The sequence below is a fragment of the Denticeps clupeoides genome, chromosome 19, assembly GCF_900700375.1.
Source record: "Denticeps clupeoides chromosome 19, fDenClu1.1, whole genome shotgun sequence".
NCBI lineage: Eukaryota > Metazoa > Chordata > Actinopteri > Clupeiformes > Denticipitidae > Denticeps > Denticeps clupeoides.
In genome coordinates this window covers 1111855-1172188 of record NC_041725.1, presented here as the reverse complement: position 1 = coordinate 1172188, position 60334 = coordinate 1111855, and the positions used below count along the sequence as shown (strand labels likewise).

The 60334-nt window shown below is 39.1% G+C and overlaps 5 protein-coding genes and 1 non-coding gene across 8 annotated transcripts; 2 read left to right on the top strand and 4 right to left on the bottom strand.

The window, feature by feature from the left end:
• Window positions 1-479: 479 nt before the first annotated feature.
• LOC114769278 (solute carrier family 12 member 9) lies at window positions 480-26908 on the bottom strand. Of its 2 annotated transcripts, XM_028962150.1 has the most exons (14): window positions 26695-26821; window positions 25115-25129; window positions 23089-23223; window positions 22331-22468; window positions 21892-22197; window positions 20231-20338; window positions 19970-20081; window positions 15926-16083; window positions 14005-14087; window positions 6509-6633; window positions 3432-3624; window positions 2466-2640; window positions 1834-1980; window positions 870-1756 (listed from the first exon to the last, which is right to left on the bottom strand). In XM_028962150.1, the coding sequence occupies exons 3-14, from the start codon at window positions 23180-23182 to the stop codon at window positions 870-872; spliced, it is 2526 nt and encodes an 841-aa protein (XP_028817983.1). In that variant the 5' UTR covers window positions 23183-23223; window positions 25115-25129; window positions 26695-26821. The 2 variants fall into 2 exon arrangements, with proteins under 2 accessions (XP_028817982.1, XP_028817983.1); XM_028962149.1 differs by lacking the exon at window positions 25115-25129 and having other exon boundaries at window positions 480-1756; window positions 26695-26908.
• On the bottom strand, window positions 10751-10821 carry trnag-gcc (transfer RNA glycine (anticodon GCC)). Its single transcript has one exon. It is a non-coding gene; the product is annotated as a tRNA-Gly (tRNA).
• Window positions 26909-28566: 1658 nt separating the features above from the next.
• tomt (transmembrane O-methyltransferase) lies at window positions 28567-31571 on the bottom strand. Of its 2 annotated transcripts, XM_028962638.1 has the most exons (5): window positions 30087-30115; window positions 29733-29798; window positions 29301-29563; window positions 29006-29202; window positions 28567-28916 (listed from the first exon to the last, which is right to left on the bottom strand). In XM_028962638.1, the coding sequence occupies exons 3-5, from the start codon at window positions 29560-29562 to the stop codon at window positions 28596-28598; spliced, it is 780 nt and encodes a 259-aa protein (XP_028818471.1). In that variant the 5' UTR covers window position 29563; window positions 29733-29798; window positions 30087-30115; the 3' UTR covers window positions 28567-28595. The 2 variants fall into 2 exon arrangements, with proteins under 2 accessions (XP_028818471.1, XP_028818470.1); XM_028962637.1 differs by lacking the exons at window positions 29733-29798; window positions 30087-30115 and adding an exon at window positions 31311-31571.
• Window positions 31572-32550: 979 nt separating this feature from the next.
• On the top strand, window positions 32551-36989 carry lamtor1 (late endosomal/lysosomal adaptor, MAPK and MTOR activator 1). Its single transcript, XM_028961908.1, has 5 exons — window positions 32551-32706; window positions 33636-33781; window positions 33885-33962; window positions 34963-35086; window positions 35166-36989. Exons 1-5 carry the CDS (start codon window positions 32665-32667, stop codon window positions 35256-35258), a joined length of 483 nt encoding a protein of 160 aa, XP_028817741.1. The 5' UTR covers window positions 32551-32664; the 3' UTR covers window positions 35259-36989.
• On the bottom strand, window positions 36825-39577 carry lrrc51 (leucine rich repeat containing 51). Its single transcript, XM_028961907.1, has 4 exons — window positions 39370-39577; window positions 38796-39001; window positions 38420-38568; window positions 36825-37017 (listed from the first exon to the last, which is right to left on the bottom strand). The coding sequence occupies exons 1-4, from the start codon at window positions 39419-39421 to the stop codon at window positions 36885-36887; spliced, it is 540 nt and encodes a 179-aa protein (XP_028817740.1). The 5' UTR covers window positions 39422-39577; the 3' UTR covers window positions 36825-36884.
• A 307-nt stretch (window positions 39578-39884) lies between these two features.
• Window positions 39885-59791, top strand: numa1 (nuclear mitotic apparatus protein 1). Its single transcript, XM_028962779.1, has 23 exons — window positions 39885-39972; window positions 41024-41101; window positions 41280-41365; window positions 41449-41525; window positions 41887-41975; window positions 42207-42281; window positions 42371-42461; window positions 42548-42674; window positions 42831-42967; window positions 43369-43480; window positions 47915-48032; window positions 48496-48636; window positions 48764-48883; window positions 49752-53093; window positions 53210-53419; window positions 53590-53741; window positions 53864-54119; window positions 54933-55134; window positions 55264-55400; window positions 55476-55820; window positions 55935-56030; window positions 57956-58186; window positions 59403-59791. Exons 2-23 carry the CDS (start codon window positions 41060-41062, stop codon window positions 59424-59426), a joined length of 6210 nt encoding a protein of 2069 aa, XP_028818612.1. The 5' UTR covers window positions 39885-39972; window positions 41024-41059; the 3' UTR covers window positions 59427-59791.
• The last annotated feature ends 543 nt before the right edge of the window (window positions 59792-60334 follow it).

Sequence of the window (60334 nt, the reverse complement as noted above, 5' to 3'; positions counted from 1 at the left end):
CTCCGAGTTTAACATCCCTGCTCCCCATTCACACCTAACATCTTATTATACACTAACCAGTCACATGACACCAGGGAGGGAAAATGGATAATTGATAATTGTGTAAACTGTGTATATTTTGAGGGGATATTAATTTTTAAAGTTATTTTAGCTGTACACGGACTACTTTACATTTATCAGTGTCATATTTTATCATTGTCCCAAGGAAAGATATTTATAAAAATGTAAAAATGAGTGTGTTTACATTTGTGAGATATTGTATCATATGCAATCCTTCAACCCTGAAAAAGGAACAGTTCAAAGAAATTAACAAATGCCCAAAATTACCATGACATTCATGTCGTTGATGAGTGAGGGTTTACAACGTAAGCTGCAGATGGTACAGTTTCCAAAACCTATGTAGACAAACCATGCTTAAATACCTCTGTCCTCTATTTGTACAGCTAATAGAAAACACATAATGTGAACTTAGAAAAAGATACTGATACACAAAGACAATTTATTTTATTCATTAACCATTAATACATACATATTTAAACATTTCTGGAAGTGCTTTTTTTTTTTCTATGATCGCCTTAAAATTCGGAAATTCATACTGGTACACACAAACATTTGCACTTTGGTGGGTCAGTCTTCTGTACATTCATGAAGCAATGATGAGTGTATGACTGAGACAGCAACATGACATGCTGTAATCTAGTGGAACCGAATAGTTGTGTTTAGGCACTGTTAGCATAGTATAATAAAGTAATAATAAAAAATATATATTTAGAACATGGTTCTTAGTTCATAGTTTTAGATTCAGTCCAGAGCACCTTTTAGCTGAAAAAAGGGGAAAATGTAAGAGCAAAAAGTGAAAGGAAAAGAGGTCAAAGGTCAGTGGTAATTACTGGTGTCACCCCATGAATAAGCAGGGTTGGCCCGAGATCACGAGTTAAAAGCTCCAGCTGCTCCAGGTAACTACGGTAACGCCCTGTATCTGCTGGAGGACGAGGCAGGTAAAGAAAGCGCACGGCCGGAGGTGTGTGGGGCTGGTCTAGGATGAGCCTGTTCACGGCTTGCAGGTAATCATTTGAGAGCCGTGTTGTATTGCTATGGTAACTGTTGGCATAGTCACAATCATCTTCTCCTCCCACCTGGTCCTCCTTTGCTGGACGATGACTCTGCCGCTGCCAATGCAGCTCCACCTGCTTGTCCCAAGTGATGGTGTGAATATCTGCTTTCATACGCAGCTCTCGCAGCAGTAGCCCCAGCTTCTGTTTGGCTCCCTTCAGGCTGCGGCCCTCCTCTACACACAAAAAGAGGCGGAGCTTGGCTTTGCCCCATGCACGGGTCATAGTGAGAATACAGGCCATCTGTAGCAGAAAGAGTGAGCAGGTGTCCACATAGCTACTGCTGTCGGGGCGGAGCAGGTTCACTGGCCACACATCCACAAACACACCACCTCGTCCCACCTTCACACATCCATCACGCTCAAACGCTCCAAATCCCCGTGCCAGAGCAACATTCTTCAACATCTTCACTGCATCTGCCACCACACTCACATACTCCTGCGCATCTAGTGACTTTGCTCCACCAGTGTTGATGTTACGTAGTGCAGGGAAGTGCAATGGTAGCGCTTGAAAATCCTCAGGGTCCTGTGATGGGCCAAGGCCATCTGAAGAGCTGCCAGACATGAACAAGATGTCATGCAGAGAGTCCTGAGGAGGATGGTCATCGTAAAAACCAAGGACCAGTGTGTTGGGCCTCATGCCTCCTGGTGAGGGAGAATTATGCAAAAATTACACAAAATGTCTGTGAGTAATATTTAATATGCTGAGTGCTTGCTCATACCCAGTCCTGAAATGAAGAGGAGGTGCTGTACTCCATGTCGGACTGAGCTGGCCAGAGTTAGGTTGACAAATGCTTTTATGTTTAAATGATCGACCAGGGACAACCATGAGTCATACTGGGACTGCAGGGGGTCCGAAGGTAACACATCTGTGGTGAATAGAAAATACGTCTAACCAACTGTAACCAACTGTTTGGCAGCAGTCACTCAGTATATAAACTATACAACGTATCAAATGGAATTAGTCTGAAACTACACCATTCCCCCAATTTACATCCTCCAACCCATCCTCCACCCATTCCCATCCTCCAACCTGTGTTTTATCTATTAATACCTTCCCTTCATATGGACACTCCTTTAGATCCATTCCACTAACAAGAAATGGAGTAAACTATATACTATAGAATGTGTGGCCTGTGAAATAAATATCAAGTTTACCAAGCTGAGTCTACAAACGCAATGTAGCTAAGTGTAGAAAAGTTCTTCATTTCCTTTAATTTTGCAATCACTGTTCTGTTATAAATAAATCCGAACTGGATTAATATGACAATATTATCATGATGCTAATCAATACAAAACACCAAAAAAACACAAGTAACTTAAGTCAATAATATTTGAAGCTACACACACTCACCCAAATCTCCAATCTGCACATGGCCCAACACATAGAGACCACTCTTCTTGATATCGTTAATGAAGGTTATCAGTCCCACACTTGAACGGGGATTAGAAATCATCAGCAGAACCTGTGGCCTCCAAAACTTCACATGGTCCTTACGCACATCCAGCATCAATAGGTACTTACGAACCTAACACCAACACACAGGGTCCTTATGCACATGTGCAGTTGCCATGCACTTACACACCTAACAAAATATTCACCTTTATTCATTTAGCGGAGTTTATTCCACTCCATATATTAGAGGGTAGAGATTCATCTTGGTTTAATTTGGGTAATGTGGCTAGAGCTGGGCGATAGACAAATTCTATTGATTAATTTGAACATTTAGACCAGTGTATCTTGTTAGTTTGAGCTTTATTATGTTAACGTTCTCTGGTAAATTGCTCTACCAAATCACTCTGCCCATTTTAAAGCCAGAAGGCAGTCTCAAAGGCTGCTCATGACTCCTCAGTCATTTGGAAGTGGCTTTGATATGCCAAGTCTGGGTAATCCATCTGACTGGCTGGTGTCTGAGGAGCATAGTAGCAACCACTTGTTTCACAAATTCAGAAAATTTGGTGGGAAACTGAACATGAAGAGGAAATTCTGCTTTCAACACAATCATGACCCTAAGCACACATCCAAATCTCCATCTTCAGTGACCTCGAATCTAATGTTTTTTGGCAGGGGAGAGTGGTTCAATATTGTCAAGGTAAGATATGGCATGCTGATAGACTCCTACCTAAGAAGACCAGATGAGGTAATTAAATCAAAATGCATTTCAATTGAATATAATGATCTAATTTATTACTATATATTTATTATTTTTTATATACATTATTTAATTTTCCCTAATAGATATTTGCTTTTTATTAAACCAAAAAACTGCCATTTTAATAGGGGTTTCGAGATTTTTTACATCCACTTTACGCATGATACCTGGTGGAAGATGAGAGCTTGGCTGATATAGCCCCAGCTACTGGTAGGGCTTAGGTAGTGGATGACCAGTAACAGAAGAAGCATGAATGCGATGCTGGCCGAGGCATAAATGGCGTTGATGAGAAACATCATCACAGCACAGCCCACAATACCAAACACACACGTATGCCAGGTGAAGTAACGAAATGTTGGCCTATAAAAAACAAAGAAAAAAAAAAGTTAGACATTTACATTAACACTTATCTACCTAACTTGCAATGTTGATAGCTAGTGTTGGTTCTAAAACACACTTGGATGAAAATAGGTAAAGGGGGGTTCAGTTGCAATATAAAAAAAAAAAAAAAAAAAAAAAAAAAACACTTCTATTCACTGCTTTCAAGAAAGTTGCATGTACATCAGAGGCTGTGTTTACCTCTGTAGAGGTCAGTGCATTTCTTTGTGTGTGTATATGAGTGTGTGTGTGTGTGTGTTAATAGACTCATTATAATGGTAATTACACAGGCTGTATTTAATGGCTCTTTATTTCTACTGAGGTCAGCCTGAGATAGATGAACCCAAACCTACAGCAGTGACTCAACTCACACACACACACACACACACACACACACGTTGGCAGTGTTATTCAAACCTTAATCTCCCCTCTGCCTCCCTCATTCCTCCTTCTCCTCACTTTGTCCAACATTTTGCTTGTTTCATTCATCCACACACTCTCTCTCTGCTGGAGAGTGTGCGTAATTATTTTAAAAGCTCACCCGCTTGCCCTCCCCAGCATCCCTTCAGCGGCCAAGCTCTTGAATGATCTCACCCTGCTGACATCAGCACAACTCAAACTTCCAGGAGAACTTCCAATTAGAACACTGACAGCGTTATAGCCTAACATCTAGAGAGCACAGACCACATTTAGATCAGTGCCATGTAAATTGTTAGTTGTTGATAAACCAGCCAGATGTCAGTCACAACCTAGAAAAGAACCATTTAGTAACATACTGTCATCAACATTTGTGCTACTGTTTTAATGTTCTTGCAGTTATTTCTATGATTTTTTTATATCATTTTTGATTAGACTATTTCTAATTGGCAATGATGATGAAGTGGACATGAAAACAAATGGTGAGCAGCTACAAAATGAAACCTGAGTACAAGTTACTTTTGAAATTTTGTTGGACAAAAGTACAAAAAGTTTATTGTATATATGTTTTGGGGTTGTATATTGTCAAAAATGGCTGGTTTTGTGGGATTTGACTCAATCACAATACTTGACACCTGGGATGTATATAGTAATATATAATAAATACAACAATACTGAATCACATACACTGGTAGGGACAGTGGAAGACTCTAGGGTTGGCAAGGACCTCTGGATACGATACATATCACATATCACAATGGGACACGATATCAAGATATTGGGTAGCTCTACATATTGCGATATTCTACAGTAAAAAAAAAAAAAAAAAGATAATAAACGATAATAAAGATAAGATTAATCATTTCGTTACCTACTCGTACATCCTGGGCATTGCTACCTTCATAATGTGTTTGCGAGTTGAGATCACATAGCACAGCTCCAAATCCTGACAAATAAAATGCACTAGCAATTCCTTTTTTAGCACAATGTGAGGTGGGTGGGAGTTAGTTTGCAGTATCAGCTTACTTTGTTGTTTTGTGTTGATAGGCTTCGATTGTTGCTGCATCTGGATGGTTGTGTTCAGGTTGTGTTGCCTGAATATTCCACAGAAGCATGACATCTTGCAAATTGCGTTTCCTTTATCCAGTTCATATTGCCTGGATTATTCTTTATGTTCAAGGGGCTGCTAGAAATGCCAATTCAAGTACCATACAGCACCATCTACAGGAGAGGAGATTGTACTAGCATGCCGACTCTCACCTCAGATGACCTCACTAAATAAAACAGCACCACCAGCACCAGTTGTATACAAAATTTAAATGTATCGATACAATATCACACTCTAAAATATTGCAATTTTATGCTGTATCGATTTTTCTTCCACAACTAGAAGACATTTCCAGTTGATCCCAAAAAAAAGACTGTCATGCTTCCTGAAACACATAACTGGTTGTCATTTATAGTGATGTACAATACCACTGATTTTGTTTCCAAAATAATCCACACTGGCCAGGTCACTGAAATGTTTCCTCCGATTCCTCCCCGCATGCACGTCACCACTGTGAAAAATAATCCACCCGGATCAATGTAGCATGGCATGTGACAGGTTCAGTTTTGCGCAAGGCAGGGTTTTGCTGTGCACGCCAATGGGAGGGGTCGCTCACATCACTACATCTTTAGGAGTTTAGTTCAACCATCACAAGATGTTCAACCACCCTCCATCGTGGAGCGAGTCATTTGCGCAGCAAAAAAAAAAAACATTCTGTTGAACTGCCAAGGATCCACGGGGAGGATTCACCTCAAATAAGACGTTCATCAGTTTCCCTCACACACAAACCTACAGCTAATTAGCACAAAGATTTAACACTTGGGCCAACAAATACTGCTGTGCATTACATGTGCACTGCCGCATGCACATCCCACAACACATGCAGATGCTGGCATGTCTGCTTGTGTGTGTTCACTCAACCAAGCCTTCACACACACACACACACACACACACACACACCATCTGCTTCCTCAAAGCCAAAACCACCCCACTGGACCACACGGAAGCTTTAATGATAAAGCTACAACTAAACACCCACTTTCCAACACACACAGACACACAATAATCCCCTCAATTCTGGTGGATGGCAGAAGAAGAATGTTTCTGCTAAATTAGCCATGCTAATTACAGGCCCTCTCGCAGGGGACTCGGGCGCTAAAGAGCTTTTAATTCCTCTCGCCTCAAAAGACACAACAACAACAACAACAAGGCCAGCAACAAATAGCTAATGGAATTAAGGGTGGGGCAGTCCCAAGCTACCATAGCAAACCAATTGAACATCAGAGAAGTGCATGCCCTCAACAGCATCACAGGAGCACACACACAAACACACAAGGACAAACACTAATCAAAATAACAGCAGACACACAAACATATTTCATTGAAAGATTGAATAAGCACCTGAAGTTGGGGGCAGATGCCCATTCCAGAGCCAGACAGGCCAGGTCCACTGCAGCATACACCAGCAGAAAGAAGATTGTAACAATACTGGCAATGGTGTTCAGCTTTCCAGAGAACAAAACCAGCTAAAGAAAGAGAAAACATATGCATACATACATCTTCAATGTAGTCTAACATTGGTCTTTATGTGCCTACTCACTTGGAATTCTGAAAATAATAAATAATCTGTATTCATTTGGAAAATAAGACCAAAGATTTGCTATTGCCTGCTACTAAATTATTGGTATATTATCCAAATCTTGTATTCTCAAGGTATGCCTGAAGTTAGTGATGTCAGATGCATATGAGGCACGTGAGATGGCATGTCACAGGGAGGAATTATAGAGCATATTGTGAGCAGGAAGAAAAAAATATCTGACTGAAATTTTACAAAAAATATGACTGAAATGGAATGTGCAACAAATTAGAATAATATTAAATGATAATAATAATGTATTGTTATTATTAATAATAACAACCCATGAATAAATAGTTTAAATCAACTTGTTAAAAATAGATCAAATAATATATATCAACAAACTGTCTTATTTCTTAATGTATATCTGATGGTCTAATGCTTGGTCACCTTAATAAAGAAGTAAAACTCAGTCCATAAGTATCTAAATTGAGGCAATGCAAGTGCAGTGTGTCTAGTCCTGTTTTTAATCTTCCTACATGTTTCTGAAATGTTTCTGGCTCAGCATGCTCAGCAGTTTGTTTTCATTGACAAATCACTACAGATTCTGTTTGCTAAATATATTTATTCTATTAGTAAAGTAAAACTAAAACTGTTGAGGTCACCCTGATGAATCAAATCACAACATTTCAAAGAACCATAGTTTAAGTCACCCTGTCATGAAATTCAGGGTTCAGAGGTCCAACTCTAACCAAGTAACTGAAATTGGAGAGCTGCTTTCTGGATGTAAACAGTTTATACAAGGATGTTCTCAATTCTCCCCAAATCTCCAGATATACAATGTGCTGTTGTTATAACATTGCATTTCAAACATAAATATGTATTTTTCATCTGAATGATATTGGGCACGCCACATGCATAAATACAACTGCACTGATTACCGGGTACTCATTGTCTGGTTAGAAGTAGTTAGAAGTAGTATAGGCTTATACAAACATTATATTATTTTATTAAATGTCAATATGACACTTTATTAATTACAGATAGTGACTATATATTACAAATGTATTATATTTTACGTGTGTGTATATGTGTGTGTCTTTCACTTTTTCTAAATTTTATGATGTTGCAGCCTTATTCTATAATAGATAAAGTTGTTCCTCAGATCTAAACACAGTTTCCCATAATGACAAGGCCAAAACATCTTTTTAGAATTATTGGCAAAATCTTCTTGGATTTTGTGCCTTTTAGTGAGTAGTGGCTTCCTCTACCATAAAAGCCTGAGTGCATTAGCTATGGTTGACCTTCTGGATGGGTCTCCAGTCTCCACAAGGGAACACTGAAGTGCCACCTTAGTGAACATTATATATTATGTTTATTTTATTTATTTATATAGCACATTTACAACATGAATCACAAGAACCACACAACGTAAACACAAGGAAAATACATTACAGCAAATTAGTAATTGAATTTAATTGCACAAGCAAATTTGCCCTAAAGCACTTTTTTTTTTTTTATTTAAAGGGGTTTTAGTGAGGGACAGAATTAAATAAAAGACATGGACATAAATCTAGTCAAGCTCTTAATTTCTGGGGAAATGCATTAAAACTGCATTCCAAACAGAGAAACAAAAATATTACTCCTAGCTCAAAGTGGGTAGAGTTGAAAATAAAGTGCCATTTTAAGTACATTTTCAGGATTGTATTGTTCAGAATTGTTCAACAAAGTAGTTTTTCTTCAAAACAAAAAACATAAAAGGTAATTTGACCAGCACTTTGAAGTACAAAAAAAGAATTTGCATTGATCTGGGCATGTACCAGATTCCCTCCGTCCCTCCGACTACGTCCCTCGAAACGAAAAGCTTTGATTAGTTTGTAAAACACGCTGTAGGAATTTCTGTGTGGTAAACTTTAAGAATTTCTAAGCGTGAGAAATGCTAAGTATGAACTTGTTGAAATGCGTGTGCCACACACTCAATGTGTGCGACTTGAGAACCCAGATCAAAGTAATCTGTCTACTAGGAAATAGGGCACTGACATAATGGAGTGTAAGTGCAATTAAATGCGTTATTTTTTACGTGTTGTTTTGTTTCTGATTAATTAAATCACAATGTGCTAAATTCCCACCCTAAATATATGTTGAGAGAAAACAAATAAAAAACATTGAGAGCTTACGATAGGTATGAAAATAAAACAATTTCAAACAGTCTAACATTTAAAGGCAGACTATTTCAAAGTCTGGGGCCTGCCACAGGAAATGTGGTCCCCTTAGGCTTTTAGCTTAGTTCGGGGAATGGTTAGAATTAGCTGAGTTCTTGACCTCAGGGTTCTAGCTAGACAAAAATTCAGAAAGATAAGACAGACCTAGATCACACTGACTGGTCCAGGCCAATATATAGAGAGTAGCAGTAGTCCATTCGACAGGTAACAAAAAGTCGAATAACTTGTTCTAAAAGACGCTAGCTGGGAAGTATGGCTTTACCTTAGAATAGCAGTCTAAGTTGCACGAACTTGATTATAAAATATAAAAGAATTGTCAAAAAAACTCAGATTTTTGACTTGATTGATGATTGATTTGCAATACAAGGATAATGGGCCCAGAAAACCATCTAATCCATTTAAATCCACAAGATCAACAAAACATTATTTCAGTTTTTTTTCCATTTAACTTAAAGTTAATGGACATCCAATGATTAATGTCATTAAGGCAGGCCTTTAAGGTACTAGATAATTTTGTGCCTGCTAATGGTAAATCAATTTGTCGGTCATCAGCAAAGCAATACAATGTCTTATTGTACTTGGAGAAAATTGATCCCAAGGGCAATATTTAATAGATTCAGATTATGCGGGGCCTTAGGTAGAACCTTGGGACACACCACAGTTAAGATGAACCTCAATTGAATTGTAGGGGCCACATTTTGACACATTTTTGAGCTTGGTCTATAATTTGATAAAACAGTCCGGTCTAGATTATGTTATATAATAAGTGGATCTACTGCGGCCCATTTAAAACAGGATGGAACAACACCTGTAGTAATAGAAGCATTCATTAATTTCAAACTATAAGGCCCAAGAGTAAGTTGAGGTAAGATTGCTTGGGAGTCTGAATTTGGACTGGATTTTAGATGAGTGTGGATGCTGCTAGTGGGATGCTGCTCTTAACATAATGCATAACTCTTTAAGGTACAATTTAAGGTACTATTTAGTCCAATTAGGGTCCAAATCACAAATAGCACAGATTTATCCCAACATTTCAGATTGCTGTGACAAATGCCATAGCTCTGCTTTTTTCATCTCCTGTCCATTAATTTCCAATGTAAGGAAAAATTACTTCCATCTAAGTATATAAATTTCTCCTCATATTGCCATATTTGGGGATCCCAGAAAATTACTTTCTGCATACTTCAAAGCAGCTAGATGTTCTGGTTGGCTGAGACGCCACCATGTCCATTCTACAGCTAGAAAAAGTTATATATATATATATATATATATATATATATATATATATATGTGTGTGTGTGTGTGTGTGTGTGTGTGTGTGTGTGTGTGTGTGTGTGTGTGTGTGTGTGTGTGTGTGTATATGTATATATATATGTATATATATGTCCATTCTATATATATATGTCCATCCATGTCCATTCTACAGCTAGAAAAAGTTATATATAATATATATATATATATTTTCGTTGAGCGGAAATTCCTCCTCCTAAAATCCTTCATAACCTTCTATAGCTCTCTTTCATCTGTGTCAACAGATTGAGATGTATTATCAATTATTACAATTAATACAATAATTTATTATTATTTAAATTTAAAGTGAAGTAATTGTCACATGTGATACACAGCACATGGTGCACACAGTGAAATTTGTCCTGCATTTAACCAATCACCCTGAGTGAACAGTGGGCAGCTATGACAGGTACCCGGGGAGCAGTGTGTGGGGACGGTGCTTTGCTCAGTGGCACCTCAGTGGCACCTTGGCGGATCGGGATTTGAACCGGCAACCTTCTGATTACGGGGCTGCTTCCTTAACCGCTAGGCCACCACTGCCCCAAATAGCAGAGCTGCATTGGCCGGGAATCGAACCTAGGCCTCCCGCGTGGCAGGCGAGAATTCTACCACTGAACCACCAATCCACTGAACCACCAATGCATTATTAATTATTAGTTCTTTTATTTTACCTTATTATTATTTTGTTATTTTTGTTTTTCCTCTATTTTGTGTAAAATAGATTTTTTAAGATTCATGTTTGGTTAGAGTTTAGATTTATTGTTTTCAAGTATTGGTTTATTTTGTATATAGTGTTTCCTCACTGTGCTGATGCCATAATTTTAATGCGAGTGGTCAATAAACATATTAATACAAAAAAATTATTTAGCAAGCCTGGTAGAAGACTGTCTCGTGGGCCTTAGGTGTAGGATTATTTTAGATAATACCTTTAGTGAAAAAGGCTCAAATTACTCCAATACAGTTGGGCGCATGGGACAGCAGGGTTTCTACAGGTGGAAGAAAGCCAAATTTAAGACTTTTTAAGATCTTTTTAAGAACACTAAGACGTTACATTGGGGTCATCAACTACAAAAGGGCAGAGTTTTTTCTCAGTAGACACTCTGAGGTCCAGGTGCTGTTTAAAATACAAAATAATTTAATAAATAATTCACATATATTAATATATTATTATTTTATATATTAATTTCTTGGTTTGTTATTTAAGTGTCATTGCTGTTTTTGATATGGGTGACGTGGGTAGAGGGGGCATCATGGGCAATTTATTAAATAAATTATAGAATGTAAAATACAAAAATTTATAAATAGCTTACTTTAGCTTCTCAGACAAACTCTGGCAAGATGCTGTATATTACAAGATAGCTCACTTGCTGCCTCAAGAAATACAGATGTATGATGGTAGGATAAATTAAGCCACACGATCAGTCATTGAGGGTGGAAAATCTGCTGTGGCTATTACCCGAGGCAAACATGAGCTAGAACTTTTTTTTTTTTTTTTTTGAAATAGGTAATTTAACTTTTACTTAAGTAAATTTTACCAAAGTATTTTACTTTCCTGGAAAACCCCCCACATTATTGAGTTAAAATGCAAGCATTTGCCCAGGCATATTTCACAGACTGCAGAGAGTAGCACCACACTATGAAATCTGCTGGATCCTAGAGCTGGTCCATTACCAGCCAATCAGAAAATAGCAGTATTGAATCTGGGCAAAATGCAACACAACAAAAAATGAAAGGGAATTATTCCCGTTATTCTGCTACTATTCTGTAACCAAATCATTAGTAACAAAAAGCTGAGAAATCACATTGAGATAAGTATTTACAGCCTTTGCTCAATACTTTGTCGATGCACATTTAGCAGCAATTATAACCTCAAATTTTTTTTAATATGATGCCACAAGCTTGCCAAACCTATCCTTGGCCAGTACACCTATCAAGCACCATAAGGTGTATTGGAAGTGTCGGTGCACAGCCATTTTAAGATCTCTCCAGACATTTTCAAACAGATTCAAGTGTGGGCTCTGGCTGGGCCACTTAAGGACATTGACAGAGTTGTCCTTTGATATCTTGGCTGTATGCTTACTGTCGTTATCCTGCTGAAAGATAAACCCTTGCCCTAGTCTTTTCATCCAGAATGTCTCTGTACATTGCTGAAGTAATATATTCCTCTATCCTGACTAGTCTCCCAGTTCCTTCAGCTGAAGTCATCTATTCCTCTATCCCCACAGCATAATGCTGCCACCACCATGCTTGACTGTAGGGATGGTATTGGCCTGGTAATAAGCAATGCCTGGTATTCATACCAAAGACCAGAGATTTCCTTCAGGTGCCTTTTGGCAAACTCCAGGTGAGCTGCCATGCGGCTTTTACTAAGGAGTGGCTTCCATCTGGACACTCTACAACATAGGCCTGATTGGGGGATTGCTGCAGAGATGATCACTCAGTTTAGCTCTAGAAAGAGTCCTGGTGGTTTCTTCCACTTACAGATGATTGTGGTCATTGTATTCACCTTCAAAGCAGCCTAGTTCTTTTTGTAAAACCATCTCCTGATTTGTGCCTAGAGACAATTCTGTCTCAAAGGTCTACAGACAATTCCTTTGACTTCATGCTTGGTTAGTGCCAATTTGTGGCAGTGGTGGCCTAGAGGGTAAGGAAGAAGACCTGTAATTGGAAGGTTGCCAGTTTGAATCCAGAACCGCCAAGTACAGCAAAGTACTGTCCTCACACAGTGTCCTCACCTATCATGGCTGCCCACTGCTCACTAAAGTAATGGGTAAAAGAGGACACATTTTGTTGTGTGAACTGTGTGCTGTGCTTCACAATGACAATCACTTCACTTCACAAGGATGATCAGGGGAAACAGGATGCACCTGAGCTTAAGTTTGAGTTTAAGGCTGTGAATACTTACGTACTTTCTCAATTTTTTATATCTTTAATAAATTTGCCAAAACCTCAAGTAAATGTCATTATGGGGTGTTGTGTGTAGAATTCTGAGGAGAAAAATAAATTTAATCAATTTTGGAATAATGCTGTAACATGAAAAGTGATGCATATTTAAATATATATTTCTAGATATTTCTATTATATATTTAGTCGTGTTATTATTAGTTAACAATGTTACATGGTATATTTCATTGTCAGATCATCAGATGATTTACAAATATATTTAGTCATATATTTTAGTTGATTAAAACAACACTACATGCAGCCGGTCCTTTTTCCATCTCCTCTCAGTACATCTGCGTTTTCATCTGACAGCACGTGTGTGCTCGTTCAACCCAGGCTCAGCCACTAGTTTAGAGAGCAATGGCTTGAGAGGAGCAATGGAATCCATTATATTAATACAGGAGGAATTAAAAAGTTCAGCCAAGACCTCAGCGCTTTCACAGATCTACAGGACATCTACAAACAATTCCTTGGACTTCATTGTTTGGTTTCTACTCTGATATGCACGGTCAACTGTGAGACCTCATATAAAGTGCCACTCCAAATCATGTTCAACCAACTGATTTTACCACATGGACTCCAAGTTATAGAGGCATCTCAAGGAAATATGAAGTAGCTGAGCTCAGTTTTCAGTTACAAAGGGTGTGAATACTTCTATTGTTTATAAAGGTAAAATGTCTGAAAACTTATTCTCACTTTGCCAAAATCTTTTTTGAATAAGGCTGTAACATAACAAAATGAATACACAGCATACACAGCAAAATGCATTAATTATGAGTGTAGCATATGTGATGTGGAAGAGTCAAGGCTGCTGGATGACACACAGATCCACACAACCTGTTCTCTTAGGCTCCATGTTCTTTTACCTGCACAAGGAACCATGAGATGAGAACAGAAACCCATGGATTTCCACTGCCAGATGTGCGCTTTGCTGGGGACAATACCTTTCCTACAGAAGACACAGAGATGCAGAGTCTGATTCAGTCAGATTTTATCTGGTTCATACCTCAATTGTGTGCTGATAAAATACAACTTTCATTTTATATAGGTTGTTGTGGCCATAACTGGTATGAACTGTTAAAAGTTCTGAATGTATATGAATCCTATTTGCACAATTGGACCATTGTTACTGACTCATTTCTCCACTTCAGACTGTGAATTATAATGATATCTGAAATTCTTAATTTCAGTTTTTATGTGACATACAGTACAGGCCAGACACACCTTCTCTTCTGTGTTTTTTATTTTAATGACCATTTACATTGGTAGATTCTCAATGAAGGCATCAAAACTATGAACACATGTGGAGTTATGTACTTAACAAAAAGTGGAGACCTGTCCACAGTCACCGGACCTGAACCCAATCGAGATGGTTTGGGGTGAGCTGGACCGCAGAGTGAAGGCAAAAGGGCCAACAAATGCTAAACACCTCTAGGAACTCATTCAAGACTGTTGGAAAACCATTTCATGTGACTACCTCTTGAAGCTCATCGAGAGAATGCCAAGAGTGTGCAAAGCAGTAATAAGAGCAAAGGGTGGCAATTTTGAAGAAACTAGAATATAAAACATGTTTTCAGTTATTTCACCGTTTTTTGTACATGTGTTCATTCATAGTTTTGATGCTTTCAGTGCGAATCTAAGGTGTGTCCAAATTTTGGCCTGCACTCTGCGTGTGTGTGTGTGTGTGTGTGTAATATATATATTACACACACACAAACAGCTGTGACATTATGCTTCGTGATGTGCACTAAAAGTTTGAACCTATACTGGTCTCATGATTCAATTAGTTTATGATCAGCAATTCTACCAAAATGAATGCAATTTTTTAGCATTTAGCAGACACCCTTATCCAGATTGAGTTAAAATCAGTAGTTAGCGGGAGAGTCTCCCTAGAGACACTCAGTATTAAGAGTCTTGCCCAGGGACAAAAGAGTAGTAAGTGGGGTTTGATTGGTTCATAGGTGAGGGTTTTACCCACTAGGCTACTACCACCCAATTTGTCTACATTACTTCACATTATGTTTTCAGTAGGATTAGAGTTACTCCTACCCAGAGCAGCAGCCAGTCACTCACAGCACTACCTAAGTAGATTATGTTTATGCCACTGCTAAAAATTCACACTTAATTAATCTTTACACCATAGGGATTAACGGTCAAAGTTTTACACAAAATGTTATCCAAACGTGGATAGAGTAGCCCAAAATATTATGACTGAGTAAAAATTAGTATGGGTAGCGTTACTCCAAAATAGTAATACTACTAAATACTAAGTAGTAAAAAAAAAAAAAAAAAAATGTAATTGCGCTAATACTGGTATTTCATAATAATAATCACTTAAAAACTTATTACAAAGCATCATTTGTAGTAATTAATGGACTAAGTGAGCATACAAACTATCTTCTATATGCTAATTATGCACTGGAGACAGTCACATCTGAGTACTTTTTTTATTCACATATGAACTCGTTGTACATATGAACCTACTCATTGGTTCATTGGTACAACAAGCTCATGTGAATAAAAAAACTACTCAGATGTGACTGTCTCCAGTGCATAATTATCATATAGAATTTTTTTTTTTTTTAAGATTCTCAAGTAAATGTAACTCCTCTACACACCTCTGCTTTAACCTGATGGGTGCATGTATGATTTCATTTGTCTGATCCTTCTCATGATCACTTTAAATGTTCTTCAGTTACATAATTATCATGACATTGTGTTCTGCAGCACAATTAGAACTAAAAGTATACACACACACTGAGAAGAGCAAAAATAAGTAGGTCTCACCAAACAGGTCATCTCTGGCGAGGGCATAGAGGATGCGTGATGCTCCAATCAGATTACTCATAGCAGCCGACAAGGTGGAAGAGTACACACCAATGGTGACAAACGGGCGCCAAACATTAATGTCCCTCAGAAAACTATAGTCCCTCTGCAAGAGCAAACTTAGCAAAAGAGACAGAGAGAAAGAAAGACAAACTGTGAGACTGTATTAAAACAGCCAATTAACATGACATTAAATCTTCTCATTGGATCATTAAACCAGGAGAATCTCACATCCAGTTTTTCCAAAAATAATCTGAAAAAAGGAAACAAGAATCTGACCAGAGCAGAAAAGGGTACATCTGAGATTCTTAACAACAATTAAGCAGATAAGTAAAATTGTTCATGTTTTCTTTGTGTGTCAGTTAAATAAATTTCCACATTAACTTAAAAACGACACATTCATTTACTTCTAGAAATGGTATTGTATATACAGTATAGACACCATGCTTTTCAGTGATTTAAAAAAGGTCATTTACACATCATGAACATTAAAAAAAGCGTCATTCAACACAAGGTCATCCTTTCTTACTGCCACTGAGAAACACGTCTAACATCCAGGCAACAAAATAGAACGTGGCAGGTGTATGTTACACATATCTTATGCATGCACGCACGCACGAACATGTGTGTACATGAAATAAAACATAATCAGCCAACATTTCTCTTGCTGAAGCAAAGAGTACATTATCGATTAGATCAAGTTAAAATGAAAGAGAGAGTGTGTGTGCGTGTGTGTGTGTGTGTGTGTGTGTGTGAGAGAGAGAGAGAGAAAGATTATTGGATTTGAAAGAGAGGTAAGCTACAGAAAAGAAGAAAATCAAAATGAAAATCCAGACTGATGATAGGTGAGCAGAAGACACAGGTCGGTGGGTAGAGAGAGGAGAGTAAAGTGCTCCCTTGTGAGCCTGAACTGGAGTACTGACTGTATTATTAAATGGGATCAATAGCTAAAAGCCATGAATTACCCACCATCCATCTCTACTTCTCATTTTTAACCACCCCCTACCCCCCGACACACACACACACACACACACACACACACACACACAATCACTGCCGCAGCTCAATCTTCCCAACTACCCATCCTGAAATTAACTTCATATGTGTTACTGCAGGCGATCTACTAACTCAAGTCCATCCCAACCCCAGCGCACACACCTCCACCCCAACAGACCACTCTATTTATCTGCCATTTTCAGCTATAATCCTCTCTTCACTTCTCATACTGCCCTTCTTTCTTTCTTAACTCTTCATTCATATAAAGTGTGCACCCCTCCTCTGTTCCAGCTTCCTGCTGCATGTTTGAGATATGAGAACAAAAGAAGTCTTGCCGATTTAAATTAATACAATTAGCACTCTTCATAGAACACACACACTGAGCTCTGATTAAGTCAGATTAATAGGAATTAAGACAAACATACACACACACACACACACACAATATAATACAAATTCAGATTGATGGTGCCATAAATTAGGTCTGCCAGTAAGGGACTGGATTTACATAAATGAATATATCCAGTTATTTATTGAATTATCTGTTTGAACATTGAACCAATCTGTGGCTATGTAGTCCACAAACAAATTTCAATCAGAACCAGCATTCATTTTGTTCAGCAAAACTCCCGACCACAGAAGACAGTGAACATCCCAAAAGAGCTGCAGTTTTGGAAGCCACCACAACACACCAACCAACTGGATTGTGCCACTGTATATCAATATTTTTTACATCACCTCTCAATAGTCATTGTGGTCAGTCTAAAAATACAGCTGAACTCTTGTGAATAGGATGACAAAGCTATACTAACATGAAATGGTGATATGTATAAAGAGTGCTTGGGTCTTCCTGCTTTAACCGTTCAGAGAACGGAAGCTCAAATAGTCAGATCTGGAATTTGTTACCTCCTCTTTCTGTACCCCTCTTTTGTGGCCAACTGTGTTAAAAAATGTTTTATGGGGTGGTCTGAACATAGTGCAATAATACCACCTAAAAGTTGAATAAAATAAAACTAGTGTTGTGTTGGATTCATGACTAGCCTTTTCACATCAAGTAACTGAAAGTAAATAAGTAACTTTTACTTAAAGAAAATTCTAAATCAAGTAGTTTTTTTTACTTTTACTGAAGTAGATCTAAGCAAAGTAAAGATATTTTTACTTAATTACATTTTTAAGTACTTATTCCACCTCTGTTTAGTACTAGTTCAAAAGAGGACGTGTGCTGCTGCCACCCTCTGGCATCTGTGAGTTGTGCAGCCCTAGGCTGAACATGACATTTCCACAATGAAACACTCATACCAGCAAATTGGTGCAAAATAACTTGATCTGCTCAAACCCATTCCCTTTCAAACATCAGATGAAATGTTCAACCCACTAGGCAGTGGGGAAATGCATAATGCAAAGTCAAACGTCATACCTTGAAAATGATTTAGTAAAAGAAAAAAAAAAAAAAAGAAAAGGAAAAAACACACACAATGATATAGATGTGAGAGCCCAGAAACTAGGATAAAATAGTGGTATTCATATTTCTGCATATCTGACTGTAGTGTCTTGTCACATCTCACATCTTCCAATGGGTACAACTGTGAAAAAGATCAAAGGCACAATTTGGCAGAGTGTCCAGGTGTCTGAAGTGCGACAAGGTAGAGTAAAGTGACAGTCTTCAGAGAGTGATTCATATAAATAAATGAAGCCATATCCAAATGGGTGGTTTGGGATCATATATTGAGTAACATCCTTTCAAGGTAAAATTACTGAATGCACCATTTTACAGACAATTAATTCAATGTTGAGTTTTACAGGGATCTGAAATTATTTGTATGGCCTCCATACTCTCTCCAGACTTCTTTGTCTGATGTAGGGCTGCACGATTTGGGGAAAAAGACATATTGCGATTATTGAGATCAATATTGCGATATGCGATTGCGATATGATAAAGGACACTTGCTTGTATATCAATGAAAAGTCGCATACTAATAGTGAAATGTTTAATTTCAAAGTGAAAGATACAAACTACTTATAACAACCTGAAATGCCCAGTGCTGTCAAAATACAATATTCTACAAAATTAAATAATTTACTGTCAAATGACAAAACCTGGTAAGGCTAAACAACTGTTTTGATTATATTTGGCCATTATAAAATCCCATATTATAGTTCCTACATTTAACCAAAACGTTGTTTGGAGGCTGACTTGAACACAGGGATGCATAGCTTTGCTAGCTTAGCTAAGGTTAAGATTTGTAAACTGAGGTGAATTTCTTTAGGAAACCTTCAAAGTTTGAGAAAAGTTAACTAAACAGCTAAGAACAGTCTAAATAGTTAATGCCTACTTTTAGCCAAAACGTTGTTTGGAGGCTGACTTGAACACAGGAATGCATAGCTTCGCTAGCTTAGCCTCGTTTAGCTAAGGTTAAGACTTATAAAACAGGATTTTATAATGGCCAAATATATAAGACTTATAAAACAGGATTTTATAATGGCCAAATATATTCAAAACAATTGTCCAGCCTTACCTATGATATGTAATCCCCGGGATCTGGTTTGGAGCATACAGCTGTTTGTACAGCCCCAAGCAGCACAAGAGTGAGGCATTTTTATGCACTTCTCTCCATAGACATGTATATGCTTCACGCCACAGCAGAGCCTATCGCAATATGGCGGCGACGTTGACGTACGAGGCAGCTTGTCATGCGCCGTCTACCCATATGTCTCCGAATCGAAAGTCATGTGACCAAACACTTCAGTGACACTTCAGTCAGCTCGCAAACTTTGAGAGAATGGATATGTTGCCGATCCAATCCATGTACTAATCATTAAAAATCGCAGCTTTTTGCGTTCATGTAATCACACAGACTGACATCGCGATTACGATTGCGATTAGATTTATCGTGCAGCACTTGTCTGATGGATATACAGACACAAATACACACCCAGGTGTACTGATTCAAGAGGCCTATAAAATGTGATATTAGTGTGATGTGATGTGTGATTGTGAGTCTCTCTCACCGATCACAAGAGCAGGCCACCATTACACTAAGAAGGATGTAGGTGATGAAGGTGAAGATGACCGCAGTGATTGTTCCACGCGGGATGGAGGCACTTGGGCTCTTCAGGTCACCTGAGAAAGAGACAGGGCTGAGCCACACAATCAAGCAAATCTAATATCTCAAAGACATGCACACTGTATCTGAACATGCGCAATGCAGATAGAAACCTCACCTGACATGTTGGAACTAGCCATGATGCAAATTCAGATAGAAACCTCACCTGACATGTTGGAACCAGCCATGATGCCAGTGCAGCCATTAAACATGACCGCAAAGACTGTAGCAAACGACATCATCACCCCAGTAGTGTAGTCCACTGTGTAGTCAGCTTCACATGCACACAAACACACACACTATGTTATAGTGTAGGGTAATAAGTATCATATAACATATACGTAACATAGTTTCTGTTAGAAGCAAATAATAAGTATAACAAAATTATAAATTTCTTTTTTTTTTCTTTTTCACTGTCATTGAAACAATTAAAAGACAGCAGGACAGAAAGTGTGTACTTCCACATCATGTGTGTGTGTGTGATTGGGCATGTGCTTGTGGTCCACAGTCCAGTGTTAATAAAACTGTTTACTAATGCAAAAGCGCAGTACAGGGTGATATGGAATGCCAAACATGGGTGACTCTGTGTGTGTGTGTTTTTAAAGTACACTTTAGTTCTTATTAAAGGCCTGAAGTATCATAATTGCTCAGCTCAGACAAAAACTTGCCACAAGCAGGATAGTGACAATAAACCCAAACACAACTAATTTACATTTACATTTACAGCATTTATCAGACGCCCTTATCCAGAGCGACTTACAATCAGTAGTTACAGGGACAGTCCCCCTGGAGCAACTCAGGGTTAAGTGTCTTGCTCAGGGACACAATGGTAGTAAGTGGGATTCGAACCCGGGTCTTCTGGTTCATAGGCGAGTGTGTTACCCACTAGGCTACTACCAACTCCAATTTTGAACATATCAGCTAGTTTCCACTTTAAGTGATCTGTAATTTTAGCTTGGATTTCCGCTCAGTATTTCTGATTTCTATAAAACTTAAAACTATATAAAACACAACCAAGAAAACAGTGAACAGAATGTGAGTGAATTTACAGACAGAGCTGCAACTGATCAACTGAACCAGAGTTCAGTGCACTCAAAAAACAAGACATCCTATAAATGGAACATACAAAGAGATCTTTATAACATGACAGCTGACATTTAAAGGGACTGTCAGCACCTGACAATATCAATTAGGTCCAGAGAAAAAATATATAATAGTAGTAAAGATTAGTTTTTTTCCTGTTGGGGTGTGTGAGTGTGTGTGTGTGTGTGCGTGTGTGTTTGTGTGTGAAAAGAGAAGTAATCTAAAGACATTTAGACATTTCTCTTAGCTCTCATTTTACAAAAATACAATTCCAGATTTTGCCACAATCTGTACATTATTTTAGCTTGCCCTGATAAAAGCCTTAAAGGTCATCTATTATGAAAATCTCCCTTTGTGAGACTATTTAACATTATTACTAGTTTCCCCTAGCTTGTCTATGGTCCTGCATTGGCCAAAAAAGGAGTTAGGTGTAAACATCCTGGGGGAAATCTCTTTGTGGGACTGGCTAAAAGTGGCTGTAATCCTGCACCAAGACTTTCATTTAAATTCATCATAAACACAGTTACTACACTGGAGCATTCTATTATATTTATGACTTGTCCTGATTCTTTTTATGACATTTCATTTAGTCAAAATGTTGACAACATTGCGGTACTCTCGATTATCAGTTGATGTGATTGGCTACCGTTTGCAACACATTTGTGAATCAGGCACAGTGAGAAATGTTTCAAAAATCCACAAATAAATATATATACACACACACACACACACACACTCACACACCTTGCAGGTTTCCCATTAGTGTGTCAAGTTTGAATCCAGTGAAGTTGGCACTGGTTGGTGAGGTGGAATTTCCAGCAGCAGAAGGGGGCAGGGCCACAACACGCGGACCCACAGCAAAGAAGCTGACAAAAATGGTTCCCAACACCAGCATCACCACCAGGAAGATCAGGAAAGTGGCCTTGGCATAGATGTGGGCACCAACCAGGCATACCAGCAGACAGAGGAGCAGGATGGCGGTGCCATATAACAGAGACCACCAATATCCAGTGGGCATCACCTCATATGCAATCCCATGGGTGGCTGTGTCTAAGGAAGACAAAGTGATAAAGAGTGATACATCTAATTTGAAAAAAAAAAAAAAATTCTCTCATTTGTAAATGTTTTTTTTTTTTTTTTTGCGTAGACTCAAACAAATCCAAAAAAAAAAAAAAAAACTTACCTTCAACAGCACCAAAGGTAGCAAGCATTGCCTCCACAAGCCCCAGAACATAGAGGGCACTGCCACACACATTTGCCAGGAAGAACATCAGGCCGATGCTGCCTCCAAACTCTGGGCCGAGAGCACGACTGATCATGTCTACAAACACTCTGTTAAGGCTCACACATAAATACTTTAGATGTATGCACATAGTTCAAGATCATTACAAAACTAGAATTCTCAGTGTAACCATTTAAGATCATTTTTACATGTACATAAAGGGTTTCTTCATTTTGCTAAAATCACTGAGGATTGTTTTTCATTCTTGTTTTATCCATTTATCTGCAATGTATTTATACAACACATAGCTCTGTTCCAAAATAGTAGTTCCAAAATAGTGTGACTACTTTCTCATTTCTTAAATCACAATATTGGAAGGGATGTCACATGCTCATGGAAATTATTAGCCTGTATCAAGCAAATAACCACAACCCCAGCATGAGGCCACATTTTCACACATGGGCTGGCCACCAGTCCTGACTCCCTAAATCCTCAAAAATCTTGGAATCTCGACTTGACTGAAAAAAATGTTGTGACAAGCTGATGCATGTAACAAGTAAATGTTGTCTATGAAACAAGAATGTCACTTAGAATGCCAGCTCTAATCAAAGCCAAATCTGATTGACAAAAATATTAGTGTGTGCAACACTTTCTATTTGGTAGGGCAATGCAGCTTGGTGTGTGAGAGTGTGTGAGCACATGTGGATGGTAAAAGATACAGTAGGCTCCTCCTGCATCCAGTGCTCCATTGGTAGAAATGGCACACACCGACAGGACAGTCATGCTGATGATGAAATACGCGACCAGAAGCATTGCCACTGTTTGATAGAGGCCACACTGACCCACCACAAACCCTACACAAAGGAGACAGATCAGAGGGTATCAACACTGTGTGGCTTCAGTTGTGGCCTTAGATGTCTGTATAAATAATGAAGTTGAAATGACGATGAAGCAGCAGTTGTCGCGTGTTTCAATTGATTCCAAACAAACAACTTGCTGGTGGACGTTTGTCTTATTGATATATTAGTCTTATTGGTCCCCTAATATTGTATCTGAAGTCTCTTTCCAAAATTTAGCTTTGGTGCAGAATTACACTTTGATCCAGTCCCACAATGAGAAGTTGAGGGGGCATTCCTGCAAATAACATCAAATAACGCAGAGAGGAAGTCGTGTCAGCATTTTTCTAGAAAAAAAAAATTGTCATCCAATCACAGAGAAATTGCAATGCTTAGAACGTTTTCAAGCAATGATGGTTGGTGGACAAAATGTTTTAGGGGAGGGGTGGGAAATTCTCTGGGGGAGGGACCTGCTATGAACATCCTGCATCCCTTAGATTTGTAATTCTCTGTCTTACATATTCACTGAGCTCCTTGGACTTCCCAATCGCCATTCTATCAAATAAAATTTTTTATACTGGCTACCAGCAGTACTCAGTCATGATCATAAATTAAGTGAACTTATATATCAGAGCATGTATGCTTGAGTATTACTATTTTAAATAATTAATCAAGAAAAAAACAGCTCAAAACATTGAAAGCCCACTGTTCCTTCTCTACTTGTAACAGCTGGGGGTGTGTGTTAAGTGTTATTTTATATGTTTTGCCCAGAAACAGCACTAGTAAGCAGGGTCAAAGTTCATTTTTAAGTTTACGTGGAACATTGCAATGCCCACATTGAACCCTATCCATTGCACACTTCGGAACTTTGAATGCTTGTCATGTGACAGCAGCTTCTCTCTTTCTCCACTCATTTTTCTTGATTCTTTTCAGCCCAAAAGAGCCAAACAAACCCAAAACTGACCAAAGTATATGACCAGTGGTTCAGTACTTTGCCAGCTAATTTTACTTACTGTACCATACTGATTTATTGTCTAATGCATAGTTTTGGCATTCTGACTGCAAAACCAAATCTTAAATCCAAATCAGTCTGTACTGGTTCAGACCACTGACATTCCAGTAAGTATGATTACACCAAACAGCTTAATTAAAATTAAAGTATATATTTTGGATAATATTTAGCATACAATAAACACTAACCACAAATATAACTGATATTAATGCACAAATTAAATAAGCAATACTTATCTTTAACCATACTAAAAAGTATGTTTAAGGGAAAACACTGTCAATTGTTTAATAATCATCAATCTGCCAAATTCTTAAACTTTATGTCTTTACATTTTCTGTACTAGAAACAAGCACATAATGTTGAGACCATATCAGCCAGAAGAATGAAGTAGCAGAAACTATGGACCATGTAATCACATGATTGACTGGATCAGGGTTTGACCTAGTGCATGCACAGCAGGCATACATGCTTTTCACTCTGCTCCACACAACATAATAAACCAAATAATGCAACTGCTGGAATGCTGTGATTAGGCAACACTGTACACAAGCTTGGTACACAGATTTTAAGGTCTTCCCTGGTGTGGCTAATGTTTTATGGAAGAAGAAAAAAAAAAGGAGCGAGTTAACCATGATGCTACAGATAATGCTAATAAAGTTTACAAGTCTGCAACGAAAGTTTACTCATTCATGTGCAGGAACTCAAAATTATGATATAATGTCTTAATAACCTTGTCTTTTCTTCTCAATAACTGTTTTCATGGTAGGTCAAATTTAGCAGGTAAATTCTGTTCTATGAATGGGTAGAAAAACCCTTTTGTGCTTCAAGCTTGTGTTCAGCACTCAATGAAACACTGTAGATGTTATGGGATGGAATACTATATCCTGGTTTGCTTACCGCCATTTCAGGTATCTGCAAAAAGTAAGAAGCACAGACAAAACATTTTATTATCCTTTATTTTCCTTCAGGAATGTAATTGAAAAGCTCCAATTCTGTATTCAGCCCTGAAGTCAGTTTGTTCTGTTTGAATTTTTAAAAGTTAATAATATGAGAAATAACTGTAATAATATGTAATAAAATAACTCTCATAATATGAGAAATAACTGTATTAATAATGGAATGCAACACTCCTTTTGCACAAACAGAATAATTTTTAATCACACAGTGAGAACAATTTTTAAAGCTGTAAGGTAAAGGTAAGGTTGGCTGTTTTTGCGATTTTGTCCTAGCTTGTTTTTATTGTTTTATTTGTCAGAAGGATTTTGCTTCTAACAAATAAAAAGGAAGTGCTAAGATTAACCTGTTGGTATATAGATGTTGAGTTTTGGCACCCAGTGATGCAATTGTTGAATGGAAACAACAACAACAGACTTGTATTCATATTCTTTTCTTGTTTTATGTTTTTCAGTCAGTTTTTCAATAAACTGTAATTTTTGGACATTTACCACACCTCCAGAAATCTTCATTTTCCCCATATCAAATGCCCATAACACATGTCTTAGAGCAAAACATAGACAATAATTCTAAATGTAACACATTTAGTGCTGCTTTAAAGTGTCCATTCGCATATTTCCTTTATGTAGATATATTCACAAATGAGAAGATAGAACCTTCAGTCCACAGATTCTATTCGATAGATCTAATGAACTCATGAAAACCACGTCAATCTCTTGTTATAAACTGAAAGTCATAAGGATTGCAAGATCACACATCACGTGATAGTTTTATGATATTATGTAATACATGGACCATGTAACAATGCAATCACAACCTTGCAATGTTTTTACTTGTGGTGACATTTATATGATCAGACCAAAGAGCGCATTTGAATACACAAGAATGTTTTCTAATCATAATACATATTCATCAACCATTTCAACAAGTTCATTCAGTCGGTGCTACAAATGAAACTGGTTATACTTTTACCCATCTATCTGTATAAAAGGAGCCTTGAATATAGATGCTAGGAGTTTTCACTCCATGCCCTTACCTTTTTATACCATTTACACACACTTCACATGACTCCCATTTACAAAGAAATCTCGGATTACGGGACTAATGAAATTAAACGGACACGCTGACATTAATAGAGAGTTATTGTTCTTCTATGTAATGTTAGTGGCGGTAGTAAACGTAGGCTGGAGCAATATTACAGCTGAGAGTTTTACCCTTGTGATCCGACGCACTCATACACAGCCACCGACAGAACTGTGATTTATGGTCATTGTCAGCATGATTGACTGCAGCATTTTTCTGCTGTGAAGAAGAAAAAAGAAATCACAATTCTGCATTAACCTACGGAATGAATTTGCTTCCCTCGCCAGAGCCAGGCGGCTGTGCGTTAAAAAGTGTCATGACGAGTCATACAGCACTCTGTCGTTTCCCCATGATGTACTTCAGCGCAAATCTTACGAATAAAAGCAAAACGATCAGCAGTGGAGAAACGCCACGGGAACGAAAGTAAAATTCGCGCCTACCTATACGAAGAAACACCACCACGCTGAACATGGAGAGCAGGGTGGGGATTACGACTCCGAAAAAGGTGGAGAGTTTCTGCGGCTGACTCTGGGGTCTCCGTCGCGCCAAAGCCTGGTTGGCCTCGACCGACGACCCGGGGTTCGGTCCGTGGTCACCGGACTCATTTACGCTGGTGGACAGGCGATAGTGCAACAGGGGGGTCCGTTCACTCATCACGGAGAGAGTTTTAGAGACGAAAAACGGCTGCTTTCTACGAAACACTAACCTGCATCACTTCACTTCTGACTAACATTTAACATTTTACAGAAAATAATTCAAGAATCACCACAAATCCCAAACACGTCTTTTGCTCTAGCTGTTAATTACGCGCCCCGGAACGGAAGTGGGAACGGTCATGTGATGAGAGCGCTTAAAAGTTTCTGTTCAAGCCCGACGACTCTGAATTAAAACGCTTATTATGCAGTTCTTATCGACTGCGACTTAGTTAGTGCGGTCGCAGGTGAAGCTACAGTCCAAAGCTATACGAATTCGGTAAAGAGAGACCGAATATAAAAGAGATTTCATATTAATGCCAGTGCATTTGTTATGTATGTTATATTCCACTGCACTGCATTGTTAAGTGAACTAAAGATGTTAGCATAAAGCTACTGACGCACTGAAGCACGAGACTCTGAAAAGTGCATTGACTTGTCCATCTGCATTGCTGCTTGTTTGCTTTGTCCTGCCACGTGATACGTCGGACGAATCAGAGTCCTGCTTTTCTGTTCGAGACTCTTTCATTTATGACAATTTAACCCGCACAGTGTGAAAAGTGAACTTCCGCATTTAACTTCCTTTTGGGAACGAAAGTTGAAACCAACAAAATTAAAAGACAATGCGTCAGAGTATAAATGTACTGGATAGCTCTTTGTACGAACTTCCGATATAGTATTCATTTGAACATATATTGCATATATTGTTTGATTAGAAGCATTAGTATTTCCTAAATATATTGAACATTGCAGCACATCTAAATTAAATGACAATACTTTCCTGTTTCAGCAATACTTTTTGCATATGAATGATCACAAGTAAACCTCTGATCAAATGAGATCACTGTCTCAGAACTGGTTACAGAGATAATTTTACTACCTTATATTATATATTACAAATATGTAGAAATAGCTTTTTAATGTAATGTCACACCAAAGGTCTCCAAGATGGTGAGAAATAAGATTCTCTAGTCTGATGATATAATTTTTTTAGCTTAATTCTATTCAGTATGTGTAGAAAAGGCAGTGCTCATCACCTGTCCAATACAGTCCCTACAGTGAAATATGGTAGTGGCAGCATCATGCTGTGGTGCCGTTTTGCAGCTGCAGGGACAGGATGACTGGATATTCAGGGATAGCCTTCTCCAAAGTGCTCAGGTCCTCAGACCGGCGCAAAGGTTTACCTTCCAACAAGACAATGTATAACAAGATCAAAAGGGTGCTTCTACTAAATACTGAGCAAAGGGTCTGAATACTTAGGACATTGTGATATTTCAGTTTTTCTTTTTTAATAATTCTGCAAAAAAGTCTGTGCTTTTGTCAATTCTGTGTTTTTCTGTCAATATGGGGTGCTGTGTGTACATTTAATGAGGGAAAAAATCAACTCGTCTGCAATATAATAAAGAGTGAAAAATTTAAGGGGGCCTGAATACTTTCCATACCCACTGTACTACTGCTGTAGCAGTCCAATATTGACAAGTGAGAAACTGAATGTTCTTTACTTGAGCATGTAGCGTGCATGAAAAGAACAGAAAAACAGTCAAAAAAAAAAAATCAGTCTAGTGGAGATATGTGTCCGACATGTACTGAATTTCAAAGCAGTTATATTTGGTTGTACATTTTTATTTTATGTTGGGCTTGTATTGCTCTCATTTCACCCCTCGGTGGACAAGTTCAGCCATGCCATCACGGATGCCCCGGATGTACTCCAGTGAGGCACGGTGCAGGCGCAACTCATAGAGGCCTGAGTTACGCACATAACGCAAAAAGTTTGGTGCCCCAGGGAACACAACATTGTCAGCCAACACAACAGAGCCCTCTCCCAGCAGCCCACTCCCCTCCAGCAACTGTAGGTCTGGAAGGTAACAGCGTTTCCAGTGGTCCATAAACACAAAATCCAAATGCTCTACACCATAGTCTTCACGCAGACGTGGAATGACCTCATCCGATGGACTCACAACAAGCTCCACCTAGGGGTATGACAGGAAATGAAAAAAAATGAAGTAAATCTGAATGCTAATTACTGTGCTTGAAAAATGTTCAGACTCAAATTCCTCACTGTGTCATCATCAAACCCGGCCAGACGGATGATCTTCTCCGCTATCTGGGCATTCTTCTCATGCATCTCAATAGAGTACAGGCGAGCACCCAGCGGCAGAGAACGGGCAATTCTTACAGTGCTATATCCACAGTGGGTGCCCAACTCAAGCACTGTCAGCGGACGAATCTCCTCCAACAACCGGTCCAGTATTTTTCCTGCATATGACACAAATATACTCTATATCATAAAATATCAATACGAATGGAATAGAAAGAGGAAGATCTTAACAAAGGCATACAAATAACACACTCACCTTTCTTGGGACCGATATTGCTGATGAATTCTACTTTACTACACCAGTGGTCAAACGTGTCCAGGATACTCTGGGGGTCTCCGGGAATGGAGTGAGTCAAAATATACTGGAAAGCCCTCTCCTCCCTGCTTAGACCCGTCAGTAAGTCCTGCACCCAGCGAACCAGAACTGCCCGATACAGTAGAACAAAGTAGTACCGGTACCGGATCAGCAGTGTTATTAAGAGGGGCAGGAAGGCCAAAGCAATGGCTGGAGACACCATCCTACAACAACAAGTCAAAATAATGGATTATGCAATACATTGTAGCATACTCTATTTAAACTGTAACAGTTTATAGCACAACATGTTTAATAATATTCACCATTTATAAATCAATCCTAACAAGTCCCTCAAATCCTCAAATGTCATCGTGAAACATATGAAGCTCTTACCTCAGGTTAAAGTAAATGCATCTATCATGAGAAAGAGACTACACATGTTTGATTTGCTCCAGAGGTCTGCACAGAGGAAACATTTGCTGTCAAAAAAGACACCAGGCCAAATTTGCATCTAAGTTCATTTCTTTTATTAAATAATTTATTTATTTTTTCTTGTTTTTGCATAACATCACCTTTAGTGGACTTTAAAACAAAATCAGGATTATGGTATTGCCTACATAATCTTTTTAACACTTTTCATATTTTTATGTATTTATGTTGAATAAGACAATACTCTTAACATGCATTGGTTAACATTGGTTAGCATTGGTCACCCATGATGGTGTCACCAGTACACCAGTTTCCTACCTTTTACCACTCTTAGCAGGTTCTAACCACTGCAGACTGGAAACATTCCACAATAGTTGTAGTTTCTGAGATGCCATCACTATTTGGCCCTTGTCCTTTTCACACAAAATGTGTATGTCACACTGACAACAGCCTTGAGCCTCCCGTTCCTTTGTGCTTTGTGAGTTCTCATTCCACTCTACTCAAACCAACCTGTCCAGCAGACAAAACTCCAAATGTTGACTATGAATCCATTAAACTGGTAAAGCTATTAGTTTTACTTCACATTGACAAAAGGAATACATTCTTCCCAGTCAGTGCCTCCTGTCTATAATGGATGTCATGATTGTCAGACACCGTACGCTGTCAGGTCCAAAACCATCACTTGTCATAGTGTCAGCAGGAAGAAATGTTCAAATGCAAATAGAAAAACATCTGAAATAATCCAGATCATGAACTCATCTTTTACATTCCAGCATTTGTTTTACAACACCAACTCACATTCTGACTTCATTACCAGTACCTGACCCTGTAACAAGAGACTGTGGGCATTATTCTGGCCCAGCTGCCTGACCTGTCTCTGGTTGATTATTTATTCTGGTTGATTAAGCTATGTAATATGGTCCCAACCAATTGCAGAACCGAAGATGTTCATAATGGATGAATTGGGGGTTCTAATGCTAACCTAATTCCAAACTAAAATCTTAATAAAATGTGAGCCTGTAGCAGTCACTGGACTTTACATTAGTGTATACTAGCAACTATTATTACTAGTTATCAAAAGTAATTAGTACAATATAAAATAAGGATACAGGATAACTAGCTCTTATGAATTTAAATTATTAACATATTTCAAATGGTGCCAGCCTTTGGATTGTCGTAAACTTTGTAATACATTATTTAAATAGAACAAATAAAATATATAAAACACAGACCTCTTTCCCATAAACTCTGGATGGCCACATTTTTTATATTAATTGTTTTAATATTCTTATATTACATGTTACCTGGAATTGACTTGCATCATATTGCATATTATAATCCTTATCATAATGAGAACCAAGCTGTGAGTGAAATTCCACAACTGTAGCACAACCTAACAGTACCAGTAAATAAGAAGCAAACTGATGACAGCAATGGTGTTAACCTGGACTCATGAAATGCTTCTAGTCTTCCAGCAGAATCTGTAACTTGAAACATATTAACTCAGTCATCAGCACAAAAACCCAAACCAGAATCACTGACCTTATGTCTGATCACTTAGCAGCAGGTCTATGTCTTGCTCTGGTTGGATTTTGATTGGAGTTATTTCAAAAGTCAGGTGAAGCGAAGTCAGCTGTGTCTCTGGGACAGGTAGGACGGGACTAGCAGGACAGGTGCCGTTAACTAAATTATTTAAGACCTTCCTTCTTAGCAAAAGCCAGTGATCGGTAAGAAAGTGTTCATGTGTCAGTGCCCTCAAACTACACAGAAGCAAGAGTTCTCTCATTAAAAATATAGATACAAATGTTCTTTAAAGCAACCATCTGCAATAATTCAATTTCATTATATAACATTATATAACTGAATACTTGTCACATTTGCAATAAATGTTAAATAACTGCTGAGTAACTACTGTACCACTTAGAATAAACTGTGAAAAACTAAGATGAAGAACAATAGTCTTCACAGAGCCCTTTTCTCATCAGCAGGTGGGATTGATCGAGTGAATAGTGATGGCACATGGATTAAATAGCAGTGACATGTGCTGACTGTCAGCGATCGGGTTACCACTGCCTGTCTCTTTTTCTGCTTCTCTGTTTTATGTACATCCACAGACACATACAGATACAATATCTGTACAAAGACAAAAAGCAAAGTGAAACAAAAACTAGAATGAAATGGATGCATATGGCTTTATAAACCTTTGGAATGCAATGTCCAGCATATCAAATTTCATTAAAGAGGTGGTTCCTATACTAAATGCAGAAATTCAGATTAGATTAATTTAATAGTTATTTCATAAACCCATGAAATGGTACAGCATGAAACTGTTGTTGTTTTCCTTACAGATGTATGCATCATAAAAGCCCATTGAGACATATTGTATGTGATTGTGGGCTATATAAGAAATAAATATTGTTTGTTGTTGTTTATGATGTGTGATCTTAGAATGATAAACCACCACACTTATTTTTCAAGAGAACCTTTCGCATGTACATCATGGGTTCTATAAAAATATTTAAACGGGTAAAAAATACTTGTTATATCCTTAGACACAGACTATGTAATTTGCAAAATAGATCATTATTTCATACAAAAACCCATCCCCAAAATCGAAGTTACGTATTTTTGTTAGTACCAGCTAGATGAAAATGATGGTTAATTTTAAGTAATGACTGTTTGATGCCAAAAGCAGTTATACACGCAACGTAAGCAACAGATGAGACCGTTTTTGAGGAGTCATACAAATGCAACGCATGCGCAAAAGAGTATGTCATGACACCGGAAGTCACGTGTTATTGCTCCAGAAATATGGTCATGTGATCGAGGCTTTTGCTGCGGAACGCCGGAGTGTCGGAAAAGCTGGATATTGAAGTGCCGAGGCCTGTTGGACGCTATGGGTTGCTGTTACAGCAGCGAGACCGAACCTACAGAGCAGGTAGGTTGGTCAAAAGGGCTGCTAGTCAACGTTTAGCCTGGAGCCTCGGCGTTCGATGTCTGTCTGCACGTGGATTGCAGGTCATGTTAAAAAGTTGGCTCTTTCTGGCACGGAACTACAATAAACGGTCCATGCTCGCCGCAGTCCAGGAGATTGCAGGTACGAGGTCCCAAAACAGCTGTTTTCGGTGTTGTTTTCTATCTAGTGTAAAGGTGGCCAGCATTGCCAAGACATTCTGGCGATGCCTATGTTCCACCTGTCATATGACCATTACTTACATCGCCACTCAGATGAGTTTTGATCATCACCTTATTTCCCCCGAATAAGCAGTGTTGCTTTACAAACTGTCCAGGTAATTCAAGATAATGTTCATTTAATTAAAATGAAAAGATGTCCAAAATTACCATCACAGCACAGGTTATACTGTGTATTTAATCTGGTGTTTTAGTTTTTACACATATAGTAATTGTCATTGAAATTTAGGACTAATACCATTGTTCCCAATTGCAAATGTATTTTTATGTGACAGTCCATGTTTGTAAATCTTTCTGCTCTCTAAGACTCTGAATATTAGAATGGAAGTTATGTGGTAGTAGCCTAGTGGTTAAGACGCTCGCCTGTGAACCAGAAGACCCGGGTTCAAATCCCACTTACTACCATTGTGTCCCTGAGCAAGACACTTAACCTTAAGTTGCTCCAGGGAGACTGTCCATGTAACTACTGATTGTAAGTTGCTCTGGATAAGGGCGTCTGATAAATGCTTTAAATGTAAGTTATGTGGTCCACACATGTCCAAAAGCTGCTGTTTTTTTTTTTTTCTCTTTAAAATAAAATGTCAACTTTTATAGTAAATATAGTAGCATGTTGCAACTAGTGTTACATTACTAACTGTAATGGCAGTAGTGCTGACCACTTTTTGCTCTCCTCAGGATGGAGATGAGCGGAAGCCACTGATCCCACACCCCAACCTCGACAGCAAGCCACCAAATGGGACTGAACAAAACCCCACCCTGCCATCTTCCAACCGGCCAGATGAACAGGCACTGCTAAACATCATCTTACAGAGAACAGCACTGTATGCAGCATTGTACTGTGTTAAGTTTGTGTGTGTGTGTGCGCGCGCATGCGCACGCACGCACATGCACTCTCTGCAATCTGAATGTATGTTTTTCTGCCAGGAACATCATCGATGTATCAGCTGCAGATTCTCAGGGAATGGAGCAGCATGAGTACATGGACAAAGCTAGGCAGTACAGGTGTGTGTATTGATAGTTATTTCAAACAAGATGTATATCATAAAGTACAGCTCTCAACTTTTAGAAAACTCAACCTTGTCCCAATGCATAAGACCAACCTTGAAGTGTCTGGGAATAGTTAAGTGAGGAATTTATTTAGGTGATACATGCAGCAAAACAAGCCCAAAGCGTAATTGATCCAACACCTTGCTGAGAGGGGTTCTTTTTCTGGAATTCAGTGTTTAGTTGTTCATAACATTATGAACGGAGGGTCCTGCTTTCTTTGTAAATGTCTTCTGCTTTATGAGCATCACTTATTTTATTTTTTAGAATGAGTTGTTTCCAGAAGAAGCAGGTCTGGGAAGGGTTTCAGAAAGCTGGTTTGGTGAAAAACCTGAGCTGAAGCAAATGCTGGCTTATCATTTGATAAAGGCTGCATGGATGGCACATGTATTCCTATCGCAGTTCGCATTAAATCAAGACACTCAAAAGCTTAATTGAAAGTGATTGTCATTGTGATACACAAAATGTGTCCTCTGCTTTTAACCCATCACCCTTAGTGAGCAGTGAGTATCCATAACAGGCACCTGGGATTCGAGGGCCCCTTCCTTAACCGCTAGGCCACCACTGCCCTTAAGCTTTGGGAACATGTTAAACAAGTGTGGTCACTTAAAATGTAACTTTACATTTTGACATTTTACAGTAACAGTGAGTGAGACAGTATAATGTATGGTAAGAAATATAAATGGATGGAAAAAGAGGATGGAGACATATATTGACGGGTAAATTTAGAGCCTTCTTTTTACATTTATCTGATGTTGAGCCGATCTACTTATCAATCTCACAATCTCTTTGTCAGTCACTTCTGAACAAGGTCCTGAGATACTACTTCTCCACTTGTGGCATTGTCTCACCCCTCACCAGGAGAGAGCAGTCCTTTTCTGAGTTACACCTCTGATTTGAAGTGCTGATTGTGCTGTTTTGAGGTTTTTCTAATAGTGGTATGTGTGTTAATGTCCAGCACTAAGCTGGCTGTTCTCAGCTCAACTCTTTGTCAGAAGAAGCCACTGCCCCTCCCCTCCCTCACCAGCCAACCTCACCAAGTGCTTGCCTCAGATCTCCTGCCTTCATCTGATGTACAGCAGGTGAATACACATTTTATTTACTGCCTGTGGTTTATACACATACATTTCAACCTAACTGCTCTTCTCTTTGTGTTCCCAGGTGTGTAAGATTGCTGCCTATGCCTACAGCGCCATCTCACAGATCAAGGTGGACGCCAAGGAAGACCTAGTGGTGCAGTTTGCAATCCCATGATTGCCCACATCCACAGTGGCCACTGTGTTCCTTTTTATGCCCACTCCTTTTATTCTGTCCCATCTCCTCTTTCTCACATTACTCAGTAGCTCAGCTCAGCAGTGATGTAATGGCTGAGGACTGAAATGAAGAAAGGTAAAGGAAACATACCCAGTTCATATCACAAATCAGAACACATCCTGATTGAGCTCTTTTTAAAAAAAAAAAAAAAAAAAAAACAACAAACTGAGGATGCACAGGGGAAAGACACAGTTAACATGATCCTACTGGGTGTTCTTATTGGTTATGTTCAGGCTGAGTGTTTATTTTTCTTTGATTTGTTTGGAGTGAGAGCCCCTCATGGACAGTCAATCAATTTTACTACACATTCAGCTCTAGAAGTGTTTCACAGTTTCAACATGGCCACTGCATTCAGGTTTTAACATCAGTTTGTAATATCAGCCAAAGTGTCATAGAAATAAGTATTGAATATGCATGACTCTAAAATTAAACCCTCCCAAATATGCAGCATTTACTGATGACAGCTGATCTATCTTTTGTGGTTATTAGCCCCATAGTGAGCAGATCTTATCAATGAGGCACAACTATTATAGCCCATGATCCTTTCACATCATTCCCATCAACGCTGGACTGAGGTGAATGGGAAACAGTGGACATTATGGTGAACCAGTCATAGTCATTTATCCAGCAGACTGGGAAAATACCCGGTCTATAACATGGGTACCCTTTGTTCTTTGTGGCCAACTTAGAAGAAACACACAGAATATGTTCATGAAATGTAACTAGCCTCTGGCTGGCCCATAGTATAAAGTGGTAATATTCAACCTTATAGACCCAGCAGCATCTTCAGATTTATGGGGGTTCTTCCAGCCATGTCTTGAAATTATTTATTATGTATTTTTTTTTATGTATTTATGCTGGGCTCTCATGCAGGTTGGGGTGCATATAGCGAGCCATGAACTTTCTGCGCTTTTTTTTAAAGGGATACACTGCAGAGAGTTACATTTTATTTTGGCTTATGAAGTGTGCAAATAGTTTGTTTCATTAATGTGTAGTACTACCTGAATGATTATTAATTTGGCTAGTACCAAAATGTTTATTAAATATTTTCTGGTTCCAAGAAATTATTCATTATACACTTTGAAAGTTAACAGACATATGCTTGTTTTTCTTCAGCTTGACAAGTTTAATAAAATACATTTAATAATAATAATAGAGATTATTTTCAAACTAAGTGCGGCACTTCACTAGTCTATGGTTAATGGTGTCCTATGGATTTACATAAATAGATGAAACAAGAATCACTTGGTCATTTTCTGTACCTTGGAGAAGAGAAACTGTTGGTGTGTAATTTTTTGTTTACCTAGACAATGATCTTGTGTTTTTGTAAAATTTGAAGACTGTGTGACCGCTTTCATGCATGCTGCTTCCTCATTCTAGAATATTTAAACCCAATCCTGTCCATAAGTCACATACATGTTTTTATATGAAATGAACTGGCAGGTGATGTGCCTGTTGCCCTAAAGGCTTTTACTTACAGTGGGATGCATGAGAGGAAAAGTATAGTTCCAAGAGTGATTTTTATTTGCAACTGTAATGTATTCGCTGTGAAGCAGTAGCTCAGTCCTACAGACTGCTACTTGTGAGCTTGTGCAGGTTGCGACGCTTATGCTGGAGGCTGGCCATCAGCCTCTCTTGCTTGGTAATGCCATTAAAATCCATGGACTTTAAGTGAAGGAGGTTTGCAATGACGTATCCCCTGAAAGAATAAAAACACATTCAATTTAAAAGGAAGGGAAAGTAAAGTAAAGGACAGAGACCAGCCTGTTTATATAGCACATGTCATGCACTGGCAGTTCAGAATGATTTATGTAAAGAGACAGAAAAACAATCATGCAGTTAATATTATTAATGACGTTTCATACATCAAACTGTTTCAATGCTTAATGTTTATTGCACAGATGAAACCAGTTATTTACACTTTCTTTACTGTCAAAATTAAATTAGTGTAAACTTAGATCAATAAATTTTTACATGCTTTTGGCATTTGATAAACAGGGCTTTGTGATTGCCACTCCAATACATTGACTTTAGTTACAAACACTTTGGAAGTATGCTAGGAGTTACTGTCCATTTGTAAGACCCATTAAAACAGAAGCTTTAACTTCCTGGCTTCTTGTCTTCAGATCACTGAAGACAATCACTTCACTTTAAAGATGTTGCTTCAGTGCGTCCAGTTTTCTTTTCCCATGGTGCCCTTCTGCAGCAAACCAGCACGTTATACTAATCACCCCTGTACATTACAGTTGAGATGGTGTTCTGAAGATTCAAAGTTGCCCCCTTTTTCCTCCAGATTTTTCATTTATCATGGCCCAACAGTTACATTTTTGTTTAGTCAGACCACAGGACATGTCTCCAGAAATTTGTCCCCTTGTGCAGTTGCAAACTGTAGTCTATTATGTTTTTGAAGTAATTGCTCATAGTCTTACTGTGGATTATGATACTGCCTTACCAGTTTCAGCCAGCATCTTTAGAAATACTTTTGATGTTGTCCTGGGGTTTGTTCGCACATTTAGCACCAAAAAAAATTCCTTCCTGTGACTGTTCTCTTTGGAGCAGTATCAGGGTTGTAGATTCCCATGTTTTTTTTATACCTGTATATTGCTGTCTGAATGGATGATATGGGACCTTTAAGCATCTAGAAATTGCACATAAGGATGAGCCACACATTCTTTTGCCTGGTTTTATTGTGGATCTCTCTCACTTTTTCCATGACGTAAAGAAAGGCACTGTGGTTAAGGTGTCTCTTTATACGCATCCACACGTGTGTTACCAATTAACTCAATGGAATAAATTAACTTTGTGGCAGAGAAGGATGAAAGTAGGACAGTATATATGAAAAAGAAAGACAAAGTTGGTGAATGGTAGATAAATTAATCAAAAGCTTCTTAATCTCGGAATGAAATCATCTGGAGTTCTCTTTTTGTAAAGACACAATTAACTTAGCATATGTATACTTCTGACAATCTCCCTTGCTTGATTCTGGCTCTTGATTCTATGCAATATGTTAATGTTAATGTCTAAAAAAAGAGTAAGGTATACTCTGATTTAATCTTAGACAGTAAAGAAAAAGTTTTTCGTGATGTGTTGTGACATGTTACCTGTATCCACACTTGTTCTCCACACTATTGCCATGAAGGGTGATTGTATGCAGAAACGGCAGTGATCCCAGTTTATCCACCTCACACAGCCTAACAATGCTGTTGCCATGGAGATACAGAACACGCAACTGTTGTAGTTCTGTGAGCATCTGGGGAGGTGGAAGAGGTGGAAGCTCAGCCCACTAGGCTACTACCATTCTCCAAATAGGCACAGCCTTTTTTCAAATTTGGTATTATTTTATATGATTACAATAATATTATTAAAATAATAAAAAAATATTTGAACACACAAAAGGTCCACAGATGCTTTAGATACTGTAACTAACCATAATTACAATAGTCAAATAATAATGGACAATGCATTGCCATCACTTACAGGGTCTATGCGAGAGATCTTATTGAAGGACAGGTCAAGCCAGGCCAGCTGTGCTGGCTGGCTGAGCAATACAGACACGGTGTTGATCAGACCTGTCAGCTCGGAGATGTTGTTATTGCTGAGCCGCACTATCCTGCTGCAGAACGTCCCATCCTTGCCCCGCCTTAGCTCTTGCTGTCTCTGATTGGGCTCCACATTCAAGGCATCTTTACAAAGATAGTAACAAACATTTCCATGGGCTCTGATTTTTATTTTAGGAAAAAGTTATATCTTTCTGGCAAAGTAAATAAAAATGATATGATACATATGATATGAACAAGGCTTATTTAGGTAAATATAGACCTAAAATGTCTGCCAACTGTTTTGATTAGAGTAAAACGAGTGAAATTTCTTCATACATACATTGTCGACTTCAATTTAAATAACATGGCATGAAAACATTGGAAGTTCTTGAAAGAAATTGTAATAATCGTGAAATGCTCGAACATAATCAAATCTCAATCACATGTCATTACCCACACTAAATTGGACTATGCAGCTATAATATTGTTAATTTAAAAAGGAATTTCATTACCTTCGACATTGTTGAGTGATTTAAATGATAAGTCCACAGGAGCCCAATGCATTGTGTAGCTACTTGAATAATCGTTAAAATAATAAAAGAACACAGTCAAAAGTAAGAAAATCACTTAGTTTATCTGTCCACCAATTCCATTAAATCAACATAATTTCTACTCTATAATTTGCTTATTATTAGAAGAATGAACATTCAATGCAGACGGTCGTCACGGAAACAGCAATGCATTTTGGGAAGAATAGTCTTTTACGCGCAGATAATTATTTTCTGCATTCGAATGAAAAGTAATTAATTCATAAAATATTTCCCAGAGGTATGTGTTTGTGTTGAAATCGATTCTTAAATGTGTTTAGTAATTTTATAAAAACATTTAACTAAATGTAGAAATTTATAAACCCTCACCGTATGACCATGTACGTCACTTCCTAGATAAATGAACCAATGAAAACGAACAACAGAGGAGATTTGTATTGACCAATGAGAACGCTGTTTTACCAGCGCCGACTTTTGAAAACTTGTCTTTTGTCGTGTCGAATGGACATGAAAATTCTATTACGATTTATTCTTCCTGGGAATTCGTTTTTAAGTGATATTTAACAGGTAAGTCTTGGATTCCGTGGATCACATAAAGAGCAATGTATTTAATATGTGTAACGTTTTAAAGACTACCTGTTGTGCGGAAGGGTAAATGCTAGATAATATAATCAGCATGATTGATTAACGTAAAACGTTATGAGGCACACGGCAGTTCAATGGAATAGAATACTCCAACACAGATTTTGTAACGTTGGGGAACTGCTGTTGCTACTGATCTAAGAACTCTTAAAGTCTGAAAGCACAGAACACTATAAATAAATCAATAAATTTGCAGCGCATTCTGAAATGAACATGGATACGTGCGCTGTTTGCTATTTACTGAAGCGATTTGTTCAAGTAATAACCATTGCGAGACGTCCAGAGTTTGATAAATTGACCTTTTATTTCAACTCTCATAGGTGACTGTGTGTGAAAGCTTTTATTGCAGGATGTATTGTTCATGTAATATTAGTCATGTCAAGTCAAGTCAGCTTTATTGTCAATTCTACCACATGTACAGGACATGCAGAGAATTGAAATTACGTTACTCTCTGACCCATACAAGTAACATTAAATACAAAAACAGTAACAGTAACATTAGCGGACGATATGCAAGTCTTATACATTTTTAAAGTGTCTATAGGCTCTAACTACAGTGGGTGCTGTTTGTCATCCTGTTTACTCACTTTTATTGCCATTAAGCGCGTTCTGTGGTAAAAATAAATAAATAAACGCTCAGATCTTTAATTCATGTTAACGAAAAAATGTCTGATTAAAAATGTGGAGGTAAACATCTGGAATACCAGATGGAACCAAACAAAATTGATCGAGTAAGGAGAATCACGACAGGTCAACGTTCAAGTGGGTGTGGTTTAGTTGATCGTCAAAAACATGCAATGCTACATAAACAGGGGCAAATATTTTTATTTATTATTCTCAAGAGTTATCGAATTCAACCTTCCGCTGTACAGTCTTCATTCTAATACATGTCAACATTGCTGATTGTGCCACAGCTTTACAGGTTTAGACACAACGTTTAATAAGATTTTCAATTTTTAATTCTTCATTATTTCAGGTTCCCATCAATACAGCCACATCCCACTTTCCAGTTATGGCTCTAAACTCCCAGAAAGAAATTGCCCTGTTGGCAATGGTAAGGTGTTTTTTTTTAATTTTCAAATCAGTTTAATCTGGTTTACAAACTAGAATATGATATATAGGGTAAACACAGGTAAAACAAGAAAAAAATAATGTGATTGTAACATCTTATTTGAGTGTGTTTCTCATATAACACTTAAAAAAAAAATGTATTTATTTTTTTAAATGACTAGGTTAACAGCATTGGTTTGGACCAACCTCTAGAGCGAATATACCAGCTGGCTGATGGCTGCTTTTTGTTGAAATTTGTTGACAAACTGTGAGTATAATGCAATGCAGATTCTTCTGTTTAGCACATTCCAGATAGACCAAACTGATTGGTGTCATCTTTTTAAACACTAGGAGAGGACAGGATGTGCTGTCAAGGGAGTATGAGTCTGCTACGGAGCGTCTGAATGCAGTGTCTGCCTTCCTGGAGAGTATGAGCTGCACACAATTCAGATTTAGATATGCAACATGTTTTGCTGCTGCTTGTTCTATAATTTGTACCTAAACCATGAGCTCACAATAAATTAATTCTTTCAACTTTATATGCCATATAGTGCAATGCTGTAGTAATCATACACATGATGCCAGTATTTGCAAAGGATGTATGCAATAAAACAATCTTATTCTCTTAATTAAACTATTTTCTTTGTATAAAATAGATTTTGGTTCATTTATTTCTGTAGCTGCAGCCCTAGCTTCCTGGACTTTATAATTTATTTCATTTTTATTTTATTTTTACTATATTGAAGAGTGAACTATATAGCTATACACATATTATGTCTTTTTTTGCAGAAGACTGTCACTACACTGGTGAATGTGGAGTCCTCATCTCTTGGCAGAACATTCTGGAAGGGAAAAACCTAGATGTAGAACTTGCAAAGGTTTGCAAAATGGTTTCAAAATAGCCATGCTGATTGTCTGTTAAACAATTTAAGTTTGCAAAATTGTGGTGTTATTAAAAACATGTATATATGGACAGCATTTGATGTAAATTTAATTATCAATTGGCCTTTTTCTAAAAAGCATAGGTCATGAGATTAGTGCTTTCAATAGTAACATCTTTGTACCAAGGCATTCAGAGGAGTTTGTGAGTGTAATCTGTCTTCCTGTAGGTGGTGTTGTTGCTCTGTCACCATGGTGTCATGAATGACCTGATACCAATGAACAAGTTGGAGTACAAGGCAGAGGTAGGAACAGGCTCTCACACATATTTTGTTTTTCTTTCTGTCTGTTTATAACCCTATGTTGAATGACACCATCCACCATTCTCCCGCAGCTGGACCTGGTGTGCATGTTCCGCTTTGTTATGGAAAATGAGTCAAACAGATACCTTAGCGATAACCTGGAGAGCTTTCTGACTCGGAAGTGTAAGTGTGTGTACCTAAGATTGGCAGTGTATAGTCAAACTAAATGCTGCTTTATAGGTTGTCATTTTCTGTGTTTCTCTCTCCAGCAATGTTCAACATGCCCTCTACCAGCTATTCCTCTTTAAGTGATGATTGGTCTCCTGTGCGGGATTGTAAACAGCGCCCAGCTGTTCAGTTTTTGGAACTCAACACGGTCGCATCTAGCTCTGTCAGGTACCACATCACATCTGACATGAGATCTTTAGCTCTTGCTGATTAGTCAAGTAGTATGACATGCCTAACACCAGCAGGTAGAATTAGAATTATATGTTTTTTGGAGGTGCCCTGCATCCCAATAATTTGAACCATTGTTTGTCTGTGTTGCTGAAGCTCTCCCATGCAGGATCTGATGAACACACCCCAGTTCCAGCTGCGCCGTCTCCGCAGTCAGCTGGCTCAGGAGGCTGAGACTAGAGATGAACTGGAAAGAGAACTCTCACAGCGCATAGCAACTCTACAGGAGACAGGTACCAGGGCAATAGCTGTCTTATTTTATGTAAATAATACGTCTGCTGTAATTTGTGTTTTTGTGAGCAAAAACTATTTTATAATATAAATGGGTAATATGTATTTAATATTTAATAAGGCAGAGAGGAGCAAATTTCCTCCAACCTTTTTACATATTTTGTTTATTTTATATCATCTCACCAACCACATCTTTAATCAACTAAAAAGTGAATTTTCACTAACATCAATACACATGACACCATAATTCCAGTATTGGCTATCAACATGAAACCAGGTTCACAAAGAGGTTTGTGTTCAACCAAATTCTGTGATACTGGCAACTGCTAAAATTATTATACATTATGAATTCTCACAATAAATATATAAATAAAAATATTTTTTCCTCTCTCTCCTCACACAGAGAGCAAGGTGTCTCAGCTTCATCACCGGATACAGAAGTTGCTAAGGGACCAGGGTGATCAGGAGAGGGAACACAAAGCAGCCCTGGTCGAACTGCAGGATAAGAATGAAAAGTGGGAACATGTGCAGTCCCTTTTCTTGACCCTGAAGTTAAATTAATTTAGTTCTCTTTTGTTGTTCTTACACGACATCTTGCTAAGGGACCTGGGCCTTGTGTGGTTATTCACTGAAGCCCATTTATGACTTCACTTAGGCCCTGGTCTCTTCGTAATAAGCCCTGTTGCATACATCCTGCCCCTCATTCTTCAAATCTAGAGCTTTGACTCGAGTCCACAGTGATCACTCATTTATGTGTATTAATTTCGCTAACCAGCATACAATTAGCATCTAGCCTGTTGTCCTTTTTGGCTTACCAGCCTTTAGTTCATACTCACCTGTGATTATTTGATGGAGGACTCCAAGGATCTTCCATGTCACTAAGCAGGCGCTGACCATGTGGTGGCCTGCAGGCACTGCTGTAGAATCTTTTTGTTGTCTTTGTAGGTGTGAAAACCCAGTGCTGGAGCAGCCTCACTCACTCAGTGATTACTTATTAACAACAACAGAATTCTCGCAAAGTAGATTGTAAGATTGTAAGCTTGTGCAGTCCTGGGAATGACTCTAGGAATGCATTGTGTCTTTGTGTTTTCGAGCCTTCCAGTTTGCTATCACAGTGCCGTTCTTGAATTTTTGCAAGGAAGAGCTGTTTTTTGGAATGAGTGACCAGATGTGTGCAGCATTTTCTGGTCAAGTCTGAAGGCATGTCCCATAGTGAGGTCTTTGTAATCTGCCTCAGAGAATTGGGGTTACCATAACAACAACAACAACATTTATTTCTTATATAGCCCAAAATCACATACAATATGTCTCAATGGGCTTTGACAGGCCCTACAGTTGACACCCCCCACACTTGACCCTTCTGCACACACACAAAAAACTCTAGGAGAGAGAAAAAAAGAAAGGAAGAAACCTTGGGAAGGAGTGATACAGAGAGGGACCCCCTTCCAGGGTAGAGTGAGCCTGCAAATGGTGTTAGTGCAGGGATGGGGATGATATAATAATAATAATAAGTCCTACAGTTGTAGGGTTGGAGGAGTCCAGGATGTAGTCAGTGTCATGGTCTAGATTATGTGTCCACAATGATGTTACTGGTCCATTTGAAGATACCTGAAGCTGTAGTTGTAACGGTGGTGGTGGCTGTGGTGACCCTTTGGTTTCTTTCATGGTATGTCCTTGTTTAGCAGTTGTCAGGAACCAGGATTTATTTGCTGGTCTCCTCACTGGGGTCTGCCAGTAGTCTGGGTGCTTGATTCCATGTCTTGGAAAAAAACAAACAGAAGCAGCGGCAGACGGTTGCACTGTACGACCGATACTGAAATATGTGATTATAGTGGTATATTGGTGCTACAGTGGCCCGGTACCCTAACTAGGACAGCCTAACTAGGGTGAATTTAACTTTGTCTGTGTCTAACAGGGGAACTCTGTGATAAACTGGACTTTATAATTGACACTGCGTCAAAGTGAAGTTAAATGAGGGTCTAGGATTTTAACAAAAAGCCAGAGAAAACAGGTTTTGAGATTGGATTTAAACACTGAGACTGTGTCTGAATCCCGGACACTGACAGGCAAGCTGTTCCACAACTGCGGTGCTCTATAGGAGAAGAATCTGCTCCCAGCTGTGACCTTCTGCACCTTTGGTACCAGTAGTGACCCCGCACCCATTGATCGAAGGGGGCGTGGCGGTTCGTAAAGAACCAAACGTTCACTCAGGTATTGCGGGGCGAGACCATTTAGAGCTTTATAGGTCAAAAGTAGGATTTTGTAGTCAATCCTAAATTTGATGGGTAACCAGTGCAGTGATTGTAAGACTGGGGTGATGTGGTCAAATTTCCTAGTTCTAGTTAGAACTCTGGCTGCAGCATTCTGTACTAACTGGAGTTTACTCATGCACCTACTAGAGCATCCAGACAGTAATGCATTGCAGTAATCTAATATTGTAAGGTGAAAGAATGCTATCCTAGTGACATTATCTACGTGCGAATTGAATGAGAGACCTGCATCAATGATGACACCTAGATCCTTCACTTCAATACTCGGTGAGATAGAAAGGCTATCCAGGGTTATTGTGTAGTCAGCCAGCTTATGCCTGGCTGCTTGAGGCCCAAGTACAAGCGCTTCTGTCTTGTCAGGGTTTAACAGGAGAAAGTTGGTGAGCATCCAATGTCTAATGTCCTTCAGACAATTCTCTATTTTGTTGAGCTGCTGCCTCTGATCTGGCATTGCTGACTGATACAGCTGTGTGTCGTCAGCATAGCAGTGAAAGCTAATACCGTGTTTGCGGATGACGTCACCTAAAGGTAACATGTATAGAGAAAAAAGTATCGGGCCTAGGACAGAACCTTGTGGAACACCAAACTCTACTTTACTATGTGAAGACGAAACACCATTGATGTCCACAAACTGATATCGGTTGGTCAAATATGATCTGAACCATTCAAGGGCTGTTCCCTTAATCCCAATAACATTCTCTAACCTGGCAAGGAGAATAGCGTGATCGATAGTGTCAAACGCTGCACTCAGATCAAGCAGGACAAGCAGCGAGATGCGTCCCTGATCAGAGGCCAACAGCAGGTCATTAACCACTTTAACCAGCGCTGGCTCAGTGCTATGATGAGGTCTAAATCCCGATTGATATACTTCATGGATATTGTTACAGTCTAGGTATGCGCTCAGCTGCTGGGCTATGACTTTTTCCAAGATTTTTGATATAAACGGAAGGTTTGATATCGGTCTATAATTTGAAAGCTGACTTCGATCAAGATCCGGCTTTTTAATCAGGGGTCTAATGACTGCTACCTTGAACGAACTTTGTATGTGGCTGGTGCTAAGCGACGAGTTAACAATTTTGAACAAAATTGAACAATTAGAATTTATAATATCGGGTGCTATTTGCTTAAGGAACCTTGTTGTAATCGGATCCAAAGCGCAAGTACATTGATTTGACGACGAGATTAATTTAATTAATTCATGCTCTTTAATAAGGTTGAATCGTTCTAATCGGTGGTCGTCTATTAGAAGATTTTCCATGGAAATATCGACGGAGCTATTTGTTGTGCTTTTAATCTTCTCTCTATTCGCAACAATTTTAGTATTAAATAAATTCATAAAATCATCCCTACTATGATGATATTGAGTGGTCTTATCCGTTTCTGTCTTATTAGTTTAGTTTGGCTATTGTTTTAAACAGGAATCCGGGATTATTTTTGTTTTTTTTTGTCTATTAACGTTGATCGAGCCATGCTAAGAGCCTTCTTATAGTTAAGTAGGCTCTCCTTCCAAGCTATTCGGAATATGTTTAATTTACTTTGACGCCATTTGCATTCTAATTTCCGTGCGGTCTTCTTAAGCGAGCGTGTGTGATCATTATACTAAGGAATTAAGTTTATCTCTTACTATCTTCCTTTTGAGGGGAGCGACTATATCTAACGTACTACGCAGTGTTAATTCTAGACATTTGGTCGCTTGGTCGAGTTCAGCGGGGTCTGACGGTGAGTTTATTAGCGTTGATAAATCTGGTAAGGTATTAATAAACCTCTGTGCCGTACTTGATGTAATTGTCCCTTTGTCTCTATAACGAGGGGGATTGAGTTTGTTGTGTCAGAGACATATTTTAAAAGCGATGAGGAAATGATCTGAGATCATTTCAGATTGCGGAAGACTGAAGGTCAATACAAGATCGAGCGTGTGACCACCTTCATGAGTAGGTCCTGTTATATGTTGGTTAACTCCAACTGAGTCTAATAAAGACAGGAATTCTTTTCTTAGTGAGTCTTCTAATTTATCACAGTGGATGTTAAAGTTGCCGACAATTAGGGCTTTATCCACAGATACAACTAAATTGGAGACAAAATCTGTAAATTCACTAAGAAACTCAGAATAGGGTCCAGGGGGTCTATAAATAATAATCAATGGAATGAATTTAGGATTTTTATTTTGTGAGACTACATGAGTTATATTGGTATGTAGAATCTCAAGAGTTAAATCCTTATCCGGGTTTATGAGTAATACCGAGGTTATCATTATAAATTACTGCGACGCCAGTCCTCTTCCAGTTAAGGGAGGTTGGTGTACATAGCTGTATCCAGGAGGACTAGACTCGTTCAATGCTACAAATTCATTTTGTTTTAACCAAGTTTCGGTCAGGCACAGTACATCGAACCCCTGATCTGTAATAATTTCATTGACAATGAGCGTTTTAGGTGTAAGGGATCTAACATTTAATAATCCTATTCTTATGTCGGGGGTGCTAGTGGTAGGTTCAGAAGGAGTGATAGTAACCTATCGATTTTCAGATTGTTCAAAATTATGCTTAATTTGATTGAAAGGCTATAACAGATTTGACAAGCAGAACATGCTATACAGTATTTTACAGCCTGAAAGATTGAACATTTGTAGATTTAGTAAATAGTAATGTATCTCAGTCACAAAAGTTTCTCTGTGTTCTGCAGTCTCCTAAACCGTTTGCATGAGGTCCTCAAACAAAGCCAGGACCTGAAGACTTACAACACTCAGATGGAGAGGAAGATGGATGAACTGACTGAGAACAATGGCACTCTTTCTGAACGGGTAAGGTCTGCCAGAATTCCTGTTGACTCTCAACTCTTTAAGCGGAACCCACTCTATGGGTAAGTAATAGCTGAAGACAATCATGCATGATTCTTTTTATCACTCTCTGTTGTTGCTGACAGTTCTGTGAAGATGTAAGTTACCACATCAGTCATAAAAAGTTTATCTGCACACAAAACTGGAATTAAGCATTAAGGCTTGAAGGTCCCAGTGTAGAGTAAATATGTGGTCCTGCATTTCTAGAACCAATGTGCTTAGATCTGGGCTTCTAATGCCTTTTAAATGATTAAGCCTGGAAAAACCTCTAGTTTGCACCAGGCATTAACAGCCCCTGCTGTTAATCCTGTGACCCTCAGGATGAGGAAATTCAGACTTTAGCTCTGTTAACAGTAAGCATACATTAGTTGTAACAGCCTGAGCTGTTTGAGCTGTACTCACTTCATAGCCCAGCTTTCCTTACTAGGTGCGGCACATCTTGTCGTCCCTGACTCGTGCGGAGGAGGAGGTGGCCAAGCTGGGAGAGGAACAGACAAACTCGCAGGAGGAGTGGATCCGCTGCAGAGGGGAATTAGACGCAGAGCTCAGAGATGCAATCTCACAGAAGGTAACTTACAATATGTACCAATGTTCAGAATTTCAATTTATTAGTTTGGTTTTCTGCCAGATGCTTTGGTTTTGATTATGAAAATGTCTAAGTTATGTGCTTACCATGTTCTCTTCTACATATGCAGGAGTATTTGAGTGAGCAGGTTCAGATCCTAATGGAAAAGGTCTCTGCATTGGAGGAGGAACTGAAGAAGGCCCAGGCTGAGCCATTGCAGGAGGGGGAGGTCATGGGGCCTATCATGGAGGTTAGTCTGAGGTTTTAATAGGAAAACAGCGAGAAAATGGACTACAGGTTCAATTTTGTTTTTGTGGGCTCTGACCTTCAATACTGGGGGAAAAAAATATTAAAATACATTATCACTTTTAAAAGCTGTTTGCGTGTGAATGTTGTATGTGTGGTTTGTGCTTATGTTTACGAAATGCTTAAACACTTGAATCACATGAGTCAATATTTTATTCACAAAAAAACAAATGTTTAAATTGAGAAATTTTCCAATTTTGTGCACAAAATTAGCTCTTTTAATTTTTTTTCAAATCTCAAAGTAGTTGGGACAAGGGCATGTTTACCATGGCGCAGTGTCTCCTCCTCTTTTCTCTTGTGAGCTGCTGGAATTAAGCACCCAGACTATTGAAAATCATGCTGTTGATGCTGCATTATGTGGTTTAGCATTTTCCTGATGAAACACACAAGGTCTTCCCTAAGAAGGACGTTGTCTAGAGGTGAGCATATGTTGCTCTAAGACCTTTATATACCTTTTTAACCTGATAACATGCTGATAGGTCTCCCTCATATTTAGCCTGTAGCACATTGTCCATGATTACCAACAAGAATGTTAAATTTGGACTGGTCTGACCGAAGAAAGTTTTTCCCCTTTATACCCAAGTCTTGGTCTAGTGCTTCTGGACCATGCTTAAATACAGCTTCCTTTTTGCATGATTTCCTTCCTATTTTAAACACACTATTTATGTGTTGAATAATGGGTCATGTATTTGTTTTGTTTTGTTCTGTTTAATGTTTCATTTTAGTCAAAGTTAAGGAATGTTCCAACTTTTCTGGAATTCAGGTTTTAGTTAAAGAATGTCATTGATGCCATTTTATTTCATGTCCTGCAGTGGGAGCAGCTGAAGCAGGAGTTGGCAGATCTCGGCTGCCAACATTCTCAGCTTCAAAAGCTTGTCTCACTTCTTAAGAGTCAGAAATCAACTGTCGAGTCCCAGCTTGTGGAGCAGCGTGTGTCCTATGAGAAAGAGACTCTGTGTCTGAAGACTGTAGTTGATGATCTGCAACAAAGCATTAGTGACCTGCGTGTGAAGAGGGAGGCTCTGGAGCAGGAGTCAGAAAAGTTGAGGGCCATGGTTACTGTGCAGACTGAGGCCCTGCAAGCCAATTCTGCCAGGTTGCAGCATCTAGAGACGCAACTCCTGACTGAGAAGACAGTCTCTGCTGATCTCTTGGTAGAGAGGAGCAATTTGGAGACAAAAGTGGTTTCTCTGGAGGCCTCAAACAAACAACTCCACATCCAATGTCAGACCATTCAGGATGCAAGTGAGTCAAAACTGACCCTCCATATGGATATGCTGTCTACTGTTCAGACAGAGCTGGAGAGCTCAAAAACCTCCCTGATTGAGTATGAGCTGAAGCTGGCCAATCAGAAGGAGATAATGAAAGAAAATCTTACCCTCAAGTCTCAGGTGTCTGATCTGGAGGAGTCCATGCTGGTGCTGCAGAGCAGCATGCAGGCTGAGCAGGGTAAATGTGCGCTGGAAATTGCAACCAAAACCAAGGAGATTGCACAGATGAATGAACAAATCCAGAAAATGCTGACTGAGTTTGAGACTTTGAGTCAAGAACTTCATAAGCTTAAAGAGCAGAAGCTTATGGCTGAAAATTACACTGAGCAGCTTGTGTGTGGAGGACAAGAAGCTGTAGCTAAACTCACAGAAGCACAAAATCAGGCCATTCTTACTGAAAATGAGATTGAAAGACTGAGGTCTGAAATACATTCTTTATCTTATGAGAAAAGACAGGTTGAGGAGCAGAGTCAAAGAGAGCTAGGTGATCTGAAAATACAAGTGGAATTACTTTTGCAGGAAAAGGACAAAGTTCTTGTTAAGCTGGGTCTGGCAGAGAAGGCCAAAGAGAACATGGAGTACCTAATCAAAGACCAAAAGAACCAGTTAAGCCAATTGCAAATGCAGCTTCAAGTGGCAGCTTCACTTGCCTCTGCCAAAGAATCAGAACTGAGTTCCCTCCATGAGGAAGTTCTTAAGTTGAAACATCTACAATCAAAGACTCAGGAGTCCTTAAAGTCTCAGTGTCAAAAACATGAACAAAATGTTGCTGAGCTACAGGCTCAGGTCAATAAGGTTTCCAATCTTTGCTCTGAAAAGAATGAGGAACTTAGTTCATTGCATACTGAAATTAAACACAAGACGGTGCTCATACTAAATGCCCAGGCAAGAGAAGAAAGTCAGAAGAAACTGCTTGAAGAAGAGGTTGCTGGTCTTCAGGACAAAGTCAAAGAACTATTAGTAACAACTACAGAAAAAGAGTCTCTGCTAAACTCCCTTTATGATGAAATCAAGGGTCACAAAGCTTTCAGGATCAGAGAACAAGAAATAGAAGCCGATCAAAGAAGACAAAATGGAGAGGAGATTTGCCATCTTAAAGCCAAGCTCCAAGAAATGTCCTCAGTTGTCTCTGTGCGTGAATCTGAGCTTTGCACCCTTCGTGATGAATTAAAAGATCGTGAAGAAATGTGGCTGAGTGCCCATGAAACTTTGAACAGTCAGAAGAAAGAACTTGAGCTTGAAATTAGTCACCTTCAGGCTCAGGTTGATCAAGGCAGTGCACTTTGCTGTCAGAAAGAAGAGCAGCTCAGTACTTTGCAGAATGAGATGATCGAGAAAGATAACACAAGGCTAAGGGCTGAAGAGGCAGAGCGATCTCAAAGACAATCTCTGGAAATTGAAGTCACTAAACTTCAGACCCAAGTCCAGCAGGTCTCTGCACTTTGCTCTCAAAAGGAGGATGAGCTATATTCTTTACATAAAGAAATCCAAAGCAAGGACCAAGCATGCTTATTGGTTAAAGAGGCCCAAGAGTCTCAACACAAAGAAACTGAAATGAAAATAGCAGACCTTAAGGTTAAAATTCAAGAAATGGTTTCTGTAGTCTCTGATAGAGAGTCTCAGCTGACTGCGCTGCATGATGCCAGTGACTGTCAAAAAAAAGAACTCGACAAAGAAATTGCTTGCCTCAAAGCCAAGGTCCAAGAGGCTTCAACACTTGCTTCCTCATGGGAATTGGAGCTTCACAATGAGTTGCAAGTTCATAAAGAGCAGCTAGCTAGAATTTTGGAAACTGAGGATGCACAGAGGCATCAGCTTCAGAAAGAAGTGTCTCGCCTCCAGGCAGTTGTCCATGAAAAAGATGAAGTGCTGCAATCTCTGAGTCTTGAAATGAATAAGAGGGATGAAATAAGAGCTTGGGCCGAGGACGCCAAAGACACTCATTGTAAGCAACTTGAGGCAGAAGCAGCTCTACTTCAGGCTAAAATACTTGAGTTGTCTGCACTAGCTTCTACCAGAGAGTCTGAGCTGACTTCACTTCAGAATGAATTCAAACAGAGTGAAGCCTTCAGGGCCAGTGCTCAAGAATGTGATTCACAAAGAAGAGAACTAGAGAAAGTAGTTGATGAGCTCAATGCAAAAGTCCAAGAGACTTCTGCGCATGCCACTGCTAGAGAATTTGAACTGAACACCTTGCATGACAAGCTTAAGGCTTGTGAGGAGAAGCAAGCAAAGATGCAAAAAATTGATAAGGAAAAAAGAAAGAACCTGGAGAAAGAAGCTTGTGACCTTCAAGCACAAGTGCAGCAGCTCTCAGCTATGGTCTCTGTGGGAGCTTCTGAAATTAACTCCCTTTGTGAAAAACTTTCCAAACAAAAAGAGTTGTATGAGGCTGCTAATAATGCTGCACAAACCAAGACTAAAGAACTTGAATCCTCACTTGCTTATTTTCAAGAGAAGCTGGACCGCTCCTCTCAGCAGGCTACTGTTCGAGAAGAGGTTATTGAGTCGCTCGGCAAAGAGTTGAATGAGATTGTGGCTCAGTCCCAACAGAAGGAGGAGATTGCTCAGAGGGAAAAGAAAGACCTGCAGCGAGTGCAGGCTGAGGTCCAGCAGGACCAAGAACGAGATAAAAAAGCACACCATCAGGAGTTGGAGTTCCTCAAAAAGGAGAAGGAGAGATTAGTTACCCTGAACAAGACTCTGCAGCGGGGCAACAATACCTACCAAGAGTTGGGAACAAAGCTGGAGAGACAGCTAGCAGAGGAGCAGGCCTCACTATTCTCTCTAAGGCAACTGCTGGAGGAACATGAGAAGAAGAATTCTGAGTTGAATGATAATTTGCTCATGAAAACTGAGGTTGTAGAACATTATAAAGCTCAGGTGAGTCTTTTCCAGAGCATGTCCATTACAGAACTTCTGTTATTGTTCATATGATTACTTTTATTGCTTTGTATTTATTATTTTGCATTTTGTTCTGTTTTATAAATCCTTTCCAGTTGGAGAAGGCTAAGACCCACTACAATGGTAAGAAGCAGCAGCTGATTGAGGCCCAGGAGAAGAGCTGTAGTCTGCAAGCTTCATTGGAGAACAGTCAGAGGGAGGTGGATGCCCTCAAGGCTGAACGTAAACTGCTTGTCTTGGAGCTGGAACAGGCCAAAGTCATGGAGAAAAGCCTTGCAACACAGGTCTCCACACTGCAGACACAGGTCAGCCAGGTTTGGGCAAATTCTACAAAGAATCTAGCACCACTATTTATCTGTAGTTACAGTCTATGACAGCAGCTTTTATACAATGCTGGACTCTATGTATTTTTCTACAGTATATTGCAATAAACATTGAGAGTTTTGCAACGACTAATGGTCTGTGAACATCACAGGTGACTCATGCAGATGGGCAGCAACAAAATGTGGCTGCAGGTTCTCAAATGAGACTGCGAGAGGCTGTGTATCTACACCTGCCGGAGAAAAGCAGTGACACTAGCTCAGGCAGTCTCAACATCAGCCTTGATGACTCCCTCAACAACCCCGGGTATCTCAGATATGGCCATATGTTCTTGGATAATGATGTACTGGTCAATCAACTGTAGTAATGGAATTTGAAATCTGTTTTTTTTTTTTTTTTTTTTTTTTTTTCCTGTTTTAATTCTGAAGTCAGTCAGCTCTGCCAGAAGAGTCCAGCACTCCACTGGTTCGCAGTTCTGAACGCTTGGCAGCAAAACGACGTGCTCTAGTAGGCACATCACTGGAGACTCTCTACTTCACCCCAATGGGTCGAAGTCACCCTACCGAGACCAATCGAGAACTAGAAAGCAGCATTACTTCTTTGGGTGGCCTTGCACTTGACTCCACAAAGAAGACTACAAAGCATCGCCGCAAAACACAGATCATCAACATCACCATGACGAAGGTGCCACATGCTAAATCAACCCACCATATGCTAGGAATAGATAGCTCAATATACATAAATGCAGTTGTTTTGGATTAGCACTTTAAAACTTATCTATAGCTTCTGTTGAAACGCTTCCACTTTAAAGATTAAATTCCTTCTTCCTGACATGTGAATGTGGATTGGCCTGTCTATGGTCCTGCAGTGGCTAGAAATGGCAATAGGAGCAAAGAGTGTTGGCCATTCTGCTTCGCTGTCTAGAGAGTGGTGCCTTAGATGGTCTGATCTGGAATATCTCTCCTTATGTAGTCATAAGGGGAAACGTTACCTCCCCTTTGTCATGCTTTGTCAGCCCAGAAAATTTTCCACCCCTCCCCTAAAAAAAGTAACTCCACCAAACACCATGGCTTGAAAACGTGTGAAGCATTGCAGTTGCTCAGTGACTGGATGTAAAAATGAGCACAAATGTATTTCTTTTTAGTTCAGTCAACTGAGACTCAATGAGAAACAATTTCCCTAGGACGCGCAGTTTTGGTGTGTGTAGCTTTAAATGCAAATGAAAAGAGGAGAAGAGCAGCCTATATAAGTGAGCAGGCATTCATTGAATTAACAATCAACACATTCACAAACCACAATGCTTCACGCAAAGAGGAAGTTGTGTCAGTGTTTTTCCAGAAAAAAATTCATTTAATTAATTGTTTGACTTTCTAAAAGTGGCTCTAATTCTGAACCAAGGTTGAATTGCCTTAGAGGACAACTAAGACCTTTTATAAAAGCAAAAAAAATTGTTTATCTTTTGCATAGCACTATTTTAACCCATGTGCCTCTTTGTAGACGCCACGTGGTGCGTGTTCTGAGGAAGGAGAGGAATTCTTCAGTCTTAATTCTGTTCACTCACGCCCCATTGTTGGTGTGCAACACAGTCATCCCATCTCCAAGGAGCTGTTTACTGAACCTAGCATTTCTGTTAGTGACCAGCTTCTCAGTCTGCCAGGCTACCGCCGTAGCAACGTGCATAGCAATTTTCCCACACGCAGTAAGTTCAGTTGGGTGAAAAATGTAGCCATGTTTTATGGTTTTTGTTTTTCATGAGTCTTCGTGTTTTGTACTTGCTCTGTGTCTATTTAGATTACAATTTTATGGACATTTGTTGCTTTTTAAACAGCTACAAGCACATTCTGCGTAGGAGCGGAAAATGAGCCAGAGCATTCTGCTGAAGACTGGATGCGTATTGCTGAGCTTCAGACACGAAACCAGGCCTGCCTTCCACACTTGAAGAGCAGCTACCCACTGGAGTCCAGGGTGTGTGTGTATGTGTGTATGTGTGTGTGTGTGTGTGTTTTCACTCAAAACTGAAGAGTTCTCTTGTTTATGCAGCCCAGCATTGGAAACCCCTCATTCCTGATCACTGATGATGATCTGCGGACTGGAGACCCTAAAGAGACCATCCGCCGTGCTTCCATGATGCCTGAGCAGCTCCTAAACTCTGTGGCATCCCATCGCCTGTCGCTAGCACCAGGATACTCTGCCCCTCAAGGGTGTCACTCCACCCTTATATCTTCCCAGATGAATGTTAGCTCTGCTTTTAACTGTGGCTTTGAAGAACCAAAAACCAGCACCGACAGCAACACTGCAAGCACCCGAACCCTCCGTGGCAGTTTGAACAAGAACCCACCCTTGAAACGCCAAGCAGGGAATGCACAAGGTCCAGACACCCCAGAGGTATTGGATATATATAGTATGTACAGGTTGTTAGATGTTTGTCAGTAATCTCTGAAATGGTATTGTATTCAGTCATGCTTTGAACACCATGGCTGCTTTATTTCTGTCTTGCAGACTAAGAAGGTTGCCACCTGCTTCCCACGACCCATGACCCCTAAAGATCGGAATGCTGCCCGCCTTGGATCACAGAACAGACCCCCTGCATCTCCAGTGAGGATCTTTTTCTTTTCAGATGTGGTGCCAATATTTGTGGGGTTTTAAGATTTATAATTTTAATCAGTGCCATCATTAAGTATTCACACCTACATTTACAGCATTTACATTTAAGGCATTTGGCAGATGCCAAATCTTATCCAGAGCGACTTACAATGTGCTTTCATGTTACCTTCGATGAAGTGATCAATTCTGGTTCATTAGGACCCCCATCTATGAATACAATCTTTTTATTCACTCTGTTGTTGTTTCTTACTTGCATAAGTAAGACAATAAGAAGTTCATCTAAATATTCTGCAAAATAGCTGCCGTTTGAAAGTGCTCAGTGACTGAGCTGTTTTGACCTGAAAGGGAAGTTCTTTCCACCACCAAGGGGCCAAGACAGAGAAGAGTCTAGATGAGTGTCTTCCTTTTAGATGGAGGGACCAGGCGAGCAGTACTGGAGGCTTGGAGAATACGAGTTGCATTTTATATTTGTTGTAGAGGTCGGATGGTACATAGAGGTAGACCATCTAGAAGGGAGTTACAGTAATCCAGTCGTGAGATTACTAAGGACTAAACCAGTATCTGGGTGGCCTGTGTTGACAGAAGGACTGGTTTGTCTGATATTGTAGAGAAGGAATTGGTTGGTTGTCTATTGTTACTCCAAGGTTGCAGGGGAGAGAGCTGTGAGTGTTCTAGGTAAATCGCAAGATCCTGATGTGGTGAAGAATCTGCTGGAATAAATATTAGTTCAAAGCTTCGTAAAGCCCATTGAGTCCATTTTTGCATAGACTGAAGTGTTTTTGCCTTGTCATATGAGCTTCACCTGTGACTAATAATGGATCAATTAGGTCTCAGGTGTGTATAAAAAGAGTCAGTACACTAGACCTTCACATCAACTGCAACTAGACGTCTGCAAAGATTCATGCTGAGACTAAAGTGTTGATTATCAAGAGGCTTTTGACCAGATCCATTGCTGATGTGGCACAGAGGATGAAAAAAGATTTGAGACATAGACTGGAGACATTTTTTGACAAGCCCAAGTCAGGCAGACCCTGCAAGACAACTGCTCGAGAGGACTGTTTGTCGGCTCGAAAATCCAAGACCAGCCCATTTTCCACTGCAGCAGAGCTCCACGAGACCTGATCACCTGAAGTTCCTGTGTCAACCAGAACAGTTTGTTGGATTCCTCCGTGGTCGAATCTGTGCCCAGAAGCCAGCACTAAACAAAAGACAATTGAAAAACCGTGTGGCATTTGCCAAGGCCCACAGCCTGCTAAAAGGATGGATGCTGGAAAAGTGGCAGAAGGTGGATTTTTCAGATGCATCTTCTCTTGAATTACACCACAGTCGCCGCAAATATAGCAGGAGATTTAATGGAGCCTGAATGGATCTGAGATTCACCCAGAAAACAGTGTAGTTTGGTGGTCTGTGGTTACATCCAGTATGGGGGTGTGCGAGAGATCTGCAGGGTGGAAGTCAACATCAATAGTCTGAAATACCAAGTAATCTTAGCTACCTTTTCTATTCCCAACCATAAAAGAGGCCAAATTCTTCAGCAGGATGGTGATCCATCACATACGTCTAAAGAAGTATGACATCATTCAGTGAATAATTTGGTAGGGTTTTAGCTTTTCATATGCGATTTGTTACACCAATTTATTAATTAAAAGTCAGGTTATTAGCAGGTGTTTCTACGACACTACTTTTGTCAGGGACTATCCATTTTTAACAATCTACACAAAATAGCCCAGTTTTCAGACATTTTATTAAATATAGAAATATTTAATACAATAGGTATTGTATTTAATACATAAGTATCGACACCCACAAGTTGTTTTGTTGAAGCACCTTTGGGGTATGAATATTTTGTGCTGAGTAATACTGAAATCATTTTTGTGGACAGGATAACATGATTAATATTATGTTCTATTCCACAGGCTGAGCGGAGACAGTCAATCATGTTCTGTGTTGGCAATACACCAAAGAGGAATAGTAAGAGCAGCATCCTGCAACGCGGGATGAATAAAATCCGGTCTAGCGGCCGTAAATCCCCTTCAGCCACACCTCGCCCTCTCGTGTCACAGTCCCCTTACAAGGCCGCCTCTGCAAACCGCAAGTCTCCACGACATGGTTTGAAGTCCCCAAAAATTGCAAGCAGCGCCAAGAAGGTGTGTAACACAGTAAGCAATGACAGTGCTGTGAATATGATTTTAAATCTGTCTAAAATCAGGCACCAAATTGGCCTTTGGTGGACAGCCATTTTTAGGTCTGTCCAGAAATGCTCTTTTTTCCTGTTAATATGTGGTGCTGTGTGAGCTTAAATAATTTTGTTATATTTCAGAAAATTTAGCAAATGTCTGAACTATCACAAAGAGCAAAATCTTTCTATTTTTACTCGGAAAGTAAAAATAGAAAGATTTTGCTCTTTGTGATAGTTCAGACATTTGCTAAATTTTCTGAAATATAACAAAATTATTTAAGCTCACACAGCACCACATATTAACAGGAAAAAAGAGCATTTCTGGACAGACCTAAAAATGGCTGTCCACCAAAGTTTATAATCAGAATCTGGGTGTGAAAAATTGCCGCATCTCATGGCTGTATTAGATCAAAATGGCGCTTCTACTAAATACTGAACAAAGGGTTTCTTTGTTAAGAATTCTGCAAAAATGTCAACAATTCTGTGATTTTCTGTTAATATGGGGTGCTGTGTGTACATTAATGAGGAAAAATCAACTTAACAGATTTTCGCAAAGGGCTGCAATATTACAGTGAAAAATTTAAGGCTTCTGAATACTTTCCGTACCCACTGTTTTTGCAATTGCTTATGTACTTATTTATATAAATATATTATTTACATCACAGTATTTGTGCCCATTTTATGATTTTGCTTTGGTGGTGCTTTTTCAGTGTACTGTTCCTTTCTTGAAAATAATTTGTAGTATGCAGTGTTGTCAGGGAACAATCAGTAATCTTTCAAATCAGTGTAAAAAACTTTGTTTTAATACTCCAAGAGTGGTGTTATAAATGTAAATTTAGAAGTAAAGTTTAAGCAATTTATTTTACTAACAAAATTTCAGTGAAGGCTACTTGTAGGTCTTGCTTTCATACAGCCAGCCGGAATGCCACATTTTGTATACACTATGTGTTCAATGTGATCTTTAAGAGGTGACATGTATTATGTCTGCCTATAGGGAGGACACTGAATGGTTCATCTACAGGTCTGAGCTTGAGCTTTGTTTTTGTCTGAAGGGTTTTGTGCCTTTATCTGAAGGGTTAATAATGTTTGGTGTGGATATCTGTTTGGTGCTGGTGATTCTAAAAATATTTTAAATTAATGTATTCAGATTTGTCAACTAAACTGTTTCTTTCTTCATCTCCCAGGTTATCAGAAGAATGAAAATGTAAGACCTCTTGGACAAAATGACCTTTGGTTGATTGTGTTCTCTATATAAATAAAGATATATTATATTTTAAAAACACTTTATTTTAAAACAAAAACTTTGATATTAAAGAAGTTTTTATTTCTAAAGGTAAGTCAGCCTAAATTCCAATTTTTGTTTAGCTGAAGTACTCAGGTGTCAGGAATCAACCAAGAGATCAACAGTTTAATAATTGGACCTAAATATTTCTGTGACTTGTGGCTATTTTACATATTCACTGACATACTGCAAGACTACACACCTGTATTTTGTTGTACTGGTTAACGATTATTGAATAAAACTACTTGGCTGTTCTGTTAAAATCCCAGACATAGTGTCAATTAAAGTCCACTTTATCACACATGGCCAGTTGTACAATGCTGCCGTTTCTTGTTTTTGTTCTCTCTCTGAGGCATTGAATCATGTTCATAGACCACCTCCAGAGTTCCCTAGCAATGAACTGCTTACAAGATGACTTAGCATTAAATGAACCAGAGGGTCACTGCACCATGTAACAGCTAAAGCTTCAGGGATCTTCAAATAGACCAGTAGCATTATAATGGACATGCAATGTACACAATAACACTGGACTTAACAACTACTTTGCACTGTCCAGTCCCTCCATACATGGGCAGATGCTCTATACTGCACTTTGGACCACTACAACTGTAGGACTTTCTCTTGACAAATCATCACCAACCATGCACTGACACCAATTGCAGGCCCCCTCCCATACCCCCCTCTCCTAGAGATCCTTGTGTGCAGAAGGGTCAAGTGTGGGGGGTGTCAACTGTAGGGCCTGTCAAAGCCCATTGAGACATACTGTATGTGATTTATGGGCTATATAATAAATAATTTTTGGAGAAGCTGCAGTAACCCAAAGAACATGTTATC

Coding starts and splice junctions, on each gene's coding strand:
- lrrc51 (XM_028961907.1), bottom strand. CDS start 39,421: ATGCATTGGGCTCCTGTGGACTTATCATTTAAATCACTCAACAATGTC. Junction 38,569..38,795: donor AGATCTCTCGCATAGACCCT/GTAAGTGATGGC, acceptor CCACCTCCCCAG/ATGCTCACAGAACTACAACA. Junction 37,018..38,419: donor GAGAACAAGTGTGGATACAG/GTAACATGTCAC, acceptor TTATTCTTTCAG/GGGATACGTCATTGCAAACC.
- LOC114769278 (XM_028962149.1), bottom strand. CDS start 26,908: ATGAGTGAACGGACCCCCCTGTTGCACTATCGCCTGTCCACCAGCGTA. Junction 22,198..22,330: donor TACCTTTGGTGCTGTTGAAG/GTAAGTTTTTTT, acceptor TGTCTTCCTTAG/ACACAGCCACCCATGGGATT. Junction 20,082..20,230: donor GGCTGGTTCCAACATGTCAG/GTGAGGTTTCTA, acceptor TCTCTTTCTCAG/GTGACCTGAAGAGCCCAAGT.
- lamtor1 (XM_028961908.1), top strand. CDS start 32,665: ATGGGTTGCTGTTACAGCAGCGAGACCGAACCTACAGAGCAG. Junction 33,963..34,962: donor GACAAAGCTAGGCAGTACAG/GTGTGTGTATTG, acceptor GTTAATGTCCAG/CACTAAGCTGGCTGTTCTCA. Junction 35,087..35,165: donor CTTCATCTGATGTACAGCAG/GTGAATACACAT, acceptor TTGTGTTCCCAG/GTGTGTAAGATTGCTGCCTA.
- tomt (XM_028962637.1), bottom strand. CDS start 29,562: ATGGTGTCTCCAGCCATTGCTTTGGCCTTCCTGCCCCTCTTAATAACA. Junction 29,203..29,300: donor CAATATCGGTCCCAAGAAAG/GTGAGTGTGTTA, acceptor TGTCATATGCAG/GAAAAATACTGGACCGGTTG. Junction 28,917..29,005: donor CCGGGTTTGATGATGACACA/GTGAGGAATTTG, acceptor TCATACCCCTAG/GTGGAGCTTGTTGTGAGTCC.
- numa1 (XM_028962779.1), top strand. CDS start 41,060: ATGGCTCTAAACTCCCAGAAAGAAATTGCCCTGTTGGCAATG. Junction 41,976..42,206: donor TAGATGTAGAACTTGCAAAG/GTTTGCAAAATG, acceptor GTCTTCCTGTAG/GTGGTGTTGTTGCTCTGTCA. Junction 55,401..55,475: donor GCTACCCACTGGAGTCCAGG/GTGTGTGTGTAT, acceptor TTGTTTATGCAG/CCCAGCATTGGAAACCCCTC.